This window comes from Theobroma cacao, chromosome 9 (assembly GCF_000208745.1).
Source record: "Theobroma cacao cultivar B97-61/B2 chromosome 9, Criollo_cocoa_genome_V2, whole genome shotgun sequence".
Classification (NCBI taxonomy): domain Eukaryota; kingdom Viridiplantae; phylum Streptophyta; class Magnoliopsida; order Malvales; family Malvaceae; genus Theobroma; species Theobroma cacao.
The window spans coordinates 1485237-1545150 of NC_030858.1; the positions used below are offsets into that span (position 1 = coordinate 1485237).

At 37.3% G+C, this 59914-nt stretch overlaps 10 protein-coding genes and 1 pseudogene across 16 annotated transcripts; 8 read left to right on the top strand and 3 right to left on the bottom strand.

The window, feature by feature from the left end:
- LOC18587830 (early nodulin-like protein 1) lies at positions 1849–2997 on the top strand. Its single transcript, XM_007011847.2, has 2 exons — positions 1849–2343; positions 2528–2997. The coding sequence occupies exons 1-2, from the start codon at positions 2163–2165 to the stop codon at positions 2878–2880; spliced, it is 534 nt and encodes a 177-aa protein (XP_007011909.2). The 5' UTR covers positions 1849–2162; the 3' UTR covers positions 2881–2997.
- Positions 3856–7213, top strand: LOC18587831 (APO protein 2, chloroplastic). Its single transcript, XM_007011848.2, has 4 exons — positions 3856–4045; positions 4298–4449; positions 5047–5399; positions 6250–7213. The coding sequence occupies exons 1-4, from the start codon at positions 4018–4020 to the stop codon at positions 7079–7081; spliced, it is 1365 nt and encodes a 454-aa protein (XP_007011910.2). The 5' UTR covers positions 3856–4017; the 3' UTR covers positions 7082–7213.
- Positions 8536–11975, top strand: LOC18587833 (1-acyl-sn-glycerol-3-phosphate acyltransferase 1, chloroplastic). Of its 2 annotated transcripts, XM_018127714.1 has the most exons (9): positions 8538–8688; positions 8800–8878; positions 8964–9007; positions 9364–9436; positions 9708–9902; positions 10012–10418; positions 10591–10692; positions 11040–11333; positions 11601–11975. In XM_018127714.1, the coding sequence occupies exons 2-8, from the start codon at positions 8836–8838 to the stop codon at positions 11253–11255; spliced, it is 1080 nt and encodes a 359-aa protein (XP_017983203.1). In that variant the 5' UTR covers positions 8538–8688; positions 8800–8835; the 3' UTR covers positions 11256–11333; positions 11601–11975. The 2 variants fall into 2 exon arrangements, with proteins under 2 accessions (XP_007011912.2, XP_017983203.1); XM_007011850.2 differs by having other exon boundaries at positions 8536–8878; positions 11684–11975.
- Positions 12899–18937, top strand: LOC18587834 (probable cyclic nucleotide-gated ion channel 5). Its single transcript, XM_007011855.2, has 8 exons — positions 12899–13055; positions 13864–13951; positions 14077–14659; positions 15638–15850; positions 16070–16386; positions 17080–17191; positions 17313–17549; positions 18034–18937. The coding sequence occupies exons 2-8, from the start codon at positions 13893–13895 to the stop codon at positions 18730–18732; spliced, it is 2220 nt and encodes a 739-aa protein (XP_007011917.2). The 5' UTR covers positions 12899–13055; positions 13864–13892; the 3' UTR covers positions 18733–18937.
- On the top strand, positions 19026–24397 carry LOC18587835 (probable leucine-rich repeat receptor-like protein kinase At1g35710). Of its 2 annotated transcripts, XM_018127347.1 has the most exons (3): positions 19026–19709; positions 19950–20091; positions 23570–24397. In XM_018127347.1, exons 1-3 carry the CDS (start codon positions 19403–19405, stop codon positions 23607–23609), a joined length of 489 nt encoding a protein of 162 aa, XP_017982836.1. In that variant the 5' UTR covers positions 19026–19402; the 3' UTR covers positions 23610–24397. The 2 variants fall into 2 exon arrangements, with proteins under 2 accessions (XP_017982836.1, XP_017982837.1); XM_018127348.1 differs by lacking the exon at positions 19950–20091.
- Positions 25509–31306, top strand: LOC18587837 (probable leucine-rich repeat receptor-like protein kinase At1g35710). Its single transcript, XM_018127346.1, has 2 exons — positions 25509–28803; positions 29362–31306. The coding sequence occupies exons 1-2, from the start codon at positions 25557–25559 to the stop codon at positions 29760–29762; spliced, it is 3648 nt and encodes a 1215-aa protein (XP_017982835.1). The 5' UTR covers positions 25509–25556; the 3' UTR covers positions 29763–31306.
- Positions 36183–40255, top strand: LOC18587840 (annotated as a pseudogene).
- Positions 40652–44159, bottom strand: LOC18587841 (transmembrane 9 superfamily member 10). The gene is made up of 7 exons (XM_007011863.2): positions 43795–44159; positions 43180–43344; positions 42985–43094; positions 42791–42899; positions 42581–42693; positions 42321–42471; positions 40652–42206 (listed from the first exon to the last, which is right to left on the bottom strand). Exons 1-7 carry the CDS (start codon positions 43903–43905, stop codon positions 41049–41051), a joined length of 1917 nt encoding a protein of 638 aa, XP_007011925.1. The 5' UTR covers positions 43906–44159; the 3' UTR covers positions 40652–41048.
- LOC18587843 lies at positions 45734–49784 on the bottom strand. Of its 2 annotated transcripts, XM_018127223.1 has the most exons (8): positions 49334–49784; positions 48902–48943; positions 47401–47483; positions 47219–47320; positions 46885–47099; positions 46568–46662; positions 46379–46486; positions 45734–46147 (listed from the first exon to the last, which is right to left on the bottom strand). In XM_018127223.1, exons 1-8 carry the CDS (start codon positions 49473–49475, stop codon positions 46125–46127), a joined length of 810 nt encoding a protein of 269 aa, XP_017982712.1. In that variant the 5' UTR covers positions 49476–49784; the 3' UTR covers positions 45734–46124. The 2 variants fall into 2 exon arrangements, with proteins under 2 accessions (XP_017982712.1, XP_007011929.1); XM_007011867.2 differs by having other exon boundaries at positions 45734–46486.
- On the bottom strand, positions 50262–54701 carry LOC18587844 (leucine aminopeptidase 1). The gene is made up of 10 exons (XM_007011869.2): positions 54261–54701; positions 53342–53756; positions 53057–53251; positions 52630–52855; positions 52121–52247; positions 51830–51925; positions 51603–51680; positions 51448–51508; positions 50807–50994; positions 50262–50683 (listed from the first exon to the last, which is right to left on the bottom strand). The coding sequence occupies exons 1-10, from the start codon at positions 54486–54488 to the stop codon at positions 50555–50557; spliced, it is 1743 nt and encodes a 580-aa protein (XP_007011931.2). The 5' UTR covers positions 54489–54701; the 3' UTR covers positions 50262–50554.
- LOC18587845 (26S proteasome non-ATPase regulatory subunit 9) lies at positions 56181–57929 on the top strand. Of its 4 annotated transcripts, none has more exons than XM_018126610.1 (5): positions 56181–56425; positions 56499–56559; positions 56682–56777; positions 56977–57340; positions 57479–57704. In XM_018126610.1, the coding sequence occupies exons 1-5, from the start codon at positions 56285–56287 to the stop codon at positions 57507–57509; spliced, it is 693 nt and encodes a 230-aa protein (XP_017982099.1). In that variant the 5' UTR covers positions 56181–56284; the 3' UTR covers positions 57510–57704. The 4 variants fall into 4 exon arrangements, with proteins under 4 accessions (XP_017982099.1, XP_017982100.1, XP_007011932.2 ...); XM_018126611.1 differs by having other exon boundaries at positions 57013–57340; XM_007011870.2 differs by lacking the exon at positions 57479–57704 and adding an exon at positions 57711–57929 and having other exon boundaries at positions 56183–56425.

The window sequence follows — 59914 nt, forward strand, 5'->3', positions numbered from 1 at the left end:
TTAGCACCTTTGGATTTTGTTAGGTGTCATAACACCTTAGGATTTTGGCCATGAGCCTTAACATGAACTAACATGTGCCTTATTACATTTGGATGTTAGATTGATGCATAATTATATGTGAATCATTTTGCAAGCTAAGCTCATTAATTGTTTATGCCATGAGAGCCTTTTGCAAGCTAAGCTCAAGACTTGAAATGGCATGTTGGTGATGAGGTTAATAAAATCACTTTTCAAAAAAAAAATGTGAATCATTTTACTTATATATTATGCTTGCTTATATGCCTATTTTGAAATGCACCCATTATCATGTTTGAGTTACATGGTTATAATGTATGTTGGAGGATTTGATTGTGTAATTGATTGGATTAAATTTCTTGGTAGGAATTTGTTTAGTTCATCAAATATAAAACTATTGATGTTTTGGAACCTTAGATTTGATAAATTAGAAAGGGGAATTGATGGCAAGGTAAATGAAGTGAAATTAAAAGGTTTAAGGGCCAAATTTTGAATCTGGAAGTGTTGGGATCGATCCCTAAAAACCAAAAGATCGATCCTCGACCAGCAGATCACACATAAAATGTTCTATGTTTTAAAGGATCGACCCCTTAGCAAGGAGAGGTCGATCCTGGCAGAGCAAAACACATAAAAAGTGTTCTGTGTTTTAAAAGATCGACCACCCATCAAGGATAGATCGATTCTTGTAATGAAAATTGCACCACTTATGGTACTTTTATCCTGTTTTGAGGAGTTTGTTTGGGCAACTTTGAACCAAGTTTTTAAGGCACTTTGAGTATAATTTTGGCATTTCTAAAGATGTATAATTGCCTCTTTAAAATGCACTTGATTAAATCATGGAATTGATTTGGAAAGTGGCATGTTTTATGCAAATAAGTTTATTCTAAAACTCCTTCATTTTGCTTGTTCTCCCTTTCGTATTCTATACTTGCTCACTAGGATTTTATATCTCACCTCACGAATATTTGGGGCTTACTAGAGGAGTTTTCTCATATTTGGGGCTTACTAGAGGAGTTTTCTCAAATATATTTTTTTTTTGCTTTTAGATCAATAGATATTTGCTTGGCTTACTAGAAGAGTTTTCTCTTTTTGCTTGTTTTCCCTTCCTTGGATTTTAGTAAGATTTTATATCATATATATTTTTTTGTTTTTAGATCAATAGATATTTGGTTGGCTTACTAGAGGCTTAGTAGAAGAGTTTTCTCTTTGTTAGCGCACGCACGCACGCACACACACACACACACACACACACACACACACACACATATATATATATATATCTTACTGATGTGAGATTTGTGACATTTTACTCTATTTAATTATAACGCTTGTCATGAATCCATGTTTACAACTCAAAAGATATATGTGAGAGGTGGTAGAAAGTTCATATTTATATATACCAAAAACCCAACTCATTTTTTTATTAATGTGAGATTCGTGACATATGATACTCTTTTATTAACTTGATGCAATAACAATTTTACTTTCAAAGTGTTCTTTACAACGATCAAACCTTAATTAACAAGAAAAAAAGATTCCTTTCCTTATCGACGAGATTAAATCGTGTGGGTTTTGACATTCTCCCAATTATAAACCCTTTCACTCAAAATAGTTTTAATGGATGACAGCGTTGGCATTAGCATATTTCATCAATGAAATCACATACCTAATCCCATTTTGAATTAAAGTTCATACAAGAGGAAAACATATGCATGTGCAGCTTGGTATTGACAGCAAGGAAATAAAATCGAAGTCCTAAATAAAGGACCTGCTACTGTTGCTTCAAACTTGCCATCTTTTGCATGGGAAATCAATGCTATCCTCCTTGTACAAGCTTTGATTCCTCAAAACTGCTTTCCAAAACTTCCCTTGTTTGTAGAAACTTCTAAGAATCAAGCGTATCTCAAAGATCACGATATCCTCAAAGGAGGGTTCCTTTCCTTGGAACATTTTTACACCCCCTGAGAATTAAACCAGATTATTTTTCCAATGAACAGACTCTGCAACTACAGTGGGTTTAACACGTGTCATCCATGAAGAGCTTCGGGTACTCCCAAACCTTGAACCTGACGACTATTTAAGTCGCCAAGCCCTACTGGGAAGCATCTGTAAAGTGATTTCCATATTGTAGTTTTCTGCTCTAAGCAATGGCTTCTTTGGGAACTTTGGTCCGACTTTTGGCCATAGGTTTGGTGTTGTTTAGCTTCTGTGAAGCCAAGGAACGTCTTATTGGGGGGAGTGAAGATGCATGGAAGATCCCAGTTAACTCATCGGATTCTCTGAATCAGTGGGCTGGGAAAACCCGTTTCAAAGTTGGCGATTTTCTCAGTAATTATCTCATCTCACATTCTTCATCTGATATCCTCAATTTTTGTTCATTGTTCTTTTTTTTTTATTATTATTTTAGATCAAATTTTCCATGAAAATCCGTCTGGGTTTTCACTAACCAAGCATAAACTTGATTAAATTGTTGAAAACCCTGATCTTCTCTGATCATTTTTCTTGTATGTAGTTTGGAAGTACGACGGCAAGGTTGATTCAGTGCTTCAAGTGACCAAGGAGGACTATGAAAGCTGTAACACATCCAAGCCGATCAAGGAATACAAAGACGGTCACACCAAGGTGGAGCTGGACAAATCAGGTCCGTTCTACTTCATCAGTGGAGCCGATGGTCACTGTCAGAAAGGACAGAAGCTTGTAATCGTTGTCATGTCTGAAAAACATTGGGACCATCCTGATTCCCCTACTCCAACTGCACCTGCTCCGGCACCCGCTAAAAACAGCGCCAGCCTCATCAAGCCACTCAGGGATGGCTTCCTGTTCTTGGGTCTGGCCTCTTTTGAGGTTGCTTTTGCTTTCTTTTGAGAGAGAGAGAGAGACATATGATCTGTCTAGTAGGATTTGCAGGCTGAGAATTCATGTTTGATTTGGTTTGTGATTCGAAGTAACAAAAAGCATGGTTAATTTATGTCTCTTTATCTCCGATCCTTGTTTGATTACAAATTGATTCTGTGATTGATTATGATTTAATTTGAATTTCATGATCTTTGATTCTCCTTTTATCTACTTTTGCATGGTTTTAGTTTACTTGTGAGAGAGCTATTATCATGGGGGAGGGAATAAATTTTGATATTAATTTGATTAACAAAACAATTTAATTTTCCTTATCTGATTGAAATTAACTGTGCATGATTAACGATTTGATTTTGATATGTGAAAAAAAAAATTAAGAAATTAAAAAAGATTTTCATTGATTGATATTTGATCTCTTGCTTAAAAAACAAAATTCGAATTTTTTTTTTCTAATTTTAAAAAAAATTCTATTTACTAAGTTATCACAAAAATTTAATTTGATTTTATGATTTCAATACTTAATAAAAAAAATCTAATTAGTACTTTTTTTGAGAACCTTTTGTTTCTTATGAAAAACATAAATATAAGTAGGAAAAATAAATTATCGTCAGATTTAATGTTTATTAATATTTTTTATTCACGTAACAAATGTGATAATTAACATGATTAATAAATTATGTCAATTGTCATGTGCCACATCAATTTATCAAGTCATATGTTACGTAATATTAGTTAATTTTAAATTTGACTATGGTTAGTTTTGGTAAGATTGAGAATTTGTTTGAGTAAAAATCAAAATTTTACAGGTCGTTTAGTTACAATAAAAGGTGAAGGACTCAATTGATAAATTGGGTATTACATATGGGTTTTTTACTATTTAAACCAAAAAAGAAGATGTTGGGTCAGGCCACGGGAGCCGTAGAACTTTTTATGGGCCGGATTGGGATCCGCCTAAATTTAATGTTAAAATAAAAATACACTAAAAAATATCCTGCAATGGCTGCTTCTGTTCTTCACTGGACCAAGCAGAATCTCTGATTCTCAGTTGAGAGGGTGAGAATTCAGATAACACAAAAGTTACAAAACAAAGCCTGTTATCTTCCCTCTTTGTTAATGAAGCTGATGGTACTGTTGTTGTCAATCTAACAAATGTCAGCTTTCGCTTCATTTCGCTGCTGTAAGCTTTCTGTCCTCTCTCAAAAACACAAACTCCTCATTTGCTTCTTCACTATCTTTGGCTTATCAATTTATGATTTTTTTTCTGGGTTTTTGGAAAATTTACGTTTATTGTCATTAATCGGGAAAAGGGTTTTTGGAGATTAATGAAAGCTTTGCTCTTTTTTTTGTCTCTAGTCGTTTGTCTGTCAGAATACGATTTTTACAGTTTGGTTCTTCAGAGTTTTTTAAGTATATGTAATTCTGGTTTCAGGGGTGGATTGTGGTTCCACGAATCATCTGTCTCATGTTAAATTGGTGCCTTTGCCTCCCGGAATTGGGCCATCGATGCTTTCATACCTCTCGAGAGCGGATTTTCTGAAGCTTAACCTCTATCCAGGCCTTAGTTTGCTTTCTTCTTTGGAGGTGTGCTGCATTTGGCTTTATGTTTTACTTCCCTGTACTCCATATTTGGCTAATTGACTTTACTTCTCTGTACTCCATATTTGGCTAATTGACTTTACTTCCCTGTACTCCATATTTGGCTAATTGACTTACTGTTGAAGTTGCAGTTGTTAAATAATGTAGGTACTTATTGAGAGAATGTGGATGAAGCCTCATTCGTGAACAATAGAATAGTTGATTAAGAAACTAACAGTAGAATAGTCTATTAAAAACTTATACCAGTTGGTAAATGTTTATCCTTATGTAACACATAGCAATAGACTATAGATTTAACTTTTGGCTTAAAATCAGGGCGAATCTTAGGACTTTTTCTTACAGAGTTTTCATTTTTGTTTCAACTTGATTTGGTTAATCATACATCATTTTTCCAAATGACAAGACCAACTGACCAATCAAATTAGTTAATAAATCATTCAAAATAATCTAATTGTAAATGTGGCAGAACTGACAGGCTCCGATGCTTAGCATGTTTATTAGAAGCGAGCAGTTTACGAGGTAATTATTAGTTTCACAAAAATTCTAACAGATTGATATTTTTGGGATTGGTGGTTTCTGCAGCACCGTAGTGGTAAACTAAAACTTCAGTCAGAGCCTAGAGCACCATCAAGAAAGTTTCATCGACCATGTGCATTGGTTGTTAGATGTGATCACCCTCAAAATGCAGACTTTCCTCGTTACTATTCAAGGAAAGAGAAAAAGCCCTTCCCTGTACCTGTACTGGAGCTGAGGCGAGCTGCTAGGGAGAGGGCCAAGAAGAGCAAAGGCCAACCTAAAAAACCAGTTCCACCTCCAAAGAATGGCTTAATTGTTAAAAGCCTGGTACCCCTTGCCTATGATGTGCTGAATGCAAGGGTTACATTAATGAACAATCTCAAGAAACTTTTGAAGGTGGTGAAAGTTCATGCTTGCGGGTAATTTTCTCCTTCTTTTGTGCTTATTTCCCCAGGAACATCCCTGATGTAGGACATAGACAGCCTTGCACCCAGTTATTATTCACAAAAGCATGATGTTTTTAGGGAAAAACCAACCTCTTTTACTATAATGTAACAGTATGAGCCTATGAAATAATGTTTACATTTAGCATCATGAAATTTCTTACTACCAATTTTTCATTTTATTTTTGATCCATCTAGCACCAATTTTTAGAATAAGGTTGACAAGTACCATATATGTCACTTGGTTGTCATATAGGTGCTAGCACTGAAATTTAATGTTCTCACTGAGATTCATTAGTATCCTTGTAATATACCATGGCTGATTACTGTTACCACCTGCTTTTCCTTGTTAATTTTAGATAAGTGGCTTATGATTTATGTAGTGTGCCCTTTTGTATGGGATGCATTTAACACTGCACAAGTTATTTTAGCCAAGTCTAGTAACTTGGTAAGTGATTGGCCAATTCTTGACGCTTTAGTAGTTATTTTAGCCAAGTTCTCGTCTGCACATCTACATGCTTGTAAAGCACTGAGAGAAAGAAAACTCTCATCATTAAAATTGATTGAAAACTTGGAGTGGCAAAAATTTAATCATAAAGACAAGGGGCTTAAAATTTATTAGCGTCCAGTGTCATTAGATGTGTGAAATGTGAATGATCCAACTGCTTGGCTATTCTCGAATGATTCCACACTATGTTTGTTATGTAATTAGACTTAATTTCTTTCTGGTCATAATCAGAGTTCATTAGTTTATCAAAATTAATTTTTAGCCTTGAGTGCGTATAGGAAGTATTTGTATTGATTGTTTAATCTCCACATTTTGCAGTTATTGTAATGAAATTCATGTTGGTCCTGTTGGGCATCCATTCAAGTCATGTAGGGGTCAACATGCTTCCTTCCGTAAGGGCCTCCATGAATGGACATACGCAACTGTTGAAGATGTATTGTTGCCAGTTGATGCCTACCATCTATATGATCGCCTTGGAAAGCGCATTCGTCACGATGAGAGGTTCTCAATTCCTCGGATTCCAGCAGTAGTTGAGCTCTGCATCCAAGCTGGTGTCAATCTTCCTGAATTTCCGACAAAGAGGAGAAGAAAGACAATCATTCGCATTGGGAAAAGGGAATTCATTGATGCTGATGAAAGTGAACTACCAGATCCTGTCCCAGAAGTTCCCTTGAAAGCAATATTGACTGAAATACCGGATCCAGAAGTAGTAGCTCCTTGTGATGAAGAGGAAACTATCTTGCTTGCTGAGGAAACACTCCAAGCATGGGAACAGATGAGGAGAGGAGCCAAGAAGCTAATGAGGATGTATCCTGTGAGGGTTTGCGGATATTGCCCGGAGGTGCATGTAGGTCCTTCTGGACACAAAGCACAGAACTGTGGGGCCCACAAGCACCAGCAACGAAATGGGCAACATGGTTGGCAAGCGGCAGTGCTAGATGACTTGATACCTCCAAGGTATGTCTGGCATGTCCCTGATGTGAAAGGACTGCCATTGCAGCGGGAGCTCAGGTCTTTCTATGGCCAAGCCCCTGCTGTGGTGGAAATTTGCGTGCAGGCTGGTGCTGCTGTGCCTGATCAATATAAACCAACCATGAGGTTGGATATTGGGATCCCCACCAGCCTTAGAGAAGCTGAAATGGTAGTTTGAACCTTTGAGGATCTTCATCCTTTATTCTGTATTCTTAATTTCCATATAAAAATGTAAATTATAATTGAATATTAGCATCAAAAATGAAATGAAATGCAAGGTTCTTTCTATAAGATGGAATGCTTTTTATGATTTTTGTCTCTTGATAAGTTGATAGCTGCACAACCTGACTTGGTGGCATGCTTGGTTTCTCCTCCTCTGTTTGTGCTTAGTAATTAAAAAAAAAAACTTACGAAAAAGAACTTGAAAGAAATATTTGATGTGTTTGTTTTATAATTCCTTGAATGATCAATTCAATCAATTTAAGAAATCTTCATACAGAGATTTTAGGGCTAGAACAGAATACAGGGTAATCCACACATGCATCTTTGCAAGAATTTCTGATAATCCAAAGGAGTCTTGTGCCTCCATAACTTCTGGAACTACTTCAGCCAGTCAACTTCCACGTGTCATTAAACCATAACTTCTCAATGTGGATTCTCCTCGTGTCAATCATCCATTAACTACCTCCTAGTTTTCTTGCCACCCTCATGTTTCCCCTTTAAACCTCCCCCAATAGCAGAAGCAGAGAAAGAGAAGCATCATAAAAACAAGACAAAACGCAGATAGAGAGAAAAGTTGTATGATGCAATATGGCAGGACCCCATCAAGCAGCGCAACATTCAACAGAAGTACTTCACCAGACTAGAAAAGGACCATGTCCTGTGAAAATGGCCGTCGGTGGTTTTGCCATGGCTGCCACCATCGGTTACTTCGTCTTGTGGTCCAAAAAGAAACCTGAAGCCTCTGCCCTCGACGTGGCAAAAGTCACTACCGGTGTTGCCAAGCCTGAGAACACCCATCCACGCTAGTTGACATACCAAGTTCATCATCTTCTTCAATGCATCAGATTCTTCTTTGATACTTTCAAATTTCTTTACTTGTTCTCATCGTTCAAATGGTTTGTTGTAATCCCATTATGATTGAGAACAAACTAGCATTTGTAAATGAATTATGCTGTTCCAGACAGATGGCATAGGATGTTCCTTTCTCTTCGTTTCTATTCATTATTATTAACTTTTTACATAGCAAATCATCCAACTAAGTTTGATTACATTTATCTTTCGTTCAACTACAAGGATTACCACCTTCTTACTTAAATCGTTCTATTCTTATTATTCGACAATAAATCAATGGAAGAAAATCTGAAAAAAAGAAAAGAAAGGAAAATCTGCATACATTTGGTCAAGCCACGGGACCAGATCATCTCTTCACGTCGTAACAAAGCACCATGAACAAGAACACTGGACTACGAAACTGAACTTTGCAGAAAATGGAGCCCAGTAGGAACCTAACTCGGGCTCCAACATTAGTTTGAAGATTCAAGGGTGGGTTGGGTTAGAATTGGGCCTCAAACGATTCCACGTGATGGGACCCAAGGGATCCTGGAGAGGCAGAAAGGTATCAGTTTTTCCAATTAACATCCACCGGAGAAAACAAAGCAGCTCCTGCATTTTTTTTTCCCGCAACATCATCCCAAATCCATTTCCCGCAAAGTTTTTACCACATTTTCCATACAATTCCGCCACAAAGAATCAGTAAGGCAAGAAGAATAATATAAAAACTGGGTATTGGCCTTGAAATTGGCAAATCTATCGCCACTTGCTCCTCCAACTTTCCTTCCCATCACAAAATGTATGAAATGGAAATCTAACGAACTCAACATATATACTTTACAGTTTTAGACACGCCTTCGCATTAACCCAGTCCAATATATGGAGCTCTCTTCCCTCCCTTCCGTTTCTTCTTTCTCGCTATGTAAGATACGTATATCTATACTTCCCATAATTGTATTCGTGTTCATCTTTTTGCATTTATTGGTTCTGCTTTTCCCTTTTTTCAGGTCACCCAAAGCCCAGGAGTTCTGCTACGTTGCCTTTCTTGCCTGTAATTTTAATTTTTTTTAGTGGCTATCTGTTTGGTTGCATAGAAAGTAGAGGGAAAGGTTAGCTGGAACCATTGAAGTTGAGTGAACTTCACGGTTTTTCAATAGAGGAAAAAAACTTAAGCAAAGTTTTAACCTATTATTAATTTGCTTGATGTTTTTCAATTTGAAATGCTTTGATATCTTTCCATCTTTACAGAACATATGCCTGTTTGGTCTATAGAGTTTAGACAGTGTTTCAAGTGGATTCTATGATTGGAGGACGTGTTAGGAATTCGAGAAGAACATTTGTTTTTTTTTTTTTTATATTCTCTGTAATTTGCTTTATGGGAGTGTTCTTAATGTATTGTTTATGCAGTTTTCGAATCGTAAAGGAGCTTACTTTGGCTATTCTCTGTGTAAACGGGCAACTTTGAGAAATTCATGTAACTGTAAGTGAATTTTTACTAAACCTATGTTCTTTATGTTTGATTTAATGCTGTAAAGTGCGGATGCACTGTAAAATTGCTGCAAAATGATTTTTTTTTCCATTTAGGATATCTTTTTGGTATATATTATTGGGTTTAAATTGTTCTTGTAATTTAGTATACATGGGTTATTTGGTGGTGGATACCAAGTGAGGGTTTGTTACTTCATATATGTATAGATAAGTACCTTTACTTCAAAGAGGTTTACAAATTAGCTTTTCTCCTTTCTTTGCAGCTGCTCAAAATAACTTTTTGCGTATTTCAAGGACGCATGATGGTGTATCTCGGTGTTATTTTAATCAAAAGGAAGGTTTAAATAGATCGTATTACAATAGTAAATTACATAACGAGAACAAATTGTCCAGATACATAGTTGCGAGATCTGAATTTGCTGGGACTGGGACCCCTGATGCTGCCTATTCTTTATCAGGTTTTCCTGAAAATCTATTCAGTCATTGACCTATTTTGTTTTATATATATATGAAATTAAATTCTTGCACCCTAACAATTTTATCGATTCGTCAAATTTCAACATGCAGAAATTAAACCGGGTTCAAAAGTTAGAGGAGTATGCTTTTATGCTGTTACAGCAATAGCAGCCATTTTACTTATTTGGTTTATGCTGGTTTTGCATCCCTTTGTGCTCTTGTTTGATCGCTACAGAAGAAAAGCTCAGCATTTTATTGCCAAACTTTGGGCTATGGCAACAGTTGCTCCTTTTTTTAAAATTGAGTTTGAAGGATTGGAGAATCTGCCTCCACAGGATGTTCCTGCCGTATATGTTTCCAACCACCAGAGTTTTTTAGACATCTATACACTTCTAACTCTTGGAAGAAGCTTCAAGTTCATCAGCAAGACGGGGATATTTCTTTATCCCATTATTGGGTGGGCCATGTCTATGATGGGTCTAATTCCATTAAAGCGCATGGACAGCAGAAGCCAGTTGGTATTCCCTCTTCTTCTTTTTTTGTTTTCGTTGTTGCAGTTGTTTCTGCTTAGCATGCCTATGTTGGATGGCAATATAGGAATCTGTTGTAGTAATATCTTTTAGATAGGCAGGTTTTCTTTTACTTTTTCTGAATTATAAATTTGATTTTCTGTTACTGTTGTGCATGTAGGACTGTCTTAAGAGATGTATGGATCTCATCAGGAACGGTGCCTCTGTCTTTTTCTTCCCAGAAGGCACACGGAGTAAGGATGGGAAGCTAGGTGCTTTCAAGGTAAGATCATGCTGGCATTCTTATTGAGTTGCTAAGTAAACTATCAATTGAAACTTATATGTCTTTGGTTTGTGCTCAAGTACCATTGATGAAAAGGTTGATACTTGCCTTGGCCATCTTCTTTACACCCAGTGGGATCATATGCATTATTTTAGATTTATAACGAATGCAATTGTCTTGTACTCAAGCCATTAAATGAATGCACACTGGAATACTTCCGAGCCCCTATCTAATAAAAAGTACTCTCTCCCATATTGATGATAGGTTTGGATTATAGAAAATTTGGAAGATTTTAGAATGCCACTGCTTATTCGAAAGCTCATGTTTGTCTTGATTTTAATGTGCAGAAAGGTGCATTTAGTGTTGCAGCAAAAACTGGAGTGCCTGTCGTTCCTATGACCCTAATTGGCACAGGCAAAATCATGCCTTTAGGACTGGAGGGTGTCATAAATTCAGGATCCGTAAAAGTTGTTATTCACAAGCCGATCAAAGGAAGTGATCCAGAAATATTATGCAATGAAGCTAGAAACACAATAGCAGATACGCTTAAGCATCAATGCTGAGAAACTAGCTGCTATGACCTCTGATTTTATGGCTCAAACTTACTTCTTTGGTGCTGATTTAAGGAACATGATTGAAAGGTACAAAATTTGCCCTTAACTTTATTGGAACTGTGTGTTTTATTTTTTTTTGGCAAATAAAATGTGATTTGTGCCATCTTTTGACCCATCTCTCCGATTTTGGACTTCTCTTTATGAAGCTGGACGCTAATAAGCACTCCATTATAAAGCTCTTAGGGATGGGATTGATAAAATATTATTGACATCAGGATGTTGTGTTTTTTCTTCAATTATGCTCTGTTCTATGCTCTGAACAAAACTTGCTCATGCTGAACCCTTTTTCTGCAGGGTTTACAATTCTGAAAATAGCACCATTTAGTTATACATGATCAGCTGCTGGCTTTTAATCACTTTCACTTTGCACCTAACAGTTTAGGCTCTTCGAGATTGTATCTGGGACCATTACATCCTATGTTTCCGACTGGCAGTAACAACTAACAAGACGGCCAATCTACCGGCTTAAGTTGGCATCAAAATTTTCTTCTATGTTGACGTCCTGCGGTTTGTGGCCATTCTGGAATAAGAGTCTGAAAAGGAATTTTGCTGTACCGGGATAGAACTTGGTTGTGTATTATTTTGTCAAAAACTACCTGCATCTGGGTGCTGCAAAATTAAAAGATAAAACTATTCTGAAGAGGTCATTCTCATGTCTCTTTTCTTTCATTCCTTCTTGTTTATACAAATGCAATGGCGGCTGGCTATTTACAAACTCTGGACCTGAAACTTATAGCTGAAGCTGTACACGGAGACAAGGTCAAGGGGGTTGGAGGCCGAAGTGGGAGTCCTGCAAGGCTGTGCCAACTCTACCTGAGTTGGCTTAATACCTTTGACCACGTTGATCTCTACACCAGATTTTGATTCATCTAATTCTTTGTTTATATCATTTTAAGAAAATTCCATCAAAAGAAATAAAGAAAGCAAATAAATTCCGTCAAAAGAAATAAAGAAAGCAAGAATCTGTAATAGTCTCAATCTGATTAATCAAATGCAGAAGATTTTAGAAAAATAAAGCATATCCTTTCTGCCAAACAAAAATTTTATCAAACCTTATATACATATATATATATATATATTAAAATCTTTTTTAATTTTCATAATTTTTAGCCGCTCGAAATATATAAATTCAATAGTAAAATAGGTTTATATAACGTGAAATATGTATGTACTATCATTAATTTCTAAAATGTCAATTGATATATATTAAAATTTATCAAATTTTTTATTAATGTGAGACTTTCATGAGAAATACTATGCTCAAAATAGATTTAAATTAAAATGGGTATTTTTCTTTTATAGATAAGAGTCAGTGCAGCAAGTAAGAAATATCGATTTTTCTTTACTTAATAAATAAGATATATGTAAATATATATATATATATATATATATATATGTAAAACTAACGCAGATAAAGAAAAATAAAATTAAAAAACCAAAAAAGAGGTAAAGGCACGGGTAACGGGTTTCGATTTGGGGACGTCAAAAGCGACAGCCAATAAAACTGACAGCAGAGGGTCAAATAAGTCATTTCGTAAATTTGACTCGCTTTCTTCTTCTTGGCCTTTCTTGGTAAATGATATTTTCATCTTCATCTTTCTTTTTCCCACTTTCTTCTTCTTCTTCGTCTGCTTCTTCTCTCCTCTTCTTCAGTGGCGCCTAATTGTAAATCTATCTTTATTTCTTGTTTTTAATTTTATCTGTAAGTTTTTAAATTCAATTTTTGAAGTAAAAGCTTCAAGGATTTCTGTAAGTATTTGCTTTCTCTCTTCTCAATTTATTTTTATTTAATATTATTTCTTTTTCTTTTTTGTGCATTCTTAATTTTGTTTTCTAGCTTGAATGTTTTCTGGATTTTTTTCTTAGGTTTAATGTAAAAATTATGCATTTTTTTTTTTATAGTTTGATTCTGATGAATTGAAGTTTGAACTGAGAACTTCCAATCTAGGAGTTCACTTTGCTTCTCTAATTAGTTGTTTTACTGCGTTTTAGTGCATGTTACATTCGATTAAGCGGTCAACTACGGGGAGATAATTTGATTCTTTAAAAGACTGGAAATGTTGAGAATACTAGAAAAGAAAAGTGAATCAATGAGTCAAGTTTTAGAGCCAGTTTTTAGGGATCGGGTTATATAGATGGAGACTTTAATCAATTTCTAGCAATTTAAGTTACTAAAGATAGAAGAATTAGGAAAGTGGGAAATTTTTATTGAAACTAAGGTTGTTGCTTGATTAATAGATGAAAAGATAATATTAGTGGCTTTTTGGTAACTGGAGAAGAGACGTGTGTTAGTTAAAGTTAGGTTTGTCTTCTAAAGAGTGAGATTAGAGGCATTTGGTTTATTGAAATTCAAAGAAAAAGATGATAATTTGTGCTGTTGAGAAACATCAACTAGTTCATTAATTGACTCCCTATTCTATTCATGCATTGAAATTGTGACTAATGGCCTTGCATTTTCTGGCATTTTAGCTGCTTAACTGCTGATCTTAGACTGGTATCCGAGCAACTGGTGCTAATTGGTTAGCTCTTGATTGATTTCTCTTTGTTTGGATTGCAGGATGTATTTATGTGCTTAATTGCAAAAAAATGTTTGATTGTGGTTATAAAGCTCAGTACATGAGTGGTCAGAGGGAGAAGTTTGTCAGGTATTGAAAGCACTATTCTAAATATTCTTTTATGCACTTCTCTCTCTCTCTCTCATGTGGTCACAGGGATACGTTTTTAAAGTGAAGGCTTATAATCTTTAAGTTTTACTTTCTATTTTCTCTAGGTTGGATGACTTGGACTCTAGATTGTCATCACCCTCTGATGCAGGATTGAAAAAATGTGGATTTAACATTGAGGGATTCAATCGTTCTGGCCATGCAAACAGTACAACATCTAGGTCTTTCAAGAGAGGGATCAGAAAGGGATCTGAAGGACTTAAGTCAATTGGTCGCTCTCTTGGATTTGGGGTTTCTCGAGCAGTATTTCCAGAGGATCTTAAAGCATCAGAGAAGAGGATTTTTGATCCTCAGGATAAATTCCTCTTGCTTTGCAATAAATTATTTTTCGTATCATGTATTCTGGCTGTATCGGTGGACCCTCTATTTTTTTATCTTCCAGTTATTAATAATTCAGAAAATTGTCTCATGATGGATAAAAAATTAGCAGTCACGGCAACAACTCTGCGGACAATTATTGATGCTTTCTATCTTATGCGCATGGCTCTCCAGTTCCGTACTGCTTATATTGCTCCATCATCTCGGGTTTTTGGACGAGGTGAACTTGTGATAGATCCTGCACAAATAGCCAAGCGATACTTGCAGCGATATTTCATCATTGATTTTCTAGCTGTGCTTCCGTTACCACAGGTCTTAAAAGTTGTTTCCCTTAGTATTTAAAACCTGAAGGCTGCATATTTTCCCTGTTCTAATGCATGTAGCTCTCTGTTTCTTGCATTATATCCTTCTTTCTTTATTTTCTTCTTTGTGAGCGACAAGCATATTTTATTATGATTTCTGTGGGAGTTAAATCCATCTGATGTCGTAGTGTTGTTCATTCTTTATTCTTGTTTTGCCTGTTATTTGTTCTTTATGAGAATTAACTTTTTTTCTATACATGCTGCTTTCTGTTATATTGACACACTCTTTACTGCATGTATTCTATCACTTAAAGTGGGAAACACATGAGCAGGTTGATGTTTTATTTTGCATGGCAGATATGTGCTCTGGGATAATATTTTTTTCATTACATTTTTTTCCTTCTGCCTATCAATTTTGCATTTTGGAGAACATCTAGTATTTCTTCCATAAATATTTATGTATGCGTGATGAGTGTTTATGTATTCAACTATATCAACTAGCAAAAGTATTGTTATAAAGTCTTTAAGATTCATAGAGTTAGTAATGATATCATCAAGTACAATAGGAGTTAGTGGCAATGTTCAATACTGGTGGATCTATGGCCTGCCATCTTGTCTGTCTTTTGAATTTCTGGCTTGCTGAAGGAAATAAGTGATGGTGTTAATTCACATCTTTTGAAGTAAGCCCTTGCGCACTTTAGTACAAGGCCAATTTAAATATTCTTAAGTTCCTAATACAGAATGGGTATAACCTGCATAGGATTTTTCAGTGAAAAACTGGCAGAAAAGTGTTGTCCTCTAACTGCTTAATATGTTGATTATGAATGTTCAGGCTAGATTATATGTCCATTATTATATTAGGGAGGGATGGTTTCCTATACTTAAGGAATAATGTCAATGAGCTGTCATTGTGGCATGGCGTCCTAGTTGCAACTTGGCTGGTCAAAAGCATCTATAGCTTTCTCATTATTTTTGTTCATATATGCAGATTATTGTTTGGAGATTTCTTCATAGTTCAAATGGTTCAGATGTACTTGCAACAAAACAGGCCTTGTTTTTTGTTGTCTTGCTTCAGTACATCCCTAGATTTCTTAGAGTTGTACCCTTAACATCAGAAATGAAAAGGACAACTGGTGTCTTTGCTGAAACCGCTTGGGCTGGAGCTGCATATTATTTGCTATTATATATGCTTTGTAGTCATGTAAGTGCCTAATTAAATTGTCTTTATTTCACTAATGAAACCTGCTGTTAATTGTTCTCCACCCTGTTTGTTTTGATGCTAGCTGAGCAGGTCTTTCTTGCTAATTTTGATCTCTGGGGCTCAATTTTCACCTAATAACCTGTTCTAGCCCTGTTATGCAAATATGGTTACTCAAGTAATTACTTTTTGATCTGTGTTTCTGTTGGATGAATGTTTCAGATAGTAGGGGCATTCTGGTACTTGTTAGCTGTAGAACGAAATGACACATGCTGGCGGCGGGCTTGTAGGGATAGTGGTAGTGATAAATGCAATAAAGATTTCTTGTACTGTGGGAATCAGCAGATGGAAGGTTATAGCACATGGGCTGGCATGAGAAGCTCTGTTCTTAGTGATAAGTGCCCTGCAGATGACAATAATGATAATCCTCCTTTTGATTTTGGAATCTTCACTAACGCTTTGTCATCTGGCATTGTCTCATCAACAAATTTTTTTTCAAAGTACTGCTACTGTTTATGGTGGGGTCTACAGAACTTGAGGTGGGAAAACACATTCCTTTTAAGTGCTGATTGAGATATATAAAATAAGAAAAGAAAAATAGTGGTGGATTCAGTGATATGATAATTTGTAGTGTGTGTCGGGTTATGCTGAAACAGATAGTTGCATTCATATAAGACATTGATAATTATATATTTACCATGATTGCAGGTGACAAAGTTTATTGGTAGTACTGCATTGAATAATCTTTACAAAACTATTTTCCTGAAAGAGAATTGGAAGGCACTACTGTGGAAAGTTTTCATACCTTCTTGGGGAATGGATATGAAATAGATGCACTCTAGGTTATGTTTTCAGTTTATCTATTATTTGTTAACAGGGACTTGGATGTTAAACTCCTTGTTTAAAAACTTAATGCATCTTGTCTGTAGTCTTGATGGTTAGACATTCTCAGATATCTACACGTATAAATTATTTTCTTGTGCTAATCTTGCATGCTTATGCAATTTTCTAAAGGACATATTAATTCAAGAAAACAGAAAATGTGCTGTTTGACATTAAGGCATTTGTATTAACTGTCCTTTAAAATTGTATCTTATATATCTTGCCAAAATGAATTAAATATGTAATTAATGCATATATTTGTTTGATGTTTTTTTGTGTAAAATTAAACTATCCGTTTTAACATTGCTGATTACTAATATTCTTCTGTATTTTCTTTAATCTCTCTGCAGTACCCTTGGCCAGGGGCTTCAAACCAGCACCTATCCTGGAGAGGTTATATTCTCCATAGCACTTGCAATTTTTGGACTCATCCTCTTTGCGCTTCTGATTGGAAACATGCAGGTGAATTTTGGACTTCATCCCATGCATTGTCATTTAATTACTAAGTTGATACTGTCGAAGCACTCTGTTGACTGATCCAATGGTGTTCTGACATTGTGGTTGTTTTCAATCTTGTAAACAGACCTATCTTCAGTCTCTCACCATTCGGCTAGAAGAAATGAGGATCAAAAGGCGTGACTCAGAACAGTGGATGCATCACCGTATGCTTCCCCAGGACCTTAGGGAACGGGTAAGACGTTACGACCAATATAAGTGGTTGGAAACACGTGGTGTTGATGAAGAAAACTTGGTTCAGAGCCTTCCAAAGGATCTGAGGAGAGATATTAAGAGACACCTCTGTCTGGCTTTGGTTAGAAGGGTAAGTTCTTGTCCTCTTCTCCTATTCATATCTTTCCCGTATTCATTTTCTTCTTTTGTCTTTGGTTTTTGGTGTCTTCCTTATTGGCAGTCCTGAGAAATACAAGTTCTGGATTGTTCGTATAATGGGTTACCTTGACAATCATCTTTCCCTTGGTTTTTTCTATTCTTGTTTGAAAGCATGTAGAGTATATCTTTTCCTCAAAACATAATTCTAAATTTTGCATTATATATAAATGATTAGTAGTCTGTAGTAATTTTTGTTTGGTTGTCTCAGAAGTTTTTCTGCTCTTATATGATGATCTCGATTCGGTTCTTTTTTTGCGTATAAAGCTGTTCTTTATCTTCAATTGCCTTTTCCTTTCCTCCCGTTATTTTTTTGGGATGACCCTTGCTTCCAGCAGGATTGGTCCTTTCCAACTGGCCTTAATATTGTATAGTTATGGTACCATGCTGCTTGATAACTGCTTTGCTTCGTCTTGTAGGTTCCTCTATTCGAGAGTATGGATGAGAGGTTGCTTGATGCCATTTGTGAACGGCTTAAACCATGCTTGTTTACTGAGAGCACTTACATAGTTCGAGAGGGGGATCCAGTCGATGAGATGCTTTTCATCATTCGTGGCCGGCTTGAGAGTGTAACAACAGATGGTGGGAGGAGTGGGTTTTTCAACCGCAGTTTGCTGAAAGAAGGAGATTTCTGTGGAGAGGAACTTTTAACTTGGGCATTGGATCCCAAATCTGGTGCTAACCTTCCATCATCTACTCGAACAGTGAAGGCTTTGACTGAGGTTGAGGCTTTTGCCCTAATAGCTGAGGAGTTGAAGTTTGTTGCCAGTCAATTCAGGCGTCTCCACAGTAGACAGGTGCAACATACCTTCCGTTTTCACTCACAGCAGTGGAGGACCTGGGCAGCTTGCTTTATCCAAGCCGCTTGGCGGCGTTATTCCAAGAGGAAGAATATGGAGCTTCGTAGGAAGGAAGAAGAAGAAGCAGAAGGGATGGATGGAACCCGCAATAACAGTGGTGGAGGTTCATACAGCCTTGGTGCCACTTTCTTAGCTTCCAAGTTTGCAGCAAATGCACTTCGTGGTATCCATCGGAATCGGAATGCTAAGAGTGCAAAGGAGTTGGTGAAACTACAAAAGCCTCCGGAGCCTGATTTTACTGCCGAAGATGCAGATTGATTTGTTAAAATGCTGTTACTTTGATCTAAATTGTATTCGCTTGGCAGATCTAAAAACAATGTATAATATCACACACATTCCGGTTTGGAATAGGAGTTGTTAAGGCTTGCTGGAGAAATGTTATGACTGTAAAGCTTGCTAGCTGCTTTATTATGCCTACGGATTCCCATTTCTCTAACCAAGTATAGCTGAGAATATTAAGGCCTCTTATCATGTTCCAATTGTAGGGAAAGGGCGTTTCAATGATTGCACGTGTGAAGAAACATATGATGTGTGCCCCCGGATCATCATATGGAAAAGCCATCCTTGCTAACGAACAACATTTTTTCCAACGTTGGATGTTGACGGAATTGCTTGTAATTAATCTTCTGTGTCTCATTAGTTCTGATGTGATAGGATTTAAATGGAATCCGACCCTACCTCGGACCAAGATTAGTAAGAATGAAGCACCACCATATCTTCCAGCCCCACAAACACCCCGTGTTCACGAAGATATTTGAAAGAGTAATGAAAATGAGTAGTGTACATTTTCCACGGAGGGAAGACTTTGACTTCCCAAGTGAAAGGATTCCCTCGTTTCCTCTAAATACTACTTCTTCATTCAGATTCTGCGTAACAATTTGCCATTTGAAGTTCATTAGAACCAAAACCTGCTTCTGCAATCAAAGATATGGTACTCTTGTTGATCAGACAATCATCTTTGTCCTTCCGAGTCTCGTTCTTCTTCACCCTCCTGCTGCTTTCTTCTTTCCATGTCTTCGTTTCTGTCTCTGTTTCAAATTCTTCAATTCCTAGAGATGAATCAACAGGAGTGAAGGAAGCGAATGCTCTTCTTAAGTGGAAGGCTAGTCTTGATCATCAAAGTCAGTCTGTCCTGTCTTCTTGGGTTGGAAATGACACTTGCTACTGGATTGGGATCATTTGTGACAAGTCTGGAAGGGTTAGCCACTTGAACCTTTCAAACTCCGGTTTAATAGGTACACTTCATGATTTTAGCTTCTCTTCTTTCCCTGAACTTGCTGTTCTTGATCTATGGAACAATTCTCTCCGTGGAATTATTCCATCCGATATCGGCAATATATCTAAACTAACCTATCTCGACTTGTCTGTCAATTATTTTTTTGGAAATATACCTTTTGAAATAGGAAAGTTAAGGTCTCTTTCTCAGCTCTATTTAGAAAATAACATTCTGACAAGTTCAATCCCTCTTTTTATAGGAAACTTGACAAACCTGTCCTTTCTTTACTTGTTCAGAAATAAGCTCTCTGGTGCTATACCTCAACAAGTTGGAATGTTGAAATCTCAACAAGTTTCGAGATGCTGGTCTTTTTTCTCCTTTTCTGGTCCACTATTTTCCAGGTAGTTAACAGTATTGTCTTGTTGAGTTATTTTGCAAATTTACGATATCTTTAGGCAAGTTTAATGCGGTAATACAGATGAAGGACCCATTGAGTCAAGCATTCAAAAAAAAAAGGACTTGATATGAGAAGCTGATGAGTTGAGTGCCATTTTCAGGCCTAATTGGCCCCGAGTTTTACCACGGTGACTCGCTCCAACATGACTCATCATCTTTAGATAACCATTCAACCTAACATATATGCTCCTTTTGGCAACATAACCCTCTCCACATCTACCACACCTTCCATCACGCTCGTCGGACTCTCATCACAAACCTCTTCCTCTCCTACGCCGCTATCGCCGAGACAAAGCCCTCGCAACACATTCACCAATTCAAACGGCGTTGTGTTGCAATCTGACGATGTGAAGGGGTTCTGCATAGAGGCTTGAATCAGTGCATTGAGTTGCTTGTTGAGGTTGCGTTGAACTGCAATACCCCAGCCCAAATAATATTTGGACTGAAGTATTAACATAAAAAAAAAAAAAAAACAGTAACAGATACGCCTTTACAAATAATTGGGCCTAAATTACTTTCTTATGCTGAAGTTATTAAAATTTCATTAGGGTTAATATAAATATACTATTTGAACATAGGCGGTCACCTTAATGTGAAAAACCTAAAACTATATACTTTTACATAGGATTTGGGGATTTTCAAGAACAACTTGAAGGATAAGCATTCAAAGGTTGCTTCTAGATCGATCATTACAAGGTGAGTAAAATCCTCTTTTAAATCGAAGAAAAATATGTTATTGATTTACAAAAATTTGGATTGAAATTGAAAAGGAAAATCTGTTTGTAGCATCAAGTATCATGCACTGTAGAGTCACTTTGAGTCTAATTATGAAATGATTTATGGAGTTTCACTAGTTGAGTTATATACGGTTGGAAAGCTACATAACTCTATTTTTTAACATATAAAATGGAAGTGGATTCCGAGTTTTTTATGCAAAGATATGATTTTTTTTTTTTGTAAAGACAGTGCAAACTGCCTGACAGCAATGCCAGAGGCAATTTCAAAAATTTTCTGCACTTTTCCTATAGTGAAAGAAGTTTTGAGATTTATAAGGATAGAAAGCTTATCAAGTCTAGTTTCCAACGCACTAAACGAATCTCATTTTCGAGTTTCATAGCTTAAGATATGGTTATTTTACTAAATGATGTGCAAGCTACTAGATTTCTGATTTAGGAGAGTTTGGATTATTTTGTGTAGTTTTGGATAATAAATAAACTTTAGAGAGTTAGATGATTGCTACTATATTTAAATGATTATTATTAGGCTTTTGAGTATTTTGGAAGGAAGTGAGTTTGTTAGAATGAAGGGAGGTAAGTATATCTTCACACACCTTGTTTCGAAATTATCGTATATGTATATTTCTTAAATGAATTAAATGTTTTATTTAATTATTTAAGTATATTGAAAATAAAGTCAAGTATATGATTATCTTCTGTTTTGAGCTTAATAATATGATGAATATTGACTTATGAATGATTTGGTTTACTCATGTGATGGAAAATTGGATTTTCAAATGATTTGAGTTTTACATATGATGAATATTATTCTATGAATACTTTGATTGATTTATGTGATGAATATCAATTTATGAACGAAAGAAAACTTTTGATCATCTTTAAAGAATGTTTTAAGAGCTACGAAATAATCACTAAAAAGTGGGATAATCAACACCAAAACTAGTTCTATGGCCCTACTAACGAGATATAATAGTTAGCAAACGGCCTTATTAATGAGATATAATAGTTAGTAACGATCATGAAAATGATTAGTCAATACAGCCCTTGTCATAGGATATAATAGTGACAGTAACTAAGATAATGAAACTTTACGAATTTAAAAGATTGAATCTATGATTTGCTAGAATGATATTTCAAAAATGATATATGATGATCAATGATTTAAAAACTCACAATGTTATCCATTTTTGTATATAATGATTCTTTAACTATTTGGAAGCATGATTTATTGAAATGTCCTTAAATGATCTATATGTTATATTGAAAACAATGCTTGATCCGGTAAGGTGTGTGTGGCTATACTTGCTGAGCCGTGGTTTGCTTATTCTTTTATTATATTTTTCAGACGACTAAATATATGAACCTTAAGATCATAGGAGCTAAGAGAATAAATTGAGAAGTTTGTCCTAGTGTCAAGACATTGTTAGCTTCTTTGAAACACATACTATATATAATGGATATTTAAGTTTCTAGATGTTTATTTATTTTTCTTGGAGACGTTAGTCAAATCTTAATCATTAATTATACCAATATGTTGGAATAGAATCATTATTACGACTTTAAATTTTGGACTATTTCAAGTATGATGAAAGGAAAGGCTTTGTATTACTTTGGGACCTAGTCTCAAGGTAATATGACCATGTCAGGATTGGGGAATGACAAGAATGGTTTTCTCTTAGGGGATAAGGAGACAAAGGGAGAGGGGGGAATATGAGGAACGGATGAAAAAATAAGTGTGGATGTATAGAAGAAAGAATTGGAGGGAAAAAGAGCTAGTCGTCACGCTCAAGTGAAAAGAAAGAGAAAAAGAATTATGAAAACTGTTTAATCCTTTAAAAACAAACACATAATAGATGTAGAGGTAAAATAGGTATGAAATTCATCTCACATAATTGAGCAAAGAGTAATTAATTAAACGGTATGGTAGAATGGAGTGTCCATTTTCAATATTAATGGATAAGAAGTGAATTATAGTCAAAAGTCATGATGGTAAGGATATATGAATGATGTTGTTATAAAGTATGTAAGACTCGTAGAGTAAGTATTGAATTAAGCCCTTGAACACATGCAGTGCAAGGTTTAAATATTCCAAATTCCTAATACAGAATGGATACAACCTGCAAAGGTTCTTTTTCAGTGAAAAAAACTGGCAGAAAAGTGTTGTCCTGTCGCTGCTTGATTATGAATGTTCAAGGTCGATTATACGTGTATTATTATATTAGGGAGGGATGGCTGCCTATACTGATTGTTGTTTGGAGATTTCTTCATAGTTCAAATGGTTCAGATGTACTGGCAACAAACACAGGCCGTGTTTGTTGTTGTATTCCTTCAGTTCATCTCTAGATTTCTTAGAGTTGTACCCTTAACATCAGAAATGAAAATGACAGCGGTCGTTTTTGCTGAAACTGCTTGGGCTGGAGCTGCTTGTCATTTGCTATCATATATGCTTTGTAGCCATGTAAATGCCTATTAAATTTGTGTCTTTGTTTCACTAATGAAGTCTGTTGTTAGTTGTTCTCCACCCTCTTTGTTGTGATGCTATATGAACCGGCCTTTCTTGCTAATTTTGATATTTGGTGTACAATTTTCACTTTTTAACCTGTTCTAGCCCTGTTCTTATGCAAATATGGTTACTCAAGTAATTAATTTTTTATCTGTCTTATTGTTGGATGAATGTTTGAGACAGAAGGGGCATTCTGGTACTTGGCAGCTGTAGGACGAAATGATGCATGCTTGATTCCAGCAATTTATGGCGTGCAATATGGAGTACGCCAGGCTGGAAATTAGTCTTTCACCGTGTTAAAGGAAAAAGAAGAAGGTTATGCCTCAAGTTGGAATTGACTCCATAAAGTGGACTCACTGAAACATTGCAGAATTCTCCACCAAAACGTGCAATTTGCAGTATTGACTACGCTAGTGGAAAAGATCAAGAAGACTTGAATGCCGGAACTAGCTTCTTTGCACCGACAATAAGCTACCTAAAAGCAAATAGGATTGCAGAACCCCAACTTCACTTCAGTGAACTCAAGACAAGTTAGTTTACCAAGTCTCTGTAATCTTTTCCTGCTAAATGTTTGGTTTCCATTAGAATTTTCTATATGCTGATTCCAATTCTAATTTCCTGTTGAAAGTCAAGGCTGGGGATAGAATTTGGCACTAAACGAAAAATTTGTATGGGGTCCAAGAACAAATATTATAATGTAGAAGCTATATGAACCGGTCTTTCTTGCTAATTTGGTCTCTGGGGCAAAACTTTTTGACCTAATAACCTGTTCTAGCCCTGTTCTTACGCAAATATGGTTACTCAAGCAATTATTTTTTGATCTGTATTTTTATTGGATGAACGTTTTAGGTGGTAGGGGAATTCTGATACTTGGTAGCTGTAGATGTACATGCTGGCAGAAGTGATAAATGTAAAAATAATTTCCTCTACTGTGGGAAGCAGCAGATGGACGGTTATAGCATATGGGATGGCATCGGAGATTCTGTTCTTAATGATTAGTTCCCAGCAGCTGACAATAATGATAATCCTCCCTTTGATTTTGGAATCTTCACTCAGGCTTTGTCAAAAATGTTAATCAAACGGAAATATAACTTATTTTCATATTTTGTTTCCATAATAGACTAATATAACTACATATATTATATGAGAGCATAAGTTAAAGTATTGCACGGATCCATAAACATATAAATATGTAGTATAATTATATGTTTCTGACTAATCAATTGTAATTAGCAATGGTAATCCTTAATCTAAGTAAAATACTAAATAATTCAAATGAGTTTAAACATAACAAATTTTGTCCTTAGAGCTCATATTCTTTATCCAAGCTGCTTGGCGGCGTTATTCCGAGAGGAAGAGCATGGATCCTTGTAGGATGGAAGAAGAATCAGCAGAAGGGACGGATGGAACCCGCAATAACAGTCCACTTTCTTAGCTTCCAAGTTTGCAGCAAATGGACTTCGTGGTATTCATTAAAATCGGAATGTTAAGAGTGCAAAGGAGTTGGTGAAACTACAAAAGCCTCCTGAGCCTGATTTTACTGTTGAAGACGCAGATTGATTTGTTAAAATGCTGTTACTTTGATCTAAATTGTATTCGATTGGCAGATCTGAAAACAATGTATAATACACACACATTCCAGTTTGGAATAGGAGTTGCAAGGCTTGCTGGAGAAATGTTATGACTGTAAAGCTTGCTTGCTGCTTCATTATGCCTATGGATTCCCATTTCTCTAACCAAGTATAGCTTAGAATGCTCAGGCCTCTTATCATATTCCAATGGTAGGGAGGGGCGTTTCAATGGTTGCACGTGTGAAGAAACATATGTTTCGTGTCCTGGATCATCATAAGGAAAAGCCATCCTTGCTAATGAACAACCATTTTTCCATCGTTGAATGTTGACAGAATTGCTTGTAATTAATCTTCTGTGTCTCGTTAGCTCTGATGTGATGGCACTTAAGTGGAATTCGACCCTACCTCTGACCAAGATTAGTAAGAATGAAGACCACCATATCTTCCAGCCCCACAAACACCGCGTGATCACGGAGACTTTGACTTCCCAAGTGAAAGGATTCCCTCGTTTCCTCTAAATACTACTTCATTCAGATTCTGAGTAACAATTTTCCATTTAAAGTTCATTAGAACAAAAACCTGCTCCTGCAATCGAAGATATGGTACTCTTTTTGATCAGACAATCATCTTTGTCCTTCCGAGTCTCGTTCTTCTTCACCCTCCTGCTGCTTTCTTCTTTCCATGTCTTCGTTTCTGTCTCTGTTTCAAATTCTTCAGTTCCTAGAGATGAATCAACAAGAGAGAAGGAAGCGAATGCTCTTCTTAAGTGGAAGGCTAGTCTTGATCATCGAAGTCAGTCTGTCCTGTCTTCTTGGCTTGGAAATGACACTTGCTACTGGACTGGGATCATTTGTGACAAGTCTGGAAGGGTCAGCCATTTGAACCTTTCAAATTCCGGTTTAATAGGTACACTTCATGACTTTAGCTTCTCTTCTTTCCCTACACTTGCAGTTCTTGATCTATGGAACAATTCTCTAAATGGATTCATTCCATTATATATTGGTAAACTATCTAGACTGACTTATCTCGATTTGTCTTTCAATCATTTTAATGGAATCATTCCATCAGATATCGGTAATCTATCTAGACTAACTTACCTCGGCTTGTCTACCAATTATCTTTATGGAAATATACCTTTTGAAATAGGAAAGTTAAGGTTTCTTTCTGAACTCTATCTACAAGAAAACATTCTGATAGGTTCAATCCCTCCTTCTATAGGAAACTTGACAAACTTGTTCTTTCTCTTCTTGTTCAACAACAAGCTCTCTAGTGCTATACCTCAACAAGTTGGAATGCTGAAGTCTCTATACAAATTTACACTCTCTGATAATAATCTAGTCGGTCCTCTCCCTAACTCTATTGGAAATTTAAGTAACTTATCAGATCTTCGTCTTTTTAACAACAAAATTTCGGGTCTCATACCTCAAGAAATTGGAATGCTGAGGTCTCTTAATTGGCTTGATTTGTCTAACAATTCTCTCAAAGGAACCATTTCATCAAATATTGGTAACTTATCTAGACTGACTTACCTCAGCTTGTTTTCTAATTATTTTTGTGGAAATATACCTTTTGAAATAGGAGAGTTAAGGTCTCTTTCTGAGCTCTATCTGGAAGAAAATATTCTGATAGGTTCAATCCCTCCTTCTATAGGAAACTTGACAAACTTATTCTTTCTCTACTTGTTCAACAACAAGCTCTCTGGTGCTATACCTCAACAAGTTGGAATGCTGAAATCTCTGAATGAACTTGACCTCTCTCAAAATAATCTGATTGGTTCTCTCCCAATCTCTATTAAAAACTTAATTAACTTATCATATTTTCGCCTTATGAACAACAAAATTTCAGGACTCATACCTCGAGAAATTGGAATGCTGAGATCTCTTCATCATCTTTATTTGACCAATAATAGTCTTACGGGTGAAATTCCCACTTCGATAGGAAACTTGAAAAAGTTGTCATATCTTTACCTTAACCATAACAAACTTTCAGGATTTATTCCTTCTAGTATCGGAAATTTAACAAATCTCATTGAATTAATACTAAATCATAATAAGTTACATGGATCAATTCCTCGGGAATTAGGAAAGCTCCAATCTCTTGTCGGCTTAATGTTGCACAACAACGATCTCCATGGTTTCATTCCAGCAGAGATGAATAATCTTACACGTTTGCAAAGTTTGCAACTCGCCGAAAACTACTTGGCTGGCCATTTACCACAACAGGTGTGCCTTGGTAGAGCACTTGAAGATTTTACTGCACACAACAACCTTTTCACAGGTCCAATCCCAAAGAGCTTGAAGAACTGTACCAGCTTATACAGAGTTCGGCTTGAACACAATCAACTTACAGGGAATTTGTCTGAAGATTTAGACATATACCCGAACTTGGACTATCTAGATTTGAGTTACAATAAATTCTATGGTGAGCTGTCACCAAAATGGGGCCAGTGCCACAATCTAACAAGCCTAAAGCTCTCAAACAATAATATCTCCGGTGAGATACCCTCAGAGCTTGCAAAGGCAACTAAGCTACACGTATGTGACCTTTCTTCCAATAATCTAGTTGGGGAGATTCCAAAGGAACTGGGAGAGTTACGATTGTTGTTCGAACTTATGCTAAAAGATAATCATCTTTCAGGCAGTATTCCTCCAGAAATTGGAAAGCTATTTGATCTTACGAATCTTCACTTGGCAGCAAACAACCTAAACAGCTCCATCCCAAGACAATTGAGCTTGTGTGAGAAGCTCATAGAACTGAATTTGAGCAGCAATAGATTGGGTGGAGAAATTCCGTCAGAGCTTGGCAGCTTGTCCTTTCTTGAAATTCTTGATCTCAGTCAAAATTTGCTGATCGGAGAAATACCGTACCAGGTTGGGAACTTGAAAACTTTGGAAAAGCTGAACCTCTCACACAACAAGCTCTTGGGTTTTATTCCATCAACTTTTGCTGATATGTTAAGCTTGATATCTGTTGATATATCTTACAATCAGTTCGAGGGTCCTCTTCCAAACAATAAGGCCTTTCATGAGGCTTCTTTTGAGGCTTTCAGAAACAACAAAGCTTTGTGCGGAAATATCACAGATTTGGAACCATGTTCTTCAAATGTAAACCATAATCTTGATCGGAAAATTGTGATTGCAACTGTGGTCTCTGTTTTATGCTCACTACTTCTTGTATTTGTTGTCTTCGGGATTCTTTCTTGTATCAAACAAAGAGAGAGAAATACTGAGAACACGCCCAAGATGGTAGAAAGTCCGAATCTATTTGCAATTTGCAACTATGACGGGAAAATGATGTACGAAAACATAATTGAAGCAACTGAAGAATTTGACTCCAAATATTGCATTGGGGTCGGAGGATATGGAAGCGTTTACAAAGCTCAATTATCAGATGGCCAAATAGTTGCTGTGAAAAAGCTTCACCCACTTCCGGAAGGTGGGGTGGCCGACCAAAAAGCTTTTCACAGTGAGATTCGTGCCTTGACTGAAATACGCCATCGCAATGTTGTGAAACTTTATGGTTTCTGCTCTCATCCTCGACACTCAATTCTGGTGCACGAGTTCTTGGAAGGGGGAAGCCTGGAGAAGATACTGAGCACTAAGGAACAAGCAATGGAGTTTGATTGGATTAAGAGGGTAAATTTCATTAAAGGCGTGGCTAATGCTGTGTCCTACATGCACCATGACTGCATCCCTCCCATAGTCCATCGTGACATTTCAAGCAAGAATATTCTACTAGACTCAGAATATGAGGCTCATGTAGCAGACTTTGGCGCTGCCAGGCTTCTAAAGCCTGACTCATCCAATTGGACCTCATTTCAAGGCACTTTTGGTTACTCAGCTCCCGGTTAGTTTTCTTTTCTTTCCATCTTTTTCTTCTTTTATGCATGGTTTATGTTTTCTTGGCTCTTTTAAGCTGCAATTTGAAAATGTTAGATTAGAAAATTTGGTGAAATAATAATGCTAAGACCGAAACCAGACAATATTGAACTTGGATACCTGATTTGTTCAACATAAGCCAACCAGAAGTTAGTCAACAATACAAAGGAAATTAGCAAAATTTGATCTTTGCAATCAGTTTTGCTTTCATCTCTATTTCTCAGTCACCAAAAAGGGATTTTTTTTAATGGTTAATTATCCTAGATAACTCCAGCTTCAAAGTAAAAGGCCTAAAAGCACTCCTCAGAGGAACAAAAAAGATGAGAATCGCACATGGACTATTAGCTCTGTTGAACAAAACCTGCAAGGCAGGCCTTAAACATCTGGATAATCTTGTTTCATTTTGCTTAACTTCTAGTAGTAAGATAATTACTCCTCTATATATGGGAGGAAGCTGAAGTTGAAATTCCAAAGGTATTCACGCAATTCAGTTTCACTGTTTCTGATAGATATCTTTCTTTTGTAGAGCTTGCTTACACCATGAAAGTGAATGAAAAGTGTGATGTCTTCAGCTTCGGAGTCGTGACATCGGAGACACTCATGGGAAGGCATCCTGGGGATCTCATATCTTCCTTGTCATCATCATTTTCTTCCTACTCGCCATCATGCTCATCATCAGCAACCGTCAATCATTTACTGCTGAAAGATTTGTTGGACCAGCGTCTCCCACCTCCTAGGAAACAAGTAGCAGCAAAACTGGTCTCAATTGTAAAACTAGCATCTACATGCTTACATGCCAGTCCACAATCTCGACCAAGTATGCAACAAGTTTCTCAGGAGCTGTCAATTCAGAATCCACCCTTGGTGAATCAGTTTCACACCTTCGCATTAGGGGAATTGCTTGATTCCAGCAGTCGTACATCCTGAACATCCAATTGTTCCCTCTTTAATTTTACTGTTATCATTCTGTTCTGGTTCTGCATTTCCTTTCCCATGTTTCTATCGCTTGATGTTCCAGTTAAGTTGTGCATCATTGGCTCGAAAAGCTTCCTCTGATGAGATAATAAAATATTTGCATTGTATGATTAATTTTCTGAAAATTTTTGGAGTGCTTAGTTCAATAATCGACATGAAGTTGAACTTTTTTAGTCTAAAATTTGCATGAATCACCAATCTTTTTCTCACTGCATTCCAAACTAGTTATCAAACAGCCAGAAATCCTCTTGATTACTGAACTCCATCCCTCTAGATTCCGTGAAAGCATTTTCATTCTTCTTTTGCTTCACACCAAAAACAATCATCACACATGACCAGTAGATATAAACCACAACAATCAACTCTCAATACTACTACAAAATTAGTTGAACCCCTCACCATTAATCACCCAACCAAACGACACAGCAAGCAAATTCACAAGAATAACAAATCACCCATAATTTATATGCAATTATCAGCAAATCCAATGCAGCTGGGCTCAAAACTTTATCCTCTTACGGCTTAAAGCTGCCCTGTGTACCAGAGCCAAAATTGGTCCATTTCCCTTCCAGCTTTAGAGCTTTAGTTTGGCCCTAAAGCATGCATTTCTCCTCCAAATCATCTACCCAATCCAATCGGGGCTCCAACATCATCCGAGCCTGCCTTAGTCGACCCGCTCCCTTGCCCGATTCCTTTGCCCAAGCACCGTTCATCATCATCAACCTTGAGCCACGCCGAATGCTCCATCAACTCCATACAATCCACTGCTTCCCCCTCATTAATCGTGACATTTCTACTAGCAAGTATCCAATCTTGGCCATCATCTTCTTTTTTCTGTGCCCCATCATCAACATTCCCCAAGTAACCCGAATCCATCTGATGTCCTAATGTTGTTCGTTTTTTCTTCTTGTTTATGTGTGCAACTATATCTACTGGTGATATGAACGGTAAAATATCCTTTACACCTCTAACTTTTGATTATAATTCACTTTTAATCTATTAGTATTAAAATGGAGAATCCACTCCAAAATTCTAAGCACTATTAACGGATTTTGTTAAATGACTAAAATACCTGTCCTTACTATTTTTCTTCTTTCACGTGATTTTGAATTTGTCTTCACGTCCAAAAGAAACAATCACATGCTGCAACAATGAAAGAATAACCATGAAACTGATGTCCGACGAGTTGACGGGGTCAGAAAACTTTACCATTGGGAAAAGTTCTCGGATGAGGAGAGCCAAGACTGGGATGCGGCGGCGCTTGGGAGACTAGGAGGCGGAGGCAGCCTTACCGCCTCTTTCTCTCCCTCCTGACTGACACTGACAACGCCTCTAAAACTTGACCGCTGTCATTCGCTCCGGCGTGGTGAGAAGCCTTGAAGTGAAGTGGATAGGGGGAAGCTCATCGGCAGGGCCGGCTTATGCATAAAGCCATCAAGGCTCTTTCTTTAGGCCCGCATTTTTACGAGTCTCAAAAGTTTGTATAATATAATTAATTATATTAAAATATAGAAAAATTAAAATAATTAATAAAATATTTTTTAAATTAAGTATTTATTGAATATTTATTTTTTATTTTTTATTAATTTTTAATTATTTATTTCACTTGTCCAATTATGTAAAAATTAAAATAATTAATAATATGATATATATATTTTTTAATTATGTATTTAATAAATTTTTATTTTTTATCACTTCTTAATAGTTACAACATTGCGAAGGCAGTATTCTTGTTGAGTTGTTTTGCAAATTCACGGTATCTTTAGTGCAAGTTTAATGTGGTAATACTGATGAATGACCCATTGAGTCAAGTATTCAAAGAAAACAAAGACAAGACTTGATATGAGAAGCTGATGAGTTGAGTGGCATTTCCAAGCCTAGTTGGCCCCGAGTAAGTATTGAATTAAGCCCTTGAATTGAACACATGCAGTGCAAGGGCAATTTAAATATTCTAAATTCCTAATACAGAATGGATACAACCTGCGAAGGTTTTTTTTCAGTGAAAAACTGGCAGAAAAGTATGGGCCTTTAACTGCTGAATATGTTGATTACGAATGTTCAAGGTAGACTATACTTGCACTATTATATTAGGGAGGGATGGTCACCTATGCTGATTGTTATTTGGAGATTTCTTCGTAGTTCAAATGGTTCAGATGTACTGGCAACAAAACAGACCTTGTTTTTTGTTGTATTGCTTTGCTCCAGTACAATCCCTATATTTCTTGGAGTTGTGCCCTTAACATCAGAAATGATAAGGACACTAGGTGTCTTGGCCGAAACCGCTGGGACTGGAGCTGTATATTTTTTTGCTATTATATATGCTTTTTTTTTTTTGAAAGGCAGTATTTATTAATTACAAGAGATCTCGCAAGAGGAGATTACAAAAAGCACTTCAAGAATGCCTGTAAAAAAGTAACAGATTATAAAAAAAGAGATCTGCTACTTCCAGCATTGAGGTACAAAGCATGACAAACAGAGGATGAAGCGAGAAATCATATTCAAAAGAAAAAACATAGGGGTAGTTGAAGGTTAACCAAAATAATAAAGCCTTTGCAATGGAGGAATAGTTCATGTGCTCTCCCCCTGTTGGTTTTGAAAGTAGGCTTTGAAGTTTGAGTCTCTTAATACCCCTGCTTTGGCCAATCCATCTGCAACCTTGTTGGCTTCCCTCATTACATGCTTGAAAGTGACTCTTGTGTTTTTACGCAAGAAAGTTTCAATGGTATTCGAAATATTTTTCATCCGCCAAGGGACTTTGCAGTGGTGTTGCGCCCAATTGATAGCATTGGCAGAGTCGCTTTCCACAACTAGAGAATGAGTGACAGCCTAGGGAGATGAAAAGAAGAAGCTGATTCCTTCCCGTATGGCATAAAATTCAGCAAAATTTGAGTCCTCGATTCCAATGTTTTCAGAGAATGTTCCCCGAATGAAGCCATGGTGGTCCCTAATCACTCCTCCAATACGAGCAGGTCCAGGTTTGCCTTTTGCTGCGCCATCTGTGTTGAGTTTAAGAGTTCCAGGTGGTGGAGTTGACCAATTGGTAGCCATTCTTTGGTTCTTCCTTTTAGTGTTGATGTTGGAGCAAAGAGGCTTCATGAGACATAGGTCAGCAGGAACATGGCCAAGTTCCCATTTCCCTCGACACCAAAGCATGTGGCGTAAAAGGGCGATGTCTCTCATTTTGTTTGGACTAAAGCTTTTCCCTCTAAAAATAACCTCATTTCTACAAAGCCAAAGTGTTCAAAGTGTTGCAAAGAATAGCATTCTCCATGTATCTCTCTTGCCCGTAGGCATGGGAAGTTCAAACCATGCCTTAAAAAAAGACAAAACATCACCAGGTTGAACCCAAGTGATACCCCATAAGCAACAACAAGAAGACCATGTTTTCCAAGCAATGATGCAATCAAAGAGGACATGAAAGGAAGTCTCGAGTTGAGAGGTGCAGAAAGAGCAATTAGCGTCATCAACCGCAAGAACTCCTCGATGCATCAAAACAGATTTGGCAGCTATTTTCCCATGGAGGGTTTGCCAACAGAAAGTTTCAACTTTCGGGGGAGCGTAGCCAATCCAAACATTTTTCCAAAAACTTGTATAGCTAGGGGGGTACCATGGCTTGCTTTAATAAAAGAGGAAGGAGTGTAGAGACCACTAGTAGTTTTCTTCCACACCACTATATCTTTGTCAGTGGGGTGAGGTTGAAAATTCTTAATGAAGGTAGTGAAATCTCTCCACTGATTTTGCTCCTAGCTAAGAGTCTGCCTTCTTAACTTAACATCCCACCTCCAAATTCATTCAACCCAGCTTCCTAATTCAATAATCGTGGCTTTCTTGCTTATTGCCAATGCATAAATGCGTGGAAATTTGGTGGCCAAAGTGGAGTCGTCAGCCCACAAGTCTTCCCAAAAACGGATGGTGGTGCCTTTACCGAGAGAGTGAGCAAACCCTTTGGTTACAAGTTCATGATATTTGTTTGCTGGGTCCATTGGCTTCATGATGTGATTCCAAAGGGAGGAAGGCTTGTGAGGTTTGTCAATAGGAATCAAACAGTCCGGTTTCAACTTGTTTTTGGCATATACAACTTGCCTCCATATCCTATCAGGCTCATTTGCATACCTCAAAAGCCATTTGTTGAGAAGAGCTCTATTTTTTAGCTCTAAATCAATGATTCACAATCCTCCTTGAGTTTTTGGGTTACTAACAGTGGACCAGTTGACATAATGAATTTTCTTTTTCTCGGAAGAACCAGACTAGAGAAAGTTTCTTTGAATAGCTTCAAGTTTTTGTTTGACCATGGTTGGAAGACGAAAAATGGAGAGGTAAAAGAGGGGGAGGCTTGAGAGGACTGAGTTGATAAGTGTAAGCCTGCCTCCCATAGAGAGAAATTGTCCTTTCCAGCCAGCTAATCTTGAATTAAATTTGTCAATGATGGGCTGCCAAGTTCCCATTGAGCGAAGATTAGCTCTTAACGGTAACCCGAGATAATTCGTGGGGAGGGCTCCCACCTTGCAGTTGATCATTGAAGCCCAAGAACTCAACAGAGAATCATCGATACCAATGCCCATTAGACAGCTCTTAGAGAAATTGATTTTGAGCCCTGAAACTGATTGAAAAATTCGTAGAATCCTTGCAATATTTGTAATCTGATCAGAGTGAGGTCTACAAAAAAGTAAGGTGTCATCTGCAAATTGCAGATGAGAAATAGCAATGTCAGAGCTCCCAATGTTGATTCCTTCAAATACTCCCAAATTATTAGCCTTGTTAAAAAGGATGCTAAAAGATTCAACAACAATATTGAAGAGAATGGGGGAAAGAGGACATCCTTGCCTAAGTCCTCTTTGAGCAGAAAATTGAGCAGTAGGGGTGCCATTCACAATGATTAAAATGCTGGTAGTAATAACACATTGCCTGATCCAACCTCGCCATCTTGGACCAAAATTCATGAGCTGCATGATTAAATCCAAGTAGTCCCATTTAACACTATCAAAAGCCTTTTCAAAATCAGCTTTGAACATGAGACCGCTTTTTTTGGTTTTTTTCATATAGTCAATAAACTCACTAGCTATTAAGTAACAGTCAAGAATCTGCTTCCCTTTGGAAAAAGCAAATTGATTTTCACCAATGACAGATTCGATCACCACTTTGAGCCTGTTAGCAAGAACTTTTGCTAAGATTTTATAGATGCAACCTACAAGGCTTATGGGCCTGAAGTGAGAGATCAAAGTAGGACTGCTTATTTTTGGGACCAAGGTAATAAAAGAAGAATTTACATTTTTGTTGAATTTCTCGGTGCTGTAGAAATTTTCCATAAAAGCAAGAATTTCTTCTTTGAAAAGTGGCCACTGTTTCTTAAAGATCTCCATGTTGAAGCCGTCTGGGCTAGGAGCTTTGTTCCCATCACACTGTTGAATGGCTAAACAAACTTCTTCCTCAGTAAAAGGTGCTTCAAGGTTTCTATTTTGGTCAACACTGAGTTGTCTAAATTGACAATTAAACTCTTTAATTTTCAAGGTATCTTGCCTAAGAAAAAGAGTTTTGAAGTGACAGAGTACCTCATTTTTTATGCCGATGGGGTCATAGATAAAGGTCCTGTTTCTCTGTATCTGATGGATTGAGTTCTTTCTCCCTCTGTTTGAGGCTGTAATGTGAAAAAACTTGGTGTTATGATCACCTAATTTAGTCCATTGCAGTCGTGATTTTTGTAACCATGATTGCTCCTCTCGTTTGTACAGGTGCCAAAGTTTTGATTTAAGGTTGGTGTGGTTGGCTTTTTCAGGTACAGAGAGTTCCCTCTTTTCTGCTTCTTTTTTTAGGGTATCAATGTCGTTCTCAAGGATGGTGATCATTTTCCCATCTTCAGCATGATGTTGTTGTTGCCAAGCTTTCACTGAGAGTTTAAGCCTCTTCATTTTTCCAAAAAGACCACCAAAGCCACTATTTTCTTGATTGATCGAATCCCATGTGCTTTTCAAGAAAGCGACAAATTCCTTATTTTCAAGCCAGTGGAAAAGTAGTCGAAAGGGTTTTGGACCTCAATTCCTTTGGTCAACAATGAGTGTGATGGGATTATGGTCAGAGAGGGATCTTGGGAGTACCTTCTGTAAAATCACAGGGAAACTGAGGATAATCTCGCTGCTGATAAGAAAACGATCGAGGCGGTAATCCTCGATCACAAGGAAAAGCAATCCTTGCTAATGAACAACTTTATTTCCAACGTTGGATGATGACAAATTGCTTGTAATTTTTTTTGAGAAACCAGAGGGAAGTAAAAAACCTCACTTCTGGAAATAAAATAAGAAAATTCATGGCCATCACTCTCTGCTCATGAGAATGACAGTCTAGAATCTCCTTCAAAAGTCATCACCTAAATAACTATACAAAAGACCAAGGAACTCAAGGGCTCCTGTACAAATTAATAGATCCCCAGCAACGTGCGGTATCCCCTTACCTCCGTAATTAATCTTCTGTTTCTCGTTAGCTCCGCTGTGATAGGATTTAAATGGAATCCGACCCTACCTCTGACCAAGAATGAAGCCCCACCGTATCTTCCAGCTTCACAAACGCCGCATGTTCACCAAGATGTTCGAAAGAATAAATGAAAATGAGGTGTGTACATTTTCCATGGAGGGAAGACTTTGACTTCCCAACTGAGGATTCCCTCGTTTCCTCTAAATACTACTCCTTCATTCCGATTCTGCGTAACAATTTTCCATTTAAAGTTCATTAGAACCAAAACCTGCTCCTGCAATCGAAGATATGGTGCTCTTTTTGATCAAACAATCATCTTTGTCCTTCCGAGTCTTGTTCTTCTTCACCCTCCTGCTGCTTTCTTCTTTCCATGTCTTCGTTTCTGTCTCTGTTTCAAATTCTTCAGTTCCTAGAGATGAATCAACAAGCGAGAAGGAAGCGAATGCTCTTCTTAAGTGGAAGGCTAGTCTTGATCATCAAAGTCAGTCTGTCCTGTCTTCTTGGCTTGGAAATGACACTTGCTACTGGATTGGGATCACTTGTGACAAGTCGGGAAGGGTCAGCCACTTGAACCTTTCAAATTCCGGTTTAATAGGTACACTTCATGATTTTAGCTTCTCTTCTTTCCCTGAACTTGCTGTTCTTGATCTATGGAACAATTCTCTTGATGGAATTATTCCATCAGATATTGGCAATCTATATAGACTAACCTATCTCGACTTGTCTGTCAATTATCTTTATGGAAATATTCCTTTTGAAATAGAAAAGTTAAGATCTCTTTCTCAGCTCTATCTAGATACAAACATTCTGACAGGTTCAATCCCTTACTCTATAAGAAACTTGACAGACCTGTCCATTCTCTACTTGTACAAAAACAAGCTCTCTGGTGCTATACCTCAACAAGTTGGAATGCTGAAGTCCCTGAATAGACTTACACTCTCAAATAATAATCTGATTGGTTCTCTCCCTAACTCTATTGGAAATTTAAGTAACTTAGTAAGTCTCAAACTTTTTAACAACAAAATTTCAGGACCCATACCTCATGAAATTGGAATGCTGAGATCCCTTGAAATTCTTTTTTTGACCAATAATAGTCTTACGGCTGAACTTCCCGCTTCTATAGGGAACCTGAAAATGTTATCCCATCTTTTACTTTATGAGAACAAACTTTCAAGATTTATTCCTTCTAGTATTGGAAACTCAACCAATCTCATTGATTTTATCACTGTATGATAATAAGTTACATGGATCAATTCCTCGGGAATTAGGAAAGCTCCGATCCCTTGTCACCTTAAGGCTGTTTAAGAACAGTCTCAGTGGTTTCATTCCAGCAGAGATGAATAATCTTACACGTTTGCAAGATTTGGAACTCTTTGAAAATTACTTGACTGGCCATTTACCACAACAGGTGTGCCTTGGTAGAGCACTTGAAAGATTTACTGCAAACAACAACCTTTTCACAGGTCCAATCCCAAAGAGCTTGAAGAACTGTACCAGCCTATACAGAGTTCGACTTGAACACAATCAACTTACTGGGAATTTGTCTGAAGATTTAGGCATATACCCGAACTTGGACTATCTAGATTTGAGTTATAATAAATTCTATGGTGAGCTGTCACCAAAATGGGGTCAGTGCCACAATCTCACAAGCCTAAAGCTCTCAAACAATAATATCTCCAGTCAGATACCCTCAGAGCTTGGAAATGCAATTAAGCTACAAGTTTGTGACCTTTCTTCAAATAATCTAGTTGGGGAGATTCCAAAGGAACTGGGAGAGTTACAATTGTTGTTCAACTTTATGCTGAATGACAATCATCTTTCAGGCAGTATTCCTCCAGAAATTGGAATGCTATCTTATCTTATGAATCTTAACTTGGCAGCAAACAACCTGAACAGCTCCATCCCAAGACAATTGAGCATGTGTAAGAAACTCTTAGAACTGAATTTGAGCAGCAATAGATTGAGTGGAGAAATTCCGTCAGAGCTTGGCAGCTTGTCCTTTCTTGAAATTCTTGATCTCAATCAGAATTTGCTGATAGGAGAAATACCGGACCAGGTTGGGAATTTGAAAACTTTGGAAAAGTTGAACCTCTCTCACAACAAGCTCTTGGGTTTTATTCCATCAACTTTTGCTGATATGTTAAGCTTGACATCTGTTGATATATCTTACAATCAGTTGGAGGGTCCTATTCCAAACAATAAGGCCTTTCATGAGGCTTCATTTGAGGCTTTAAGAAACAACAAAGGTTTGTGCGGAAGTATCACAGGTTTGGAACCATGTCCTTCAAATGTAACTCATAGTCCTGCCCACAAAAGGACTAAGAAAATGGTGATTGCAATTGTGGCCTCACTTTTATGCTCTCTACTTCTTGTATTTGTTGTCTTTGGGATTTTTTCTTGTATCAAACAATGAGAGAGAAATAATGAGAACACGTCCAGGATAGTAGAAAGTCAGAATCTATTTGCAATTTGCAACTATGACGGGTAAAGGATGTACGAAAACATAGTTGAAGCAACTGAAGAATTCGACTCCAAATATTGCATTGGGGTGGGTGGATATGGAAGCGTTTACAAAGCTCAATTGTCGAGTGGTCAAATGGTCGCTGTGAAAAAACTTCACCCACTTCCGGAAGGTGGGGTGTCAGACCAAAAAGCTTTTCACAGTGAGATTCGTGCCTTGACTGAAATACGCCATCGCAATGTTGTGAAACTTTATGGTTTCTGCTCTCATCCGCTACACTCAATTCTGGTGTACGAGTTCTTGGAAGGAGGAAGCCTGGAGAAGATACTGAGCATTGAGGAACAAGCAATGGATTTTGATTGGATTAAGAGGGTAAATGTCATTAAAGGCGTGGCTAATGCTGTGTCCTACATGCACCATGACTGCACCTCTCCCATAGTCCATCGTGACATTTCAAGCAAGAATATTTTGCTAGATTCAGAATATGAGGCTTATGTAGCAGACTTTGGCGCTGCCAGGCTTCTAAAGCCTGACTCATCCAATTGGACCCCATTTGAAGGCACTTTTGGTTACTCTGCTCCCGGTTAGTTGTCGTTTTTTTTCCATCTTTTTCTTCTTTTCTGCATGGTATTTTTCTTGCTCTATGGCTCTTTTAAGTTGCAATAGGTGATGATATTATTAATAGTCTCACTTGGGAGACAGAAGTTAAGCCGCAGTGGCTTACAAAAACAAGAAGAGTCCTTGGACATTCATGCACTTCAGTCGCAATATAAGGCTTAACTTGCTATATTTATTAGGAATAGGCTAATAGTAGAATAATTATTTCTCTATTCCAAAGACATTCATGCACTTCAGGTTTAGTGTTTCTGAGCAGATATCTTTCTTTTGTAGAGCTTGCTTACACCATGCAAGTGAATGAAAAGTGCGATGTCTTCAGCTTTGGAGTCGTGACATTGGAAACACTCTTGGGAAGGCATCCTGGGGATCTCATATCTTCCCTGTCATCATCATTTTCTACGTTCTCACCATCATGCTCATCATCAGCAACCCTCCATCATGTACTGCTGAAAGATCTGTTTGACCAGCGTCTCCCACCTCCTAGGAAACAAGTAGCAGCAAAACTGGTCTCAATTGTAAAACTAGCATCGACATGCTTACATGCCAGTCCACAGTCTCGACCAAGTATGCAGCAAGTCTCTCAGCAGCTGTCAATTCAGAATCCACCCTCGGGGAATCAGTTTCACACGTTGACATTAGGGCAACTGCTTGATTCCCGCACTCATACATCCTGAACATGCAATTGCTCCCACGTTTTTCTGTTGTCATTTTGTTCTGCTTCTGCATTTGCTTTTCCTTGTTTCTATCACTTGATATTCCAATTAGTCTGTGCATCATTGGCTTGAAAAGTATACACTAATGAGACAATAAAGTACTAGCATGATAACTATTACTGTTATCTTCAGAGGCCTACAAACAATTGTCAGCCTTATAAATCAAAGGGATCACTCCCATAATTTTTTAATGTCGATGGAATTTCCCTAGCAGTCCTTTTAGTTCGAGATAGATATCCAGTTTCGCCCTTCTCATCCCATTTGTCTGAATCTATAAAAAAAATGTATTTCATGTTCTGTTTTTGGTCCTTCATCCCAAAGGGACGTTTGATCAGCAGCGGGAGGATCAATGATTCACCCTTTAGCAATATTTCTATGGGGTCGGCTGAAAATGCTTTCCAAACTTGCAGAACAAGTCTCAATGGGTAGAATACAAGGAAATAGCAATCCATCTTTCTTGTCAACCAGAGCTATTGGTTTTGTCTAAATCCTTGGATGCATCGTCCAAATTCTAGGTTTCCACGATTGAATCAATGCCAACTAGAATAATGACATACGGCATATACATCTACAGAGTTTAGACATGAACTAATAATTTCCTTTATTTTCAGAAGAACAAAGATAATGAATTCTTTCTTGACAGAATTGCAGGATAAACAAGCAGTATTAAGGGTGAATACAAGAATTCCTTCATTTTCTAGAATAGGCATTGAGAAGAGATAGCTTAACAATCTCTCCAGGGTCTCATACAAAACAGTAATGTAATGGAACCAATTGACAAGTAAAAGTAACTAGTAACCGCCAAAGAACCTGTATGGAGAAGGCTAAAAAAATAACAATTTCTATGATTGAAGATTCAAAAATGAACCTAAATGGTACTCCGCAAGCAAGAATGTCCTGCATTTCTGATTCTGTTTGGGATAATTTGAGCATCTTCATGAAGAAACAAACTGGGAATTTTCCTTAGGTTGCGAGAACAGATCAATCAATCTTCACTGATGAGTAGATGAGCCTTGTGAACCAGAAGCAAGCATAGAAACCAATTGTACCAGTCAGCACAAAGAATGCATAAGATACAATCAACATGTACCCAAAGTACAAAACTCCAGATACTGGCTTTGTGATCTCAAGCTTTGTAAAGAAGTAGAAGGCAGCATAGAGGAATAGGTAAAGTGCAGAGGAACCAGAAGTCAAGTACGACCTCCACCACCATAGGTAATCCTCACTGCACAGCTGGAAATAGCAGAGCACAACCGTGATCTCGGCACAAGTGACAATAAGAATAACAAAGACAATGAAGAGGAAGCCAAATATGTAATAGAACTGATGCAACCATATAGAAGTGAGGATGAAAAAGAGCTCAATAAAAACAGCCCCAAACGGAAGTATGCCCCCAATTAGGATGGAGAAGGCTGGGTTCATGTACCAAGCCTGTTCTGGAATTTGCCTTGGGATTTTGTTAGTTTTCACTGGATCCTCAATTGTTGGCTTCTTAAAACCAAAATAACTACCCACAAAAACGAGAGGGACTGAGATGCCAAACCATAACAATACTAGAGCAAACATAGTTCCAAATGGCACTGCTCCAGAGGATTTCTGGCCCCATATCAGAGCATTCAAGACAAAGAAAATGACAAAGACAGTTGCAGGGAACATAAAAGCTGTTTTGAGAGTAATTTTCTTCCATTCTGTTCCCTTGAACATCTTATAAAGACGAGCCGAGGAGTATCCAGCGAACAGGCCCATGAAGACCCAGAGTAGAAGCATGGCTGTCATTAACCCACCTCTATTTGAGGGGGACAGGAAGCCAAGGAGAGCAAAGATCATGGTAACAAGAATCATACCAAAAAACTGAACCCCTGTTCCCACATATACACACAGTAAATCGGAATTTGCTGGAGACCTGAAAACATCCCCATGGACAAGCTTCCACCCTGTCTCCTCTTGGGCTTCTTCTTGGGTTTCAAGTTGGTTGTACTTGGAGATATCCCGATAAAGAGTTCGCAACATGATCATAGCCACCATCCCCGAGAGGAAAAGAACAATCATCAAAGAATTAACAATTGAGAACCAATGGATCTGATCATCAGCCATTAGAAGATAGGTATCCCATCGGGATGCCCACTTTATCTCACTTTCCTGCAAGATGACAAAAAGGAACAAGTCGATTAGAATGCAATAATATCACATGACTCACCTTCACAGTAACAACCAGCATGCATTTTCAATTTACAAAGAGGTAGAAGGCCTGACCTGGAACTCAACATCATACGTAAATATGATCTCCTTCGTTTCTTCAACCTCTTGAGGAGATTCAGAGCTAGTAACTGCACGTTTTGCATGGGGATCACAGGTTGTCAGACGGGTTTTCTCATTCCACTCACCCTCATATTCATGTTTAACACTGTATTCATCAAAATGATTTGCTATAAGATACTGAACATAAACACCGTTGGAAAGAGAAATTAAATCTAACAGATAAGCCTCTAACATAAAGAATAAAAAATTTTAACCTGAATGGTTTGACCTCAAACCCAACAATCCTTGCAGAATCTGCCAGTGGATCCTTGTGAAATTTGACTGTAAATGTCAAGTGATTGTTGATAAAATGTTTTTCTTCCTTGCTCTGCAAGTATGAACAGCAAAACCAGCATTGCTTGCATCAGCACAAGGAAAAATATTTAACATAATTCCAAAAAGAAGCAGATCAATCGGGCACTTACCCCAGCATACTGTCCTCTTAGACCAACATGAAAACCATGCTGATACACTACGGCATTTTCCTGATCGGGCCTTCTTATGGGAACAACCAATGGAAGGTTATCCAAAATCCTGTCACAAACACATCATAAAAATCAGTTGGCACTCAAGGAGAAATGGAATGCTACAATTACAATTTCCTGAATGAGAGTCTCACATGTTCACTCGATATTCATCATCAATCTTCTCCTTGAATGCCTTTGCAGTTTTCTTATCAAGAATTTTACGACATACAATATTGCACATTTGTGGTTCTCTCATTTTAAACTGCAAACCAGTAGCCCTGTCAACCACTAAAAAGCCAAAATACAACAAAGAGACATAAAGAAAAGATCTAGGAGCCTTAACTCACCAAATAAGGAGAGTTTTCAATTCGATCACCACGAAGGACCTCCCCAAGATTCTCTGCGCTGTCAACTATGTTCTCAGGCCGACAATATGGTAGAGAATAGTAGGAATAAGGAAGTTGTGTTTTAGTTGAAGTCAGCTTATTCACTTTCACCAACAATGGATCCCCCTGCATAAATGGAGAAAAAAGAACATTGAATAAAACGACATTAAACCATCAGTTTGATTAAATCAAAGATCCTGGAGGTTGATTTTTGAGCAAGGAAGACTCACTAAGCTTAATTAACATTCACATTTCATAAATTTGTTTCAAATTTTAAGCCAAACTGACCATGTAACTTGTCGGTTTGATAAAAAAAATAAGGCAGCTTTGAACTACGGAAAAAAAATACAAACTTAAAACTTATCAGACTAACTTCCATAGAATCATTACATCCAAATTCACTGAACCAAAACGGAGGTTCTAGAGATCATAAAACGCAGATCTGCATAAAACCCAAAAACAGAATGTAAAATCCAAGTCAACCCAAAGATCCAAAATTCATGATGGTGGTGATGATGATGCAGACATTAACATACATGCATGCATGCATGCAAGTATGCATGTGAGGAAACCAACCTTTTTGAAATCTTCAGGGGCAACACCAGGGAGGTAGAAGCAATGGGCACGAAGGACGAAGAGAGCAAACAAGGAGAAGATCCATGGGACGTGAAACCTATGACCCGCCATGGGTTTTGCCTCGATCTAGATCCGATTACCCAGATTCCCACTTTCCCTGTATTCAAAAACGGAACTACGAAGAAAAGAGCCTGCTTTGCTTCGTTATTCTTGTCTAGTTAAATTTTCTTGTTTCCGAGGGAAGAAACGACGAGAAAGATGAGAGAGGGAAAAGGGTTGTTTGTTGGGAAGAACGAGAGGAAGCGAGGGGAGAGAAATCTATGTTTATAGAGGGACCCCCACCTCACACCCCCTTGGGCACGACCGGTACTTTCCCTCTTTTTTGCCGTTGGATTTAAATTCTCTGATTTTGATGTACGGTCTTGATTTTCATCAGGTGACCTTGACGGTGACTCCCTGGACATTACGGTAAATTTCCATTTTTTTTTCATTTTTTGGTCAATAGCTCCTTTATTGGTAATTAGGAGGGAGGCGGAGCTTGACAAGAAAGAGAAAAAGAAATGGGGGTGCCATATGGTTTACATGCGTAGCAAGTTTGTGTCGGTCTAATTGTCAGTCTATATCCAAAACATGAACAGATTAACAAAGCAACTGCAGATTCAGAAACCCATTTTTTTCCATTTCTCATAGTCATAAATGAGATTCGAAGTGGAAAGAACTCTTATTTTCCATCAATTTTTCTCGGAAAGGAAAATGTTAGAAACCTCTTAAACGTGTATGATTTTGATACCCTTTTTGGCCCCATAACTGAAAAAGAGAACATTTTTACTAGAATTTCTTCTTCTTTCTGGCAAATTTAGGGAATCCCATTTTTTTTCAGATCCCCACACACCAAACAATGGGATGCAATGCGGATGGTGAGACTGTGAGAGTGACCTCCCAACGAAGGAAAGTGCAGAACCCAACAACGTGTACAGCTTGATGTAGGGAGGTCCATTTCCATGTTGTATATTTCTTTCAGCCATGGGGTTTTGTTGATATGAATACCATAAATTAGGAAATAGAACATGAAATTCCTCTTTCATGGCCAGTTTTTGCTTGAACATAACTGAATGGGGTTTTGTTTTGTTTTGTTTTGTTTTATCTGGCTGTCCAAAAAATGGTTGCTTTACAAGGGGTTCTGCTACTGCTGTTTGAAGTCCTAAGCAAAAGCTAGCCATGGTCTTGACTTTCTTCTCCTAGCAAACAATAACGAGATCATCATCATGCTATTACTACAAATATTAACTATGTTCTTCATTAATACATTGAAGAGTTATGCACAGTAATCAAAACACAAATTATTAAAGAAATCATTTACTTATTTATTTAAGTTGGTCATTCAATCTCTAGATTAGGTAGGATTTCGAAGTCCGCTTTGGCTGTTGGATCTAACTCGTTGTTTACTTTACAGCTGACACAAAACATTTTTCAAAGGCAAAGTCACCCCTCTTCACATGAAATCTCTGAGTTTCATTGTTAAAAATAGTTAATTTAATCATTTTTTAAACTTAATTATGCATTTCTTAAAAATTTAATCTCAAATTACTAATAATGATTGACTTAAACTCTTATATAAATCTTAAATATTTGATGTGTGATGAGTTATCACACCTTTACTTAAAGCTGCTCGGTAATGGTAGGTGATGCATCTACCAAATAGGGGAAAAGGGCCTTAAGGAAGAAAATTGTAAGTTAAGAGTGTTACCGTCCATAGGGGCTTTTCACCTTTTGAATCATTGGAGAAGGTATTAAGTAACATAATCTAACCTTAAGTATTACTTAAGCCTCTCGTTTATGCCTAAATCCCCCTTAACTTCTTTGGCTAGGGAATTACAAGCCCAGATTGATTCTTAAACTCTCCATTTCAAGTATTCTTACCACAGTTTCAGGAGGATCATGGACCAAGAATAATTTATCAACTATTATCAATCAAGCTTGAATAAGCAGCATATACTGTTGCATAAGCTGCATGCCGAGTGTTAAGATGATAGGATAGAGCCTGGTACCTGAGCTGGAAGTCATCAACCTAGGACAACAGGTCATTTCCATAACCAAAAGAATGAATTTCCGAAAACTAACAAAGGTTCACAATAATCAAAAAATTGCCCATTCTTTCCTAACATCTGCCCCCTTTCTCCTGCCTTTTTGGTCCATTCCCTGGACTACGTAATGGAAAATAGAAAGTAACTCAAGTAATGACCTGGAAACACACAAGCTGGAATCAAATTTCAAAATACCTTCACTTTTTCGCCCCTCCCCTTCTGGCCACAAGATTCGGGAAGACAATGTCACCAGCTGAATTGAGACAGACCTATATGCCCATAAGAAAGGACAACATGTTGAAGCTTCAAAGAAGAAAAGAACAGTGCAGCTTATAAACAAATAGCATTCTAGTTTTCCTCTTGTGTACGTGTAGGTGGTTCTATCAATCTCACAGTACGTGGAAGTAGAAACTCAGCAAATATAGGATAGTGTGAGGATGGGTAATAACCATCCATGTTATCGTTGACCACTTCACATAAAACAGGTATCAGAGATCTACCCCTAAAAAGAATCCAGTCTATGTGTAGATCCTGAGTTTGGCGGTCCCAGCAGAGGCAGAGCGCTCTGAAAATCAACTTAAGGAATTCAAGAGCTCCCTGCTTGTCACCTGAAGGCAAAAATTTATCCTTAAGTTCAAGCATCATCACACTTCACTGACAGAGCAGCCTTTGGTGTGCGAGAAGTGTACCTTTAAAGCCGTGATAAGTGCGGATAAGGGAAACATTTTTCCTCACCCGGGCATTGGGCCACACATCCCTCATGTCTCCCACCACACCATGCTCTCTGCACACATGATTGAAACAGGCCAGCAGCAAAAGAAGTCAGCCCCTTATCAGGAAGAAGATTAAGTGCAGATATTCTATTGTAGTAAAACTAATGGAAGCTACATTTGAATTTTCTGCCACATTAAAGACGATAACTGGATTGGAGAAAGCTCTAGTCTGTTTATTTGAAGGTACATATGTGTTATGAAACAGCTAAATTGTTTTGTAACAAAGAAAATACCTTGATCTCCCAAGAAGAAAACGCCCTGTAGTCGATTCCTTCTGTGTGTTAAATCCTCCACAGTACACAACCGGTAAGCTAGGAGGTAAGGATGCAATATGTTGCCATGTAAGCAAAGCACTTCGTCTACGAGCACGAGGACTGAACTCATCCATGTTTGTATTTACAACCTGAAATGAGAATCCTGGTGGCTCAACTCCTTTAAGTTGGAATGTGTGGGCATCATGTCAAGGAAATAAACCAACACAATGTTTTCTATGAATATAAGTGGTAACAGCAACTGGAACTTCATATAATAGAAGATTAAAAACGGTAACTGAATATAGAAGGATATAGCCCAAGTTGCAATACATGGAACTACAGAACCCCATGCTGTGCTCCCAGGGACAGAGGGTGACTCAGACAACCAAAAAGTTCCACCTTCAATCAGCTCTACCTTCAATTAATATGAAAAGAATGTCAAGAGATTGTGTACTAAATTTTTTTTTCATAAAACTCAACAAACTACTAAGATACCTTCTCCTTGTCATAGAAGATTGTGCAATGTTCGTCTGAAGTGTCCTGAGGCCCTTTTCTTGATACCCCAAACTGATCATAACCTATAGAATGTCAAAAACCAAACCATCCATGTTTAGTATGAAAGAATAAGGATGCTCACACAACATAGAAAGATTAGATACTCATATTCCGTTCTGCCAAATTCAAACCACAAAAAAATGATGTTTGAAACAAAACTATTCACAAATATTTTATCATTTCATCATCAAACTAATAAGAAAATAAGTATAAGAATTTCAATAACATCATTCACACATGTTATCTTGTTGGTAGGGGGTTAACACAGTTGAAAAGGGAAAAAGCCACAACTGGCATACAGTACAAGGTGAAGAGTGCCCCACTGCCAAAACCGCAAACCTTCATAATGAAGCACAAGAAGAAGAAATTATGACTCAGGTGGCCTGATGACCCAACATTGATATTTAACTGTGGGAAATTATTGGCTAAACAATCTAAAAACACCAAGCTGAGAAAGAATAGTTGATTTTTCTATTTTGAATGCAAAAAAAAAAAATGAAATTTGTAGAGTTCATGTATTTTCCAGTCAACTTTTGGATGTTGCACTACTTCTATGTCATTTACTTTCAAGCACAAAGATGGTTAGATTCCTCAGGTTCCTTTCAATCTGTCATGCTCATGGGAGTGTCTACTCTTAAACATATTTCCCTCTCTCATTCCAATTTTCTGTAGTTAGATGCCATACTTCTTGTTATTGAACACTGACATAGGCCTTTAGCCCTAGAAAAAGGAAGGGAAAAGAAAAGACAATATTACAGCATTTACCTTAGTCAGTCTAGTGGCACTCTGCGCTCCCTATTTTACCCACCAAAATACATCTGATATTTCATTCCTTTTACATGAATTGTTAATTGTGGTTTTTTCTCTTTGCTGTCTTATTTTAAACATTTTTGAAAGAGCATTTACTTAAAAGATTATCTAAATGATCAATAACCCCAAATGTTTCATTTTGGAAACACATACTGAACATGCAACTGAATCCAACCGTCTAGGCTTGGTAACTTCTAAAATATCAGACACGTACTTGTTTCTGTTAATCTCGAACCAGAATGAAAAAGTTTGAACTTAACCCAGCTCTAATTCCATATATTTACACCCCCAACAACAGCAACAACAACAATATGCGATGCAAAAATCTAAAACTCTCAAGCTCGCTATCTCATGTTGTTTCAATATACATGAAAATTCGGCACTAATGCCTGATACTAGCACTTCCAGACCTAAATAATGCAAATTAAATTATTTAAATCATTCTATGCCAAGGCACCAAGCATTAAAGTGAATATCTAACAGTACATCCATTCTCATAATCCACATCTATCAAGTACTAAAGTTATGACAATATTTTAATCCTTCCTAGTTAGGTATGACTCAGACTGCTCAACATCAGGTGAAGAGTTTGAAGGTTCAAGGATGATCAATGGAGTTTGGACAATATTACCTGGCAAGCCCTGCTGAAGATAATCCAGTTGAGATTTTACACCTGAATGCAAATACCAAAATAAAGAAATGAACAATAATAAAAAAAACAACAGAAACTAATGAAAATTGAATTAATAGACACAGATCAAGCACATCAAGCAAAGCAATGCAAGATCCCAAATTACTTAAAGCAGCTTGGAGCAATCTTCAAAACATAAACCCTTCTTCTTCGATAATGGTTATTTTATATTCAAGAAAATTTCTATTCACCAACAAGCATTTTTAGCAGCAAAACTCTAAGCACCTCCCTCAATGAACAAAAACCAACCTCCAAAACTCAAATCGGGAAATACATAGATCACCCAGAACAAGAAAACCACAGCCACAGCAAAGATCCAATGCATAGATAAAAAAAATTAAAAAAACACAGAAAACTGAATGAGTGGCATACCTTGCTGAGTACAAAGAATGATAGGGGAGTAACTAGTGATGACACTTATGCACAAATCCCTTCTCTTCTCCCACGAATCTGGGCTGTCTTCTGATTGATCTTCATGCAGATTAAACGTCATTACAGTCAAAGACAGACTCATTTTTGAATTCAACAAACAAGAAAGAATATGTATTCTTCCTCTGTTTCAATCTACCTTCTACCTTAAAAAACTACATGATCATTGATCAAAAAACAAAACTCAGAGTCTAGAAAGAAGCTAAAAAAGGTTGGGTATATTCCATGCTTGTGAGTTTAGTGTATTGGTTAGAATGTGGATTTTAGTAGTACAAAGAAAAAGATTTGTTGGTTGAAAGGTTTGAGAGAGAGAGAAAAAAAGCCGAGAGAAACTCAATTATGTCTGAACGAGGACCGCAATACTTTTCAAGTATTACTGCGGCTAGATGTTAGTACAAAGGCAAAAAAACAATTAATACTTTGGGTAGCAACTATTTACGGGGTTTGCTAAACTACGTGCGAGGTCAAATAAGGCACTTGCCGAGAAGAATTGATGGATGGGGTGGAACTTTTGTTTTTGGATTTTCCAAGTTTTGGTGTCATTTCAGGTTTTGCGGTCCAATCCAATGGCACCTAAACATTGAGTAAGGATGCAAGCTCTGGGTTAACAGTTACCAACATGCTATGAGATGGGAGAAGAAGTAGCACCCAAAACATGGTAAAATTGAGATGGGGTTAAAATGATTAACTGTCAAGTCAGCAGAGGAATCAATTGTTCTGATTATGCAATCCTTATTCCTTGCAGAGGAGGGGGCAAAGTTTTGAAGCTTACAGTACTTTCTGATGTGTGAACATCAGAGCAACTCTTGACCTCGAATTTCCACTTTTTTAGGCTTATGTTTATCCAAGTTCTTCATTTGACCAAATACTATGAACACCCAAGTTTGAACACAATCACCATAAAGCATTGACAAGGAACAGAAGTTTATTGTACAGATGAAGCTAGATTTTAAGGTTCTTTTTTTCAATTAAAACAGCATGGAGTTCTAACTTTACTGTAACAACCTCAAAAATAAAAAAGAAAAACTATCCCACTCCCCGTGCTTCCCCTTCATCACAACATGTTTTATTCATGAAACAGAACCAAACAACCAGAGACAGGTTTTTCTCCTTTTCCCTCCTCCATCCTCACAGTTGGCCACAACAGAATGCTACAAGCTTCATTTAAGAAGAGTTTTTCAGAACCCATTCCACCAAAGTTGAAATGCCAAATCCTGTTGCCACACGCTTCTTATCATTCCAGACAGGGCCAGCCAAGTCGATGTGCATCCACTGTACTTTCTCATCAACAAACTGCAAGAGCAGAGTTCAAAAGCAAATTCCGCAAAACAGGCTTCTATCAGACTATCAACGAGATTGGAATACCTATGTGTGAGTGTAATATATAGACAGCAAAATGTCCCAAACGAAACATACCTGTTTCAAGAACAAAGCAGCAGTGATAGCGCCACCTTGACGACCACCAGTGTTTACCATATCAGCCACTCCTGATTTCATTGACTCCCAATAGCTTTCCTCTAGTGGCATCCTCCAAAATTTCTCACCACTGACCTCTGAAGCTTCAAATACCTCCTTTGCCAGATTATCGCTGGGTGTGAAGACACCTAAACAAAAAAGGTTCCCAATGAACTGACAGTAGTGAGATGGTCCATACATGCCCTCTTGCTTTTGATTTAGTAACAACCAATGAAACGAAAAATGCAACAGCCTTCTTAACTGACTATGAATCAGGTTGACGAAAAGGACTTTTCATTGGAAGAAGCAAACTGTTGGTAATTACTATTAAAGTTTTAATTTTGAATGTTTAAAAGGTAAATGAAGATTTCATTGTCATGAACCCCACAAAATTTGTATATGTTCGTGTGTAAACATTCAGATATCCTCTTGTTTCTCCAAAAAAACTTTTTTGAAAAGCGTAGTTTCTCCAAATTTAATTGTCATCTAGAAAAAGATGATAATAATTATCAAAAACAACAAAAATTTAAATTCCCAAAACAAAAGATAAGGTCAGGACACTATTTTCCAGGAATAGTAGAATTCATATGTCATGCATGCACCTGCAATTGACGGTCCAAGAGCAACTACACAAGCCCCAGTTAGTGTTGCCAGGTCAACTATCTGCAACAAGGTTAACACATCTTGAAATGCAATTCTAACTATCTATATTAACAACTGTCATTACCAATTCATAATATGCAGTATTCGGCTTTACCTTCTCAACACCTTGGTTGCAAGCATATACCAAAGCATCTGCAAGCGTAAGCCTGCCTTCTGCGTCAGTGTTATTAACCTGCAATCAGCACAGTGAGTAACAAATCATTTAATAAAGGCAATGAAGAAAGTCAAAATCCATCCAGTTCTCCATAAATGTCTCATGACCATATAATTCACCCCTACACCTCAATTTTCCCCTTTTTCTAAAAATCAAAGAAATCATACCTCAATTGTCTTTCCATTTGAAGCTGTGATGATATCTCCAGGTCTCATACCTGTTCCACTTATCATGTTTTCACAAGATGCAACAATAAAATGAACCTGCATAAAGCGATAATTTACTTAGTGACAGGTGGCAAAAATTGAAAAAGCAAATGAAAATAAAAGAGCATATAAAACACAAAAAAAAAAAAGAGGATACTCATCCTCTCTCCAGCCCTTCAAAATAATTTTGAAAAGGATACGCAGAGAGGTGGAGGGGAACAATAGAAAAATGAGAGCAACCAAATGGCTTGCCTCTACTCCAGGAGGTTTGATTTGTCCAAGGGCTTTTGCTGCGCCAAGAACTGCTGCAGAACCTCCCATGTCAGTTTTCATGAGCTCAATCGAACAACCAACTCCAGTCTTGATATTGTAGCCACCACTAAGAACATTTAAGACAAGTATTCAAAAACCTATACATACACCAGCAATAGAAAAATAAATAATAAAAAAGGGCATACATTCCAACCACTCATCTCAAATAGATCCCAATAGCATTAGGAAGAAATTTGGTTAAACAATCCATGTAATAGACTGCACATAGCAAGAAGCAGGAAATCCTGTGTTTATTGGTACGAACTTGAGATGTGCACATAAACACTGACTTAGTGAAGAACCCTTCTCTTCATATATGGCATTGCACCATATACTTCAAAAGAAATGCAGGCATCTCATCCCTCTCTTTTTTTTATTTCCTACCACAATCGAATCAGAAAAATATCTTCCTGCTAGAATTATATCTATCCAAGTGTATGTATACTTACCTGTCAAAAGTCAATCCTTTTCCAACTAATGCTAACTTGGCTTTAATAGGTCCACTTGGGGGTTTGTAGCACAAATGGATAAAATGAGGGGGATTTGCAGATGCCGCAGCAACTCCCAGATAAGATCCCATCTTCAACTCCTTGCACTGCTCTGCACTCAAGATGGTTGCAGATATAACATCACTGTACGACGAAGCAATCTTTGAAGCCTCTGCTGCTAGTGCAGCTGCAGCATAAAAAGACACATTAGATCAAAATTAAGAATCATCTCATCTTTCATAAACAAAAGCAATCATAGTCACTGACAAGTTAAGAATTTGGCCTTCTAATTATGCCTTCAGATATAAAATCAAATAGTAAACATCCTTACATTAACTACAGGAAGAAATGATTATAGATAAAAGGCAAGAATATTTGTCCTACGAACCAGGGGTAAGTACATTGGCTGGTGAATTCACAAGCTCTCTTCCAAAAATTATAGCAGATGAAACATCTTCAGCATACTTGAGCTTCTTCTCCAAATCTGGTCCAGTTCCAAGACCTAGAATATCCACAGATTTAAGTTGTGGTTTCTTTGACTCTGACTTGTATCTATTATCTTCATATACTCCCAGCACCGTCCCTAGCAGAATGCAAACCATTCAACTAGATCACCTTCAATCTTTGGCATAAGCATATTGATCATGATACTAAGAAAGCATAAGAGCAATACCAGATGCTATTGCTGAAGCAGTGCTGAGCTTTGACTCATTTGAGAGGCCTTCTGAGGAGGCAAGGGCGACAGCCACACTACTAGCTTGAGCAGTCTTTGCAGCTGCAGCGACAGCCTCACCAAGACCACGAAAAGCAGCTGGAGATAAAACTGACTGTCCAAGCCCAATCAAGCCAACCCTTTTAGAGCCAAGGCCTGGAAGTCTAAGAACTGTCGACTGACCAGCTTTTCCTGTGAAATCCTCTTCCGAAGAGACCTCAGCTAAGAGACCGCCCAACAGGCCATCTAATTTTTTTAAAATTGAGTTTTGAAACTTGGAGTTTTCATCCTTGGTCATGTCTTTCTCAGTGACCCCAACTGCAAGTATGTCCCCTTTCCATTCTGCCACATCGATCTCTTTTGCAGCAAAAGAGATCTTTCCAGCATTATTCACAAAAAGATAACAGCCATTTTAGCATCATTTTCAGGTATTTCACCAAAAAAAACACACACAAACGAAACAACCTTTACATACTAATACCGGAAGTGAATCCAAGGATCTATCTAACATGATCTCATCATTTAAACATTAAAGACTGACAAATTTTAGCTAAACTTTACTCCATTAATTTCAGAATTGAGCCCATACTCGTCAATCCAACAACATGCACATCAAAATATCAACTTTTAAAGAAACCCGTTGAAGAATCAATCCACAATTAAAGATCAAGTCCTTAACAAAACATAAATCATCTCCAAACACTAAACAAAAAAAGTTCACTCTTTTTGAGACAGATAAATGCCCCCATTAGCAAAAGGTCAAAACTTTTCAATCCAAACCTTTTAATCTGAACCCAAAATGTCAATCAAAAACAATTTGGCTTAAACCCAACAGAGAAAAAAAAGAAAAAAAAAGGGAAAAGGGGGGGGTTTGTCTCACCCTGGGGTGTTCGATGTTGGCTGGCTGAGTAAGGCCAAGAGTGGCGCGAGCGATAGTGTGTGCCATGAACTTGGCTCTTCGAGAACACAAAGGAGCGACAGCAAAAGAAAATCTGAGCCCAGACGAAGACCGCAACTTAGTGAAAAACAAAGTAGTAGAAGGAGAAGAGTGAGAAACTGATGAAGCTAAAAGAGACGTAGCTAAGGACGCTACAACGGTGGCGACCATTTTTGAGTGCGGGATAGTCTATGTATTTATAATGAACCTGGCTAAAAACAGGTTCAGCGAAACTAAACAAAATGGGGCTCAAGCTGACGGGTGGATTCACATCATTGCCTCGGTCATCTCATCCATCCATTCTTGCCTTCGCTTTTCACTTTGGGTCCTCACAGCTTAGCTTTGCTGGCCTGTGGGTTAAGTCCTTCGCTTTGGACTTTTGCTGGCATAACATTATGTTCCATTATTCCTTATCTTAAGCTAAGAATTAAGGCAACATCATGCTAAAAGGAAAATATCTCATGTCCTTTGGATTTTTAAGCAAAAATAATAGTATAGTGGGGGATAATTCACCTTTATACACTATTTTATGTTAAATTCTATTCATAATTTAAGGTCATTATATTTAAGAAAAAAAATCCAAAAATCATACTATTAAAAAAAGAATCATGACGAAGCACGTGATCACTTGTTTATATTATTAAATACGTTGAATTTCTTATTTGCCTTGTCATCGCCATATCATGGTATCACCAAAAGAAGAATTAAATTATAAGTTAGTGAAGAGGACAATTGGTAGTATTAGGGAATAAGGAAAGGAGGGAATAATAAACTAACTTACCGTTCGGGAAAAAGCATATTCCGAAAATAATAAATTAATTATTTTGCAATACGCATGAGTTAAATAAAAGATAAAAGTTAATAAACAAATAACAAAAAATAGAAGTTATTTAATCATTTTTTATCGATAATTTGCAAATTAGTATATCCTTTCCATCTTACCCAATGAAAACTAGTCTTTAGCCTACTCTCACCGCCATGCATGCAAAAGATGGAATTCTACCACCCCTTTTTCTATGTGGAATGACCGAACAAGGATCCCAGCATTTCCATGGGAAATTAGGAAGGGCATGTTCCCTTTGTCCCCCTCACTCTCCCTCCCTATGAATGTCAAATACGGAATAATTCTCATGGTGGTATTGTTTGATGGAATTGATCCCAAAGTGAATAGCACTCTCATCATGAGAAATATGGGTTAGGGCTTAGTAGAGTTATACGTGGTCGTCCCTCACATGTTTATCTCTCAGCCAAGTGCCCACTTCCCTACTTCAAGTTCCTAGCTTTACTAAAGCTAAATTCACTCAAATTATTCTTGGCTGCTACTATTACTATATCTTATCCCACATAATCCAAATGCTCCTAGTCACCCTTTGCTATAGTTCATTTGGTTGCATCGTGCTGCAATTCTAAACAGTTCGAATCCATTGATCTCTAAATATCTTAATTTACTTTAACGGTATTTGATTTATTGATTTTTAAATATCTTATTTTATGTAAATTAAAAAATAAAAATAAAATATCGTTTACATTAATGATATTATCTATTTTAAATATGTAAACATTTTTATATACTACTTATTAGATATAGCTAAACATTATGGAGCAATAATAATTGTTTGAAATATGAGATGCTATGTGACATTATGCATACATGTTGTTCAAACAACAAAAGGGCAGACAAAGTTCAAATGCCCAATTTGTTCCAAGATCCTGTTAATTTGTACACCCAAGAACAGAATTAATGCTTAGCCTCAGCCCAATTTCAATGCCCATGGATCTGGAGAAATAATCCACCTTGCGAGCCCAAAAAGTTTAGGCCCAAGCAGTTCATCCCATCCCATGCATCAGGTGCTCACCGATAGAGCAGATTTTCCCAGAAAAACCCACAACTCTATTTTTCTTTTCCGCCAAGCTAAATCTAAAACCCTTTATAGAATCTCCCTTCGGAAGAAAAAAAAAAAGGGAAAATGGTAGGGGCGAATCTGAAATCGGAGACAATGAAGTTGATGGAGAAGAGAAGCGGGATGGAGGCTGAGATGAACGCTATCATTGAGCAGCTTTGTCAGCCTGGTGGTCCTGGTCTCTCTGGCAACCTCGTCGATTCCGAAGTATTTTTCTTTTATCCTCATAAATTTCCAATCTTTTTCATTTTCCTGATGTTTGGCTTTTCGTGTTCTTCAGGGATTTCCTCGAGCTGATATTGATATCCCAGTTGTTCGAGCTCAACGAAATCGTCTTGCTGGTATTGTCCCCCCCCCCCCCCCTTTTTTTTTTTGGTAATTATGATAGTATTAGTGCATTTGAGGAAGGTTAGTGAACGAAGTTATCGACTTTATTTCTTTTTTTGCCATTTCATTTGAGCAGAATTGAAAAATGATCACAAGGAAATTACAGAGAAGATAAGCGTAAATATTCAAGTTCTGCATTCATCAAGACTTACTTCCACCCCAAAAGATTCAGGTTAGTAGCTCAACTTCATGCTATGTTTGTTTAGATAAATGATGTTGTTGCTGTAATCTGTCAATTAATTGATGTTTTCTTCCTATAGGGGAGTATTAAAATTACCCTTTAGGAAACTGGTGCTAGAAAAACGAAGGGTAGCATCTTCCGCCTATATAAAATCACTGTTTTTATTATTTATTTGGCTGTTACTGGGTAGGTGTTGATGGGGGTTTGATGAATCAAAATGCATCAGTTGTCAGTGCCAGCGCGTCTGCATCCTTGGAAAACCTTGTTCTGAGAGATTCTCTGAGTGCCAATGATGTGGATATGATTTCTAGTGTACCCTTTGCAATGGTTGATGAAATAGCTGATGCATCCCCAGCAGCAGAGGATGGTTTACAGCTTGGGGATCAGATTGTGAAATTTGGTAATGTGAAAGCTGGTGACAATTTGCTACAACGGCTTGCTTCTGAAGCTCAGGTGAATCAGGGTCACCCAATACCTGTCATAATTATGAGACAAGGTGCATTGGTTAATCTCGTAGTGACTCCTAGAACTTGGCAAGGCAGGGGTCTGCTAGGGTATGTCATTTCTTCTTAATCTCCTCTTTAGTTACAGGTTTGAATTACAGATCACATAATTTTGTCAATACCTTCATTTGGGATTGTTGCTCTGGAAGCAACTTAAATTAGTGAAAAATGACTAATATTAGTTTGCAGAAAAAGGTTGAGGTCAGAAAATCATGATTGATCATGAACAGTAATACCTGAATACTATATATTTATGCAATCAGGTAGGAGTGACAAACACGGATTTATATATTATTGCTGTAGTAAACTTAATTGGTTTTGCTTTACATATGCATCAATTGGAAAGATAAATTCCTTGAGTGATGCTGCTTATTTGCTTTTGGACATTTACTAATTTGTGGCTGATGTTGGATTCTTGCAGATGTCATTTTCGTATGATGTAATTTTGGCTCATAAATGGAGCGGAATATGGCTATTTGTTGCTTGTATTCATCTGTTGCAAGACAATAGTCAGATAGGCATGTTGAGATTATTTCTTTTTCTCCTATTTATATATACCTTGGACACTTGGAGGATATACCAAATATTTTGTTTTTGAGTGATCCTGTGGTTTTAATGCACCCTTAAGATGTTCCTTTTACTTTCTTTATAGCTTTTGGATGGATCCTTTAAATGTTCTCTCTCTGTGCCATGGAGGTGAAATAGAGCCAGCGACTCCTGCCTGCTGTTGCTGTTATTGTGTCATTTAGCTTATATACGACTTGAAGCCTATGCCTACAGAAAGATGAATAAAGTCAATTTCTGGTAGGTGTTACATGGTCTTGGATTTTAGGAGAAACCACTACCAAACCAAATCTAATGGCTGATTTTTTCAATCAAATGATTAATCAAGTTGTTGTTCATGAGAAACTATTCTGCTGGGTAGGAAGCCCCCTTTGAATTTAATTGAATGTCAGCTAGTGAGATTATTTGAAGGCACATGGCAAACATAGCACATCACAGATAGTTTGTGAACTTGAGATTATCATTCTCTCTTCAAAGCTATGAATGTCTTTGCCTGGAGATCCGATGCTTACCCATGGGATATAAGAGAGATTATACCCGAATGAAGGGTGGCAGGATCTAGGAAAGAAAATGGTATAAGCCCACTATCTGTAAACCTTGGCATGTAAATTGTGTAGGCTGGTCTTGCTAGCCGACATAAAATCCAAAGATTGGAGGGTTAAGTTGGGATTGGTTTGCATAGTGTCACGGTTTCAGAGTGAGTTGTAAATACTACATCGACAGTATATTAGAGTGAGATTAGATATTTAAATGTTCACACCGTTTTCAACTTGTGAATCGTACTATAAAACGTAATAGTTTAAAATAGATATTTGTCATGTATTATGACACACAACATATTTAAAAATTTACGACTCTGCTTGGATTGATTTTGATAAATTTTTTAAGTTGAAAAAGAAACCAGAATACATCATCATAGTCAAAATGAAACCAACTCGAGGATGATGAATGGTTGAATCAATTTAGGGAGGAGAGTGGTGAAAGTAGGTATGAATTTATGCAGTTAGCACGCTTCCACTCCAATCAATCAAACTTTGCAAGGACTGTTTCTTAGGGTTTTTGGACTAATTCGAATGTGTGTTAACAAAGAAAGTTAACACCTCCATCACCAAGTTACCAAAGTCCCCTAAAGATTTGATACTTTGCCCCCTCCATTATGAGAAAAGACCAACTGCTGCGGAATTCCACCTCACTTTGCGCAAGGTGGGAGAGGCCCTTTTTCATTCCAAAGAATGAAAATCTTTCTCTTTTTCACCCCACTCGATTAAACCAAAGAAAGGGTATGCCTTTGCTTTTGCATTTTTTCCAAGTTCGTAATCTTTTCTTTCACCTCCTTTAAACTTTCCTCCTTCACTTTCTTCTGTTGTCCTATTTATAGTATACTTGTCAGTCCAATGGCAGAAACCAGAGTCCCACTCCCACACGAGGTCAAATGCCTACCCCATGTAAAAATTATTTACTCTTTCTTTTAGCTCTATTGGAAATCAAGTGCATGGAGATCTCTAAGCAAAGTGTTTGGTAAGAAACTTGATTCTTTTCCCCCCCTGGTTTCTCGGTTGATGACTCCCACTTTCGTAGCTACCTAAAGAAACGTCCATTTCCAGTTGACAAATCTCAAAAAGTATAGCCCTTTCAGACAAAAGAGTAGAAGAAAATCTAACCAGGGAAAAGCCGAATTGGGGTAAGATAATAGTACACTTTTTTGACACATGAGATTGGTTTGGTTTTCATTTGTATTAGTATGTGGTAAATTCTGTGATATACCAGTGCAAGTCTGCGAATTACGAATGTAGCTATACACAGTTCAATGATAACATCTGATTCATTGATAATTAATATATGGACAGTATATATTAAATGTAAACCATTTAATAATAGGCTCAACCCATAAAGGTAAGAAGCAAGTATTAACCAACGTAAAAAGTTGGAATCGATAAGACAAGAGAGAAGATAACTCACCTAATTCCAATTGCTTTTCTTAAATGAAAATGTCGTCATTTGGGCAAATTGGACTGGTCAAAAAGGAGTCCTCTGTCTAGTGTTGGTTACTGGAAATGGATT

What these genes read in the sequence shown, in the direction of transcription:
- LOC18587835 (XM_018127347.1), top strand. Translation starts at nt 19,403, where the DNA reads ATGGTACTCTTGTTGATCAGACAATCATCTTTGTCCTTCCGAGTCTCG. An exon ending in TTCAAACTCCGGTTTAATAG is followed by an intron (nt 19,710 to 19,949) that starts GTACACTTCATG and finishes CTCTTTTTATAG; the next exon opens with GAAACTTGACAAACCTGTCC. An exon ending in TCTGGTCCACTATTTTCCAG is followed by an intron (nt 20,092 to 23,569) that starts GTAGTTAACAGT and finishes TGTTTGAGACAG; the next exon opens with AAGGGGCATTCTGGTACTTG.
- LOC18587831 (XM_007011848.2), top strand. Translation starts at nt 4,018, where the DNA reads ATGTCAGCTTTCGCTTCATTTCGCTGCT. An exon ending in GTTTGCTTTCTTCTTTGGAG is followed by an intron (nt 4,450 to 5,046) that starts GTGTGCTGCATT and finishes TGGTTTCTGCAG; the next exon opens with CACCGTAGTGGTAAACTAAA. An exon ending in GTGAAAGTTCATGCTTGCGG is followed by an intron (nt 5,400 to 6,249) that starts GTAATTTTCTCC and finishes CACATTTTGCAG; the next exon opens with TTATTGTAATGAAATTCATG.
- LOC18587845 (XM_018126610.1), top strand. Translation starts at nt 56,285, where the DNA reads ATGGTAGGGGCGAATCTGAAATCGGAGACAATGAAGTTGATGGAGAAG. An exon ending in TTCCACCCCAAAAGATTCAG is followed by an intron (nt 56,778 to 56,976) that starts GTTAGTAGCTCA and finishes GTTACTGGGTAG; the next exon opens with GTGTTGATGGGGGTTTGATG. An exon ending in CAAGGCAGGGGTCTGCTAGG is followed by an intron (nt 57,341 to 57,478) that starts GTATGTCATTTC and finishes ATTAGTTTGCAG; the next exon opens with AAAAAGGTTGAGGTCAGAAA.
- LOC18587834 (XM_007011855.2), top strand. Translation starts at nt 13,893, where the DNA reads ATGTTTGATTGTGGTTATAAAGCTCAGTACATGAGTGGTCAGAGGGAG. An exon ending in CTGTGCTTCCGTTACCACAG is followed by an intron (nt 14,660 to 15,637) that starts GTCTTAAAAGTT and finishes TCATATATGCAG; the next exon opens with ATTATTGTTTGGAGATTTCT. An exon ending in TTCTGATTGGAAACATGCAG is followed by an intron (nt 17,192 to 17,312) that starts GTGAATTTTGGA and finishes TCTTGTAAACAG; the next exon opens with ACCTATCTTCAGTCTCTCAC.
- LOC18587844 (XM_007011869.2), bottom strand. Translation starts at nt 54,488, where the DNA reads ATGGTCGCCACCGTTGTAGCGTCCTTAGCTACGTCTCTTTTAGCTTCA. An exon ending in AGCCAATGTACTTACCCCTG is followed by an intron (nt 52,856 to 53,056) that starts GTTCGTAGGACA and finishes TTTATGCTGCAG; the next exon opens with CTGCACTAGCAGCAGAGGCT. An exon ending in TCTTGGACCGTCAATTGCAG is followed by an intron (nt 50,995 to 51,447) that starts GTGCATGCATGA and finishes TTTTTTGTTTAG; the next exon opens with GTGTCTTCACACCCAGCGAT.
- LOC18587841 (XM_007011863.2), bottom strand. Translation starts at nt 43,905, where the DNA reads ATGGCGGGTCATAGGTTTCACGTCCCATGGATCTTCTCCTTGTTTGCT. An exon ending in TTGAAAACTCTCCTTATTTG is followed by an intron (nt 43,095 to 43,179) that starts GTGAGTTAAGGC and finishes ACTGGTTTGCAG; the next exon opens with TTTAAAATGAGAGAACCACA. An exon ending in GATGAATATCGAGTGAACAT is followed by an intron (nt 42,900 to 42,984) that starts GTGAGACTCTCA and finishes TGTTTGTGACAG; the next exon opens with GATTTTGGATAACCTTCCAT.
- LOC18587830 (XM_007011847.2), top strand. Translation starts at nt 2,163, where the DNA reads ATGGCTTCTTTGGGAACTTTGGTCCGACTTTTGGCCATAGGTTTGGTG. An exon ending in CAAAGTTGGCGATTTTCTCA is followed by an intron (nt 2,344 to 2,527) that starts GTAATTATCTCA and finishes TCTTGTATGTAG; the next exon opens with TTTGGAAGTACGACGGCAAG.
- LOC18587833 (XM_007011850.2), top strand. Translation starts at nt 8,836, where the DNA reads ATGGAGCTCTCTTCCCTCCCTTCCGTTTCTTCTTTCTCGCTAT. An exon ending in TTTGAGAAATTCATGTAACT is followed by an intron (nt 9,437 to 9,707) that starts GTAAGTGAATTT and finishes CTTTCTTTGCAG; the next exon opens with CTGCTCAAAATAACTTTTTG. An exon ending in TGCTGCCTATTCTTTATCAG is followed by an intron (nt 9,903 to 10,011) that starts GTTTTCCTGAAA and finishes TTCAACATGCAG; the next exon opens with AAATTAAACCGGGTTCAAAA.
- LOC18587843 (XM_007011867.2), bottom strand. Translation starts at nt 49,475, where the DNA reads ATGAGTCTGTCTTTGACTGTAATGACGTTTAATCTGCATGAAGATCAA. An exon ending in TCTTCTATGACAAGGAGAAG is followed by an intron (nt 47,321 to 47,400) that starts GTATCTTAGTAG and finishes TATTAATTGAAG; the next exon opens with GTAGAGCTGATTGAAGGTGG. An exon ending in CACTTATCACGGCTTTAAAG is followed by an intron (nt 46,487 to 46,567) that starts GTACACTTCTCG and finishes TTTTGCCTTCAG; the next exon opens with GTGACAAGCAGGGAGCTCTT.
- LOC18587837 (XM_018127346.1), top strand. Translation starts at nt 25,557, where the DNA reads ATGGTACTCTTTTTGATCAGACAATCATCTTTGTCCTTCCGAGTCTCG. An exon ending in TTTTGGTTACTCAGCTCCCG is followed by an intron (nt 28,804 to 29,361) that starts GTTAGTTTTCTT and finishes TTTCTTTTGTAG; the next exon opens with AGCTTGCTTACACCATGAAA.